The sequence below is a fragment of the Kogia breviceps genome, chromosome 12, assembly GCF_026419965.1.
Source record: "Kogia breviceps isolate mKogBre1 chromosome 12, mKogBre1 haplotype 1, whole genome shotgun sequence".
Classification (NCBI taxonomy): domain Eukaryota; kingdom Metazoa; phylum Chordata; class Mammalia; order Artiodactyla; family Physeteridae; genus Kogia; species Kogia breviceps.
The window spans coordinates 60,619,670-60,691,758 of record NC_081321.1 but is presented as its reverse complement, the minus strand read 5'-3'; positions in this window follow the sequence as shown (position 1 = coordinate 60,691,758).

The window sequence follows — 72,089 nt, the reverse complement described above, 5'->3', positions numbered from 1 at the left end:
ACACACATTTTGTTAATGTTTTCTAAAGTGTTTTTTTCTTTTATTGAAGTAAAATTACTTTACAATGTTGTGTTAGTTTCTGCTGTACAATGAAGTGAATCAGCTATATGTATACCTATATCCCCTCCCTCTTGGACCTCCCTCTGATCCACCCCATCCCACCCATCTAGGTCATCACAGAGCACCAAGCTGAGCTCCCTGTGCTATACAGCAGATTCCCACTAGCTATCTATTTTACGCACGGTAGTGTATTCATGTCAAACCTAATCTCCCAATTTGTCCCACCCTCCCCTTCCCCTCCGTGTCCACATGTCCATTCTCTACATCTATGTCTCTATTCCTGCCCTTTGGGCTCATCTATACCATTTTTCTAGATTCCACATATTTATGTTAATATACGATATTTGTTTTTCTCTTTCTGTCTTACTTCACTCTGTATGACAGACTCTAGGTCCATCCACATCTCTACAAATGACCCAGTTTCGTTCCTTTTTATGGCTGAGTAATATTCCATTATATATGTACCACATCTTCTTTATCTATTCATCTATAATTGGACACTTAGGTTGTTTCCATGTCCTGGCTATTGTAAATAGTGCTGCAAGGAACATTTGGGTACATGTGCATATTTGAATTATGGTTTTCTCAGGGTATATGCCCAGTAGTGGGATTGCTGGGTCATATGGTAGTTCTATTTTTAGTTTTTAAAGGAACTTCCATACTGTTCTCCATAGTGGATGTATCAATTTACATTCCTACCAACAGTGCCAGAGTGTTCCCTTTTCTCCACACGCTCTCCAGCATTTATTGTTTGTAGATTTTTTGATGATGACCATTCTGACCCACCTATTTGCATTTCTCTAACAATTAGTGATGTTGAGCTTTTTTTCATGTTCCTCTTGGCCATCTGTATGTCTTCTTTGGTGAAATGTCTATTTAAGTCTTCCACCCATATTTTTTTAAACTTTTTACTTTTAAATAACTACAGCTTCACAAGAATTCACCAAAATAAGGGACAGAGAGGTCCCTTGTACCCTTCATTAAGCTTCCTCAATGGCAATATCTGATATAATTCTAGTATAATATCAAAACCAAAAAATTGACATTGGCATAATCTACAGACTTTATTCAGGTTTTGTGAATTTTTACATGTATTCATTTGTTCCACCCATTTTTAAATTAGGTTGCTTGTTTTTTTGATATTGAGCTCCATGAGACGTTTGTATATTTTGGAAATTAATCCTTTGTCCATTGCCGCAGTTGCAAATATTTTCTCCCATGCTGAGGGTTGTCTTGTTTATGGTTTCCTTTTCTGTGCAAGAGCTTTTAAGTTTCATTAGGTCCCATTTATGGTTTTATTTTCATTACTCTAGGAGGTGGGTCAAAAAAGATCTTGCTGTGGCTTATGTCAAAGTGTGTTTTTCCTATGTTTTCCATTAAGAGCTTCATAGTGTCTCTTCTTACATTTAGGTCTTTAATCCATTTCAAGTTTATTTTTGTGTATGGTGTTAGGTAGTGTCCTAATTTCATTCTTTTACATTTAGCTCTCCAGTTTTCCCAGCACCACTTCATTTTTTTGTTTGTTTTTTTGTTTTTTTTTGAGATACGCGGGCCTCTCCTATTGAGGAGCACAGGCTCTAGACACACAGGCTCAGCGGCCATGGCTCACGGGCCCAGCCGCTCCACGGCATGTGGGATCTTCCCGGACTCGGGCACGAACCCATGTCCCCTGCATCGGCAGGCAGACTCTCAACAACTGCACCACCAGGAAAGCCCTTCCCAGCACCACTTCTTGAAGAGACTGTCTTTCCTGCATTGTATATTCTTGCCTCCTTTGTCATAAATTAGGTGACCATATGTGCATGGGTTTATCTCTGGGCTTTCTATCCTGTTCCATTGATCTGTATTTCTGTTTTTGTGCCAGTACCATACTGTGTTGATTATTGTAGCTTTGTAGTATAGTTTGAAGTCAGGGAACCTGATTCTTCCAGCTCCATTTTTCTTTCTCAAGATTGTTTTGGCTATTTGGGGTCTTTTGTGTTTCCATATAGATTGTAAAATTTCTTGTTCTAATTCTGTGAAGAATGCTGTTGGTAGTTTGATAGGGATTGCATTGAATCTGTAGATTGCTTTGGGTAGTATAGTCATTTTCAAAATATTCTTCCAATCCAAGAACATGGTCTATTTCTCCATTTGTTTATGTCATCTTTGATTTCTTTTTGTTTTAAATAAATTTATTTATTTTATTTATTTATTTTGGCTGCATTGGGTCTTTGTTGCTGCACATTGGCTTTCTCTAGTTGCAGCAAGCAGGGGTTACTCTTCGTTGTGGTGCAAGGGCTTCTCATTGTGGTGACTTATCTTGTTGTGGAGCATGGGTTCTAGGTGCACAGGCTTCAGTAGTTGTGGCAAGCAGATCAGTAGTTGTGGCTTGTGGGCTCTAGAGTGCAAGCTCAGTAGCTGTAGAGAACATTGCTCCTCAGCATGTGGGATCTTCCCAGACCAGGGCTCGAACCTGTATCCCCTGCATTGGCAGGTAGATTCTTAACCACTGTGCCACCAGTGAGGTCCCATCTTTGATTTCTTTCATCAGTGTTTTACAGTCTTCTGAGTACAAGTCTTTTGCTTCCTAAGGTGGTTAATTCCTAGGTATTTTATTCTTTTTGTTGCAGTGGTAAATGGGATTGTTTCCTTAATTTCTCTTTCAAATTTTTTGTTGTTAGTGTATAAGAATGCCAGAAATTTCTGTGCATTAATTTTGTATCCTGCAACCTTACCAAATTCATTGATTAGTTCTAGTAGTTTTGTGGTGGCATCTTTAGGATCTTCTCTGTATAGTAACATGTCATCTGCAAGCAGTGACAGTTTTACTTCTTTTCCAATTTGTAGTCCTTTTATTTCTTTTTCTTCTCTGAATGCCTTGGTTAAGACTTCCAAAAATATGTTGAATAAGAGTGGCGAGAGTGGACATCTTTTCTTGTTTTTGATCTTAGTGGAAATGCTTTCACTTTTTCACCTTTGAGCATGTTTGCTATGAATGAACACTTTGTGAGTTTTAAAACAATATTTGGGGAGGTTGTAGAATGCCAAATTTCATTTGATATGTTTTTATTCTTTTATTGTATTTTTTAAAATTTTCTATGTACCACTACAGAAACATGAAACTTAGAGGTTAACTGCTAAAAAATAGAGAAAAGGATCTCTGCTGTCTCATTCAGTTTTAATTTTCTCAGTTTTATTTAATATAATGAACTGAAGCTTTTCTTATACCACACCTGTTACCTTCTTTTGCCAAAAAATCTTTTGATGCTATATATTGCCCCATAGAGAGAGTCATGTGTTCTTCCCCTTCTCATTTTACTCACGGAATCTTAGTAATAGGAAAGGATTGTTCTTCATACTTGGAGTTCTAATAGTTGTTATGTTTAGATGTCTGCTAACACATTTTTTATTGGGCTACCAAAATTTAACAGTTGGTAAACCCACTCATTGCTAGCCAGAGGGAGCCATTAACTTAATGAAGCAACCATCCTCACATACTTGAATCAGATTGGCAATCAGTTTCCGGGTAATTGGATTAGTAGAATACTCTGAGTTTCAAGTTTCTGTGCAATTTGCATATTCATACACGTCCTGCTTCACTCTGATTTATGACTCTTTTATATGTATTTACATGACAGTCTTTCAATTTACAAGTGAATGGCTATCCAAAAGAGAATGATTCAAGCTAGCTCATATTTACATGAAGTGTTTAAAATTTGTGAAGTTTAAAGAGATTGATAAGTGTGATTTTTAATTTTCATATATTTATGAAAATAAGATATACTTTGTATGCAAACAGAACTCATTGTATACACTTTTAATTCTACAGTAAATCAGAATATTCTGTTGCAACCTGATTTTTTTGATATACATATTCCATCAAATTATGTTTCTGTATATTGCTTCAGAATTTTAAAAGCAGATTCTAGGATTTTCTGTAATAAATTATCAATTTATTAAATAAAAAAGGCTGCAACCCATTACTTTAAAAGGGTGGTATCTTCTATGTTCTGTGACATGCCCCTACACTCTTCCCTCCTTTGATTGCCAGAGCTCTTCTAATGCAATAGTTTCTTTTAACAGATGATAGGAGAGGCAACTATAATAAAGAGAAAGGCCTCTAGGATGGGCATACTTAACCTCTACCATAAGCTTCAGATTCTTCCTCAAAAAATAAGCATGATAATTTCCCACAGGTTATTGAAAGTATTAAAGAGTTAATATGTTGTACATGTGTTATGTTTTATATGACTAATATATTTCTATCTATTGCTATGTAATAAACTATCCCCAAACTTAGCTGTTTAAAACAACAAGAACAGAAAAAAAATTATTATCTCACATGATTTCATGGGGTCCGGAATCTGACCTAGGCATCTTAACTGGATAGCCCTGGTTTAGGGCTTTTACTGAGGTTGCAGTCAAGATGACAAATTGGACTATTGCCATTTGAAAGCTTTTCTGGGCTGGAGAATCCACATCCAAATTCACCCACATGGCTTCAGTTCATCAGATGGGTCTCTCCAGAGAGTTGCTCAGAGTATGGAGCTAGCTTACCCCAGAGAAAGTGATGTGAGAGAGAGTACAACATCAAACTGCCCTTTGTGACTTAGTTTCCAAGTCACACGTTAATCACTTCTGCTTCATTCTATTCTTTAGAAACTGGCCACTTAGTCTAGCCTAAATTTAATTGGGTGGGGTTAAACAAGTAAGTGAATATTTGGAGGTAATCATTGGGAGTCATCTTGGAGGCTGGCTACCACAAATAAGTTATCATAATCTACTCTGTTTGATACACTGTCACAAGGTGACACAATTTAAAACTCTATTTCTGTCTTGTTCTACTCAAGGAATGCACTAAAATAAAAGAGAAAGAGAGAAAAATGAATGAAATAAATTAATTATATATTTGTTATTAAAATAACATTTTATATAATTTTATAATATTAAGTATAAATCAGTTTCATATTAAAATTTGTTTAAAATATTATCAACAGTATTTAATAGTACTGATTAAATATGAAATTAAATATATTACAATAAATGTACTTAGCACTTAAAGTACCTATTGTAAACCAATTGGTTGTTAATTGGCACAAATGATGAAAAGGTGAAAATTGAATTAAGCATAAAAAAGTGAGCAAAGTTAAATTATAGAGGGTGGAAGGCAAAGGAATCTCTAGGCTAGGGTGGTAGTATGAGCAAAGTTAGAATGAAAGATTGTGGCTTCTTTAGTAACCAAAAAATTTTCATTTTATTGGAACATAGGACAGAAAGATGGTCTGAATGGAGTAAGCAAGTAGTTAGAGATAAAGACAATGAACCAGTCATGGAATATATTTTACAATGTTATTTTAGTTGAGGAAAAAAGTTGGAAAGATTTAAAGCTGAGGTGTATGAATGATAGGCTGAAAAATTGTAAAACTAGAGACAAAGAGATGAGCCATCAGATTGTCATGTGCCCACATAACTGATGATAAAGGTTTGGCCAAAAGTATAGCATTAGTATTAAAATCAGAAGACAATAACAATAAATGTTAAAAAAAAGAGAGAGACTTATACCTCTGGTTGTGATGGAGTAGTTTATATGAGACAAATCTCTCTGGGAAGAGCTATGACAACTAGATAAAATCAGAAATTGAAAAGAGTCAAGGAACAAGGACTAGAAGGTCCAAGATCATAAAGAGGAGGGAAAGGCATACATATGAGATCAATATTCTTCATGCTTTTTCTTTTCAAGGTATTGGACAATTCTTATACTGCAAGAACTCAATGCTGAGAAGAGAAGAAAAAGCGGCAGCAAACAGATCAAACTAACCTGAACTTTGAGCATGCTTGTGAGATTGGAGAGACAAAAATTTGCTATTTGTGGATCTGTCAAGAAGAGCCCTGGTAGAGACCACGGATTTCAGTTAAAAATTAAGGCAGGATATAATATAGGAGTAAGCACTAATAAAAAATAGACCAGAAAGATCTAACTTTGAAATCACTCATTTCTTAATTGATCAACTTGAGCTTCCTCTACACCCAGTACCTTCCAAAAGAAAAGTATGGACTCTCTGCAGGAAGAGTTAAAATCATCATCTTGAGCTGTTACAATTTTTATACACAATTCCAGACACTTAATCAAAAATCACTAGGCATACATCCACATCTGACCATCATGGAGAGAACAGAGACTGGATTTAACCCTTACCTAAGACATCTGAGACAAAATAAGAAATGGTTTTCAAGATATTGGACATCAGGCAGTGAAAGATGATGATTCCTGAGGATGGAAAACCAATGAGGCAACCCTGAAGATGGCACCAGGTTTTTGATCTGAGAAACTTTTCAGGTTGCAGCAAAGAAAGCAGGGAATCCAGTTGGAGCTTGGCATACATCTTAAGTTGGGGAAACAGAGATGAGACCCACTGGGGGTCTCCTTGAAGTAGTCATCAGAGAACTGATCAATGTGCATGTGAGAGGAAACTACCTGAAGCCAAGGAAAGAACATATAAAAGGATTAGAAGGAACCTAGTAAGGACCTAGTACTTACACAGAGCTAGGAACAGTGTCTGTTACCACCAGCCAGACTGGAATATCAGAGAATTCATCGGGCATTCAATAAGCTGCTCAGTAAGGTCTTGCCTTAGTAGGGAATATTTATCCCTAGAATAAATGCTGCTCAGTCACACGTAATATATCTTAAGACTCAAACAGATCAAATGGATTCTATTTAAGTTACTTACATCATAGAACAAATCTCAAGAATATTTATGGAAAAACAAAATATTTTTAACATGTTTAACAAATGAGCTAATTCATTATATATAATTTTTATTATAATTTATTGTAGGACAATTTTAGATTTACAAAAATTTGAGCAGATGTTAAAGAATTTCCATAAACCTCTCAAACTTTCTTCTTGCCTCCACAGTTTCCCCCGCTATTAATATTTTTCTATTAATGTGTAAATTTATTAAATTTAATAAAAATATTGATACATTATTTGTAACTAAAGTTCATAGTCTACATTAAGGTTCATTCTTTGTGTCATAAAGTTCTATGGGCTTTGACACATGGAGACATAGAAAATATTAAAGCAGATAATAGGCCAATAAAATAAGTTGACCTGCAATTTAAAACCCTTCTACAACGAAAACATCATGCTCTACATGTAAAACATTTCAAGCATTGTAATCAACTTTGCTGGGAAGTAATTTACATACAAAAAATTCCATGAACTTTAGGTGCAAAATTAAACAAGCTTGACAAATAATTATATAACACCACTACAATTATGATACAGAACAGGAGTTGAAAAACTTTTTTGTAATGGATAAGCTGGTACATAATGTAGCTCTGGAAGCCATGATTTGGTAGGTACTTATATCAGTATAAGACAGAAAATGATTTTCCATTAGTGGAGTACAATGTTTATGTACTATGGGTCTTCTAACGAGAAGAATGGAAAGTTTTTTGAGAGAAAACATTTCACTTAATTTGCTTTTAAAATTATTGTTCTCATTTATCAAAAACAATTGCAAATGTTTATGTGTTAGTACTAGACTTGGATGGGGTTTTATGTATTTCACTTTTGACAATGTCTTTCACATAGATTAGCACTGCCACATACTGATAACAATCCATTGGCATATATTTTAATTGAGCATATTCATCATGTGAAAAGCATTCATAGAACTGCCTTAGATTCTTCTCTTTATACTCTCCTTTAATCATGTCATTACACTGCAGATGAATCACTTCCAAATAAAGAAAGGTAGAAGCCCTTCAATTACACAGTTAAATGGATTTTGAAATATGAAAATTTCCTTTGTACTTGCATCAAGATATGAAAAAAACAGTATTGAAATTATAATTTGAACTCAGAGAATATATCTCCTGCAAATTGGTGTGACAATAGAGATCTCTTCCTTGTTTTAACAGTTGAAGCATGGGAAGTATATAAAACAATTTGACAGTACTTGGGATACAGAAAAAATATCAGTTGTCATTGAAATTACTTTTCCCCAGTATAAGTTTTGCATATAGGCATTGTTTGTAATTTTAGGTTGACTCATTAAGAGACATTATGAATTATGCAATAAAAGCTAGTTTCCAGGTTTTTTCCAAATTTTTTCTAAAAATTGTGATTTTTTTTTTGAGCTCAAGGATTTTTAGCTAACCCATAGAACTTCTGTGTAGTAAGGCATATTAGCATACCATACAAAAAATTAAAATAATGCTTAATTCTGAGAGTAAATGAAATTCGCTTTTTACATTACTGTTTCCATAACACATAATAGATTTAAATATTATCATCAAAGTCCCTGTTGATGAAAAAATGCAATTAATAACCATCTGTTTGCAAAAGCTTTGTAATTATGTCCAAATATACCTTTTTCTGCTCTACACATATTTTTAAAATTTTATTTTATTGAAGTATAGTTGATTTACAGTATTGTGTTAATTTCTACTCTACAGCAAAGTGATTTAGTAATACATATATATATATCCATTCTTTTTCATATTCTTTTCCATTATAGTTTATCACAGGATCTTGAATTTAGCTCCCTGTGTTATAGAGTAGGGCCTTGTTGTTTGCTCTACACATGTTTTTATCACCACCCACTGTAAAACATCTTAGCAGTTTTCACCTCAGGTTGTACTGAATTGTGTTATCTCAACTTTGAAACTAATCTCCACTGTACTTCTGCAATGCAGACTGTTGATGGAGGCTAATTCTTCAGTCACTCCAAACTCAGCATCAATTCCTTGAATAAACAACTGAGAAGGATTGATAACAATTGTTGACTCATCAAGAGCTAAGGAAAACCATCTCAAATAATTTGCCTTGTTTTTTGACTATGTATATTGCTCCCAATGACCTGAAATCTTTAATTGTTCTCCTCAAAAAGCTATCTTAGGGCTTCCCTGGTGGCGCAGTGGTTGAGAGTCCTCCTGCCGATGCAGGGGACACGGGTTCGTGCCCCGGTCTGGGAGGATCCCACATGCCGCGGAGCGGCTGGGCCCGTGAGCCATGGCCGCTGAGCCTGCGCGTCCGGAGCCTGTGCCCCGCAACGGGAGAGGCCACAACAGTGAGAGGCCCGTGAACCATTAAAAAAAAAAAAAAAAAAAAAAGCTATCTTAAACAGTTGCTTTTTTCTGAACACACTTTTTTTCAGCCACTGATCAAAATGATTCAATTAACTCATTATTGATAAATGACTTTTCTTGGTTGGCTAATTAATTAATTAGAAGTGGATGTTAGTTGCAGTCTTTCTCTTTTTTGGGGTGGGGCAGTGAGAAAATTGCTTTAATTTCTAGGTTTTTTTTCATTGCTTTCCTGTTGTGATGGGTGATTAGTTTGGTAATGTAGATGTGTATTGTATTCTGTTGGCATAGCTACAGTAACACTGAGTAATGAGCATAATACTTTGCCATCTAATACATTAATAGAATAATACAAATTCCATTGTGCCTCAAGAAGGCACGAAATTACTCACTATATAACAGTGCCCTTTTGCACTTTTTAGTGTCAGTTTGGGTCAAGCAGCTTTTTTCCAGAAATATTATCTATGTAAATTAAGTCATGTTCTAATGAATTCATTGAATGTAAGTCAACATTGTAAAAAATTTACAGTAAAGGCCCACTTGTTGGAGCAAAACAAGACATTCAAAGTAGGCAGAGATAGTTCTTTCCACCATGCTATAAATCCTTTCACTTCCAAGGCCACAGAAAAGCTATTTCTCAGGCTGCAGGAACTTTTTTTTTTAAAGAATATCTTACCTACAGCTAAAATCTCTAATGTAATATAAAAAGTGGTGATTAATCCTAATATTCACCAAAGGACTTAAACTTATTAACTATATAATTGAGCTGATATTAAGAGTGTTTCCAGATAGTCAATTTATAGCATAGTACCTATTTATTTTAAATATCAAGATGTAAAATACCTTCATGGCCTGTGTTAATGCAATGTCGGTAAGGAGGGAAGAAGAACATAGACAAACATTTGTATCTTTCCTGTCTTCATTGGAAATAACTCAATTAACAATTCACACAAACAGATCTTACAAGATTTAGCAGTATTTTAAAAATCAAGTTCATATTTTATTCAACTAAAAGTTCACATTTAAAGAATGACCATGTTTTTGCTGTGTGAGCATATACTTATATAGCCAGTTTCTGCTTTCCATACAAAGTCATTTAATGCCTTAAGGATTTAATCATGTCAGGAAAACTGTAATCCTTTGAGAAAAACATGCATTGTACACATGTATACACAAACACACACACTTTTTCAATTTCTTACACTGAAGAGAAAAGAAGCCAGGAGAAGGAAAATTGACAAACATCTTAGAATGAACAAAAATATCGTTATTTGAGAATTTCAAGTTTTCCTCATTGTCTACATATTTATATCGGTCTTCTAAGTTTTTAGTCTTTCTAACATATGAAAATTTCATTATTTTCTAAATCTTCAATCTTCTGACCATTTCTTAACTATTTCTTCTCAAGTGAGAAGCCCAAATATCAGAGAGCTTAAAAAATGAGAGATAATGAAAACATGGGACTTGACACAAAAGTAGCAGATGATGCTATGCATAGAAGGAACGGTCCAATTCCTGATTTTCTTCACCACCAGCATGTTCCCTTTTTATTCCCACTTGCAGAGATCCTCAGTTTTTAAAATCTATAACACTTACAGAGTAAATCTAAAAATGCTTCACCAACATTATTTTATCTTAACAACACCCATGAGAATAAAATCACTTTTGCTGAGTAAAGTGATATGAGAAATTAATTTCTTTCTCTACATAAAATTCATGACTTGATATTCACAGCTATAACATTTGATATACTTATGAAAAGTATGCATTTTTGAAAAGTAATTTTAAATTTGTCATTTGTTTACCTATTAAATAGATTGTAACATATAAGTTTCCTATACACTAATTTATAAGGCAAGTGTATTAAAAAGCTCTTCATGTATCTTCAAAATTTAATTTATATGCATATGGTTATATCTAGAAGTTTTATTTTTTATATAATTCATAGATGATGAACAACAACTCATACTTTATGTGGAGAAAGGAAAAGAGACAAGTAGAATAATATACCATGTTATTAAAATATATTAAAACCAAAACAACTGAAAAGATGCTACACAAATTGAGATTTTGATGGGATTATACCACTTAGAGTAAAGGAAGAGATACACACACTTTTGATAATGTCAAGTTTTTACCCATAATACAAAGTAGGAAAAAGAATAAAACAATCTGAAAAATGAAAGCATTTTCTGTGACACTAAAACTTAATCCTACTTTGAATCTCCTTATTCTAGCTCTGAAAGTCATAATTTGTTGCCCTTAGAGAAGTTTTGATTTGGCAAATGGTGAAACTATTATAGAATAACTTTGATTATGAGTCTATTAATCAAGAAATATTTAACTCACTGGATTCAGTTACAAGAGCCATACAATGCTCAGGAAAAGAGAGAGAGACAGAGATACTAAATTACCTGGAAGAGACAGTTTTACATGAAAAGATAGATTTTATCTATAACTGTAACTTTGCTTATTCCCTGAGTTTTTAGCCAGAACGTAGACTTTAGAAAAAGATAATATCTGTTACAGAAAATAGAGCTAATATTTTCCTCATCTGAGTAGCACAGATGTTGAGCCCCAACTAAAATAATAATTTTAAAAATCTTAGAAAAAATAGTATAGGCAATGCATGATAGGATTTGATGCTAGAAGAAATTCTTCTAGAATGTGATGACCTCAACTTCTTTATCACATAGAATGCACTTCAAGAAATTTCAAGGAATATGGTTGGGTGGCTAATGAAAGATAAAAGACCTTTCAGTTAAGTGAGAAAAACTTTTGACTGACGTGAGTGACAGAAGGTTGAGAACACCAGAACCTCAGCTTTGTAAATAAACAAGTGAGAGCCCTGATCACAATTTCTAGGCAAGGTAATTCTGACAGTGGGTATGGTATTTCTTCAGTGACACTTCATATCTGAAGGGTTTGCTTTTCTTCTACTGGCTTTGACATTGTAATTCTTTGTGGTTAAACCTCCCTGATTAAACTTCCCTAAAATTGCTTTGATATCCTCTAAAAGATGTCTTTGATCTCTTATCTCATATGGGAGGGGGGAGTCCCTCATTTACGTGACAAATAGGAAGCATTCTTAAAAATTGTTTGTAGTTATCTAACTTGTTTCTGCTAAAGAATGTTAATAATTGATTTGTCTTGTTTCTACTTCTTTTACCCATATACTTTTTAATTGAAATATTTAAAATTGTTTGTTAGGATGTGATAGTTTCCCAAGAGCATTCCTGAAATGGTTTACTTGTTTATGAACCTAAAATGAACTTTAAGAAGGGAATAGACTTTTGTTATCAATGCTGTAAGATGTTATAGCATATCTACAAACAATTTTAGAAAGCACATTTGTGCTAGCAAGATATTTTATTGAAAATGAAAATTTCAAATGCAAACAATACCCCATTAGGCTTGACACTCTACAATTAAGATCACTCTCAATGAAACAAAGTGGTTAAAAAAATATGTATCTAAATCAAAGAGACTAGTATTTGAATTCTGGTTCTGTCAATGGTAACAGTAATTTTAATCAATTCATTAACTTCTCTGGGCGTTAGCTTTTTCCATCTGTAAAGTAACACCATTAAGACTTTTTTGTTAGGTTATGGACAAGTTTAAGAATTTCCTAAAGGATTCATAAGTCGTATGCAAAATATCACAATAACTGCATTGTTTGGTCTTCTAGAACATTCTATAACATGAAAGATTTTTCATGAATATTCTTGAAGACTTAGGAAATGTGTCAATAATACAGAATTGCCCTGGGATAAAAACCTGCAGCTGAAGGAAAGGGTAGCATTGTTGCTTAAATTCCCACACTAACTTATCATTTCAGCTCTACACTGTCCAAAAGAAGCTGGAGAGAGAATAAATGACTTCAGTGATGGCACTGTAAGACACAGGGCAAGTCCAAGAGTTCTAAAGTCAGAGAAAACTGTGTTCATTTACATTCCTAGTTGTAGAACTTTTGGTAAATTGCTTTATTTTTCTAAGCCTCAGTTTCTGTATCTGAAAAACAGGAAGTGTCTCTGTGCTGTATGCAATGTTCCTAGCATCTCAAGGCACTTGGCACATGAAAATCTAGTATTACACAAACAAGAAGGATCTATCAATGCCAAAATTAACTGAATGAATGATAAAATTATGGGTGCTGAGATTTCCCATAAGCCACAAATTTAGATGCCAATATGGGTGAACTATTTTAGTTATGTATTTAGTTTAGTATTTTAGTTATGTAAGATAATATTTCATGGAATTTACATAAAAGTTATGTAGTCATGTAGTTTTAAGATATTTATTTATTTTTACTTAATTAACATTGCTTTATTTCAAATGATTAAGCAATTGATTAAAAAATTGAGTGCTACCTCAAAGCCTGTGATGAAACTATTTTGTGATGACCACTCAAAGCAAAAACAAACAAAAAATACCCCTCAAGCTCTGTATTTTATAAAAGGAAGAGAACTAGATGGAAAACTTGGAGAATTGGGTTGAAATTCTAACTCTCATACTTACTAGCTATTATTCAGCTTAGGACAAATTCATTAATTTTGCTCTATGAGCCTCATGTTCTATTATAATTGAATTAGTAATACCTGTCCTTGTCATTTAATGATAGGTGTGAGAACAAATTAAAATAATGTCTGTAAAACTATATTTTATAATAGAGAATGCATTATAAACATGGATTTTGAAATTATCCTAAAAATAAAAGAGGATAAAATCATTTCATGACATTCTGGTTCTTTCTGAGTCTTTCATGCATATTAAAGAGGGAAAAAATCAACTGTAGAGCTGATACTTTTACTCAGTAAGAACAAGAATAGGAAGAACAAGACTTGGAGTCTTAGGGAATAAGAAACAGTACATTTCATGACTCTCCAGAATTACAGGTAATGCTACTCTGAAACCTAAGGATCGATCCATGAGTTTTGAAATGTAATGCTTGTTAGTCTCAAAATAGAATGAAAGCTTGTGAAATGGAACTCTTGCCCTCTGCTATTATTACTTGTTAAGTTTGAAATGAATATAACACTCATATCAGAATAGGGAAGCAACTAAGAATCCTGGTTCTTCATGAATTATGGTGATTATCATGTTTTATCCGCCTGAAAAAGTCATGGCATTTGCTACTTTATTTATTAATGTATGCTAGATGCAAAATAACAATGAATACAGAAGTAAGCATAGATTTTACTTACAGAACATATAACTAATGCAAAACAGAAGACCGATTCATGAAAGTGATTAATAAATAAGAAATTCTATAGTGAAAATAGTGCAGGGTTGAATCTTTACCAGTCTAATTAAAACCCGAATTCCAGAGAGATTCACATTAACTGGCACAGATTATAGTGTCTTTATATCTGCAATTAATAAGTTGGAATCTCACTCCTAAAAAGGTTCCTTATAGAATTTCAAGTATTAACCTTCTTTTTTTTGTTAAAAGAGTGATTTATTTCCATCTGGTGTGGTAGACTTATATGGGTGATGATACAAATAAAGTGTATAAGTTTGTGATATTTCATTAGCTGAGAGACTTATATGGGTGATGATACAAATAAAGTGTGTAAGTTTGTGATATTTCATTAGCTGAGCATTGATATTAATAGCTAACTCTTGTTGTCAGCTGCTTTTTTATCTAGTTTGCCCCATTTAATTTTTACAATGAAATACACACATGGTAGAAAGGTAGAAAAAGGTAGAAAATTAAGCTGCATGAGTCTGAAGAAAACACATTATAAGCATTATCTGGTTGCTAATTAGACTCTAGCAGACACTCATCTGCAATGATTAATGCACTCTTAACAAAAGAAAAAATGATTCATCCTGTATATGAAAGAGATTTGGTTAACACTGAAATTAATCTTTCCATTTATGGGAGAAAATTGTTTACTGAAAATTTTGCTTACTTAACAAATGTAGATGAATTATCCTAGATGCCAGTCAAAATCATTTCATGCTCTAGTCTCCTTGTGTTTCAGTATTAATTTGATCTAATGTTTTCTTGACATAGTGGCTTCTTTATGCTCAATTACTGCAGATAGCTAGAGCCTTACCACACATCACTAACGTTAGCAGAAAAGTAACACAAATACTGCTTCTTCTAATGAGTTATACACACTTAAAAACACAGCTAATTAATTTTTACAACAGAAAACAACAAAATAAAATAACAAAAATGACATAACTGTGAACCTAAGACAAAGGGAGTGAAGGATGGTGATGTCGAATGTGAAGACAATCATGATCAATAAGGTTATAGTGAAGCAGTCAGTCTTTACAATAGCACTTCATTTACTTTAATTAGTTTCCAGTTCAATTAATTCTATATATTGCAACATGAATAATATTATAGAGATACAAAGAGCTATAGAAACTATTTATGAAAGGGAAACTCTGTATAAGTTATAATTAATGAGTAGTTTGTAAGGGATTCTTTTAACTGGGTAATAGTACCTGCCATTATTAATGATTAATCTCCCCTCAAACAATATTCATTCCTGGCACTGAGTACCCTTCTCTGAATCACACTCTTCAGAATAAAAGTTGTTTTTAAGCAAAGATGGTGCACTGCATTAAATCACGAGTATTTTCAAAATGTATTTAAAATATATTGCTTCAGTGGAAAGCGGTAATATAAATTAAAAATGTCAAGAATGATGTCACTTGAAGAGTTAGTCTCTGATTACTATGGTTTTAGGATTGTTGATGTAACTTAAGAACAATTATTTTTCCTTTGTAACATGGCAAAAACTTTTGTCTCTAAAATTATAAATCCTAATACTGATAAGCCCACTTTTTGTTAGTAATATAATATTAGAAAGGTGTAAATTTAGCTTACATTCTCTTTTCTCCCCAAATTATTTTTATTGTATCTCTATATACTGGATACTCTTATATAATTTTATCTAATATGAAGAGCCTAAGTTACTATGAAAAGACATATCTAAAGTTAAATAGTAGGTTGTGGCAGATCTACCAGTTGCATTTAGAATTGCATGCTTCCTATTTGGTGTATAATTTGAGTGAATTTGTTGCTCTATTCATTCATTCATTCATTCATTCATTCATCCTATCTGTTATTGATTCAGCATTTATTGTGTAATTATTACTTTATCCCATGAGAATTTCATCACTGGGCTCACAAACATATCTGGGAACTTAGAAGAACCAAGACTGTAATATTGATGCCAAGGAAGTTTAGGAAAAAATGTATGTGGATGAAGACCTTTTCATTGCAGACCTGTAATGAAAATACACGTTTCAAGTGAATGACCATCAAATAATACCCACTGCAAAAAACCTCCCAATAATCAAATGACAAAATGATCTTTCCTGTAGATATTAGTGAGACTTTTCTTTGACTACCACACTCTTGCTAAATGGGCTAATGGACAAATTGGATGTAGCAAGAATGGAAGCAATACATGGGATCATTAATATATATTTTTTCTTTAACCAAGGCTGAATTTCCTATCACTACAACTTGATGTTCACTTGGAGCTAACTATCAACAATCCAGAGCCTTTCACGTGGTACCATACCTTGGGGGGACCAGTTTGCCTACCAATGGCAGGTTGATTATGTTGAGTATCTTCCACCATGGAAGGAGCCCTATTTTCCCTTATTGGTATAGGAATTGCTTACAGAGGTGGACTTTCCTTACTTGTCCACCATTCTGCCACTATTTGCATCCTTACTGAATCCTCATTTGCTTATATATCTCACAGAATATTTCTTTGATAAACTATCCTTATAGAAAGAGAAGGAAGAAAATAAACTCATGCGTATAAGGTTATTAGCTTTTTTTTTTTTTTTTTTTTTTTGCGGTATGCGGGCCTCTCACTGCCGTGGCCTCTCCCGTTGCGGGGCACAGGCTCCGGACGCACAGGCCCAGCGGCCATGGCTCATGGGCCCAGCCGCTCCGCGGCATGTGAGATCCTCCCGGACCAGGGCACGAACCCGTGTCTCCTGCATCGGCAGGCGGACTCCCAACCACTGCGCCACCAGGGAAGCCCAAGGTTATTAGCTTTTACCATATTTCTCATCACTCAAAAACTGCTGGCCTGAAAGAACAGTGGAAGTTTCCAGAGAATACTCAGTTAAGATGTTATAAGGGGGGTAATAATTTGGGTTTGGGACATGGTATATAGGCTCTGAACAAAAGATCAATATGTAGTGCTATTTCTCCCAGAGTTAGAAACATGAACCCAAGGGAACAAGGATTACAAGCTAGAGTGGCATCTTCCAATCAGGATTCCTGGCCAACTTTCAAAATATTGATTTTCTTATATATGATATTTAGACTTTCACCATTTTCGAGGTATTACAATAATAAGGAAAAAAGAAAACTTTCCATAAGAGGATTCAAAACATAATTCTATTGAGTTTATAAGCTGTGACTACTAAATGGCTATATTAGCCAGGGTTTTTCAGGTTAACAGAATCCATTGGAGATATATATATATATATATATATATATATATATATATATATATATATATATGTATCTACTATCTATCTACCTATCTATCATCTATCTATCTATCTATCATATAGATATATATATAAATGCACATACAGAGAGAGAGAGAGAAATTTATTATAGGAATTGGTCCATGTGATTAAGGAAGCTGAGAAATCCTACAATGTCATTTGCAAGCTGGAGAATCAGGAAAGCCAGTAGTACAATTCAGTTCAAAGCCAAATGTCTGAGAAACAGAGGAGCTGATGGTGTAAGTCAGTCCGATGCCAAAAAGTCCTATGAATCAGTAGCTCCAACATCCAAGGGCAAAAAAAAATGAACATCCCAGCTCAGAAAGAGAGAAAGAATTTGACCTTCCCTCACTTTTTGTTCTATTCAGGCTCTAAAAGTTTGAATGATGCCCATCCACACTGTTGAGGGTGTCTTCTTTACTCAGTCTACTGAATCAAATGATAATCTCTTCCAGAAATACCCTTACAGATACACTCAGAAATAATGCTTTACCTGATATCTGGGCATCTCTTAACCCAATCAAGTTGATACAAACAATTAACCATCAAAATGGCCATTTGGGCTTCTCATGTCATTGAGAAAAACAGGAAAAGAGAGATTTCTTAAGTCTGGAATGATTGCTCCTGATTAACAAAGAGCAATACTGTTGCTGTTATAAGATGCAAGCATAGAAGATCTAAGGCACCTACAAGAAATGCCACATGTAGTGGTTAAAGTTAATGCATGATAACAGCAATATCATGCAGTAATATTTTTAAAAGTTCATAAATTTTAGGGAAGTTTAGACATCCAACCAATTAAATAGTCCTTGTCAACTGAAATGCTGACTGAAAGCAAGGGGAATATTAAACCAGAAAACAAGAAAAGCTAATATAAACAGTAACTTTGACCTTGTGAAAAGTTGAAGAAATGAAAGTCATAGAAATAACCCATGGATTAGTTATATTAGCTAATTGTTTTCAACATACTCTTCCACTTTTTATTTATATAGGATGTACTGGTTGGGGTTAAATTTATTCTTAAATACACAGTTTAGAGATTATTGAGATAGGTCTGTGAATAAATTACAGAGGAAAGGCCATTAATTAAAAACCCTAGACTTGAAACTGTATTCAGTGATTGATGAAACTGGGACCTTGCCTTCTGAGGAAGGGATGAAAATATTTTTATTTCTTTGTGGGCAGTTGCAATATATCAATATTATATTCAAAGGTACTGTTACTGCTGGTTTGATATTGAACAGTCAAAGGTGGGAATTGTGGTGGAGATCTGTTTTGATGACCATCTAATCGGGAAGACTATAGTTGCCTATATAATCTGGTCCCTCTCTTTACATTTTACTTGGCCCTATTTTACTTGCCCTTCCAATACAGAATCTCCCCCAAACCACTCCCCCACACTTAAAAAAATCACTTCCCTTTATCTCTACTAAGGCTCAGATATGAATCTTAGATTCCACCAATTATATGCACCCAAGGGAAATTCTGATGAGATAATTATATGCACCCAAGGGAAATTCTGATGAGATAAATGGAAAAAGAACTAGGGTACCACATATATCTTGTGCTGATGCCAATTTTTACAAAGACCTGAAACGGCACGAGTAGAATGGCTTCCTGATTTGTAGCTTTCTGTCATGACAGAGGAAACAGCTCTTTGAAAGAGCCAGTTCTACAGTGTGGGTTAGAAAGTCATTTCTAGAATCTCAGTCTAGAATTTATTTTCTCAGACTGGAAAATTCTGTGAAATATCTGTAATTTTAGCAACTTTTTTCTGATACTGTTATTTTTGTTTTGTTTTTTGGTAATAAAAATAAAAATTCTGAGCAATAACAGTCACATATGCCAATTAAAAGTGGTTTTGGCTTTGTTTACTTTTGAGAAGGTCCAGAGAATAATTATATGTAAAATTAGAAACCTGCAAATTATGATGATTAAAGTAGGCCTAAAATATGAGACCACTAAGAAAATAATTCAGCTAAAAAACTTAACTTGCAAAATTTGTTTTACCATATTTGTTAGTAAAGATTCATGGATATAGCTAGACTTCTCACCTATACTTGGTGTCAGGTGGTATATAAGAAGGTTTTCTAGAGCAATTAGGACTTAATAGGAGGTTAGAAACCTTAAGAGCATAACAAATAAAGTGGCTTGAAGGACCATATGGAATTCTTACTCTATAATATAGTATCATTAGTAGCAGGTTGCAGGATCCTGAGTGATAGGGAAATGCGCCTCTTCAGTTAGAATAGGCTTTTGTCTCTTGTCCTTTGTAGCCTTTTTTATGCAGCAATATTAGAGGAGACTGGATGTTTTTTACTATGCCACTTAGTGTCATTTTTCAAACTCCATTATCATTGGAACAACTACCTATATTTATGGCAGACATGGCATTGGCCTACCTAACAGTATAGAGGATTTTTATAATGACATTACAATGTCAAAGAGAAGCAAGAGTACATTAGATTATCAGTGTGCTTTTCCAGATGATCCTTGAAATTAAACATTTTGGGAGTTGGAAATAAGAGAAAGATTTCCCCTCCACTCCACAGTGGAGTATGCCAGGTGGTACCTACACTACAAAGGGAGTAGTGTGTAAAGAAACCCATTAACAGTCCTATGGTTAATTTTACCATTTTGGTTAAAACTATGGGGGTGAATAAATCATTAACAGAACAGAGAATGATTATAAGGGATGTCCAACTGATAAGGTAGACTGGAATTGAAAGCCAGGATTAAAACACTTAAGGCAGAATCACCTGGGGTGATAACTTTGAGAATGGCAGAGGTCCTGAGAAACCCTGTGGGTCCCCTGGAGTGTCAGTCAGAAACCTTCCAGGATGAAACTATATAACTAATTCACTGTTTGTTTGAGTACATACAACTGAGAAATTCTTTAATTCTCAGGCGGGTGTCTCTCTAACAGTGGTAAGAGAAACAGTATCTGCAAACTTTTAGATGAGGTATGGAGCAAAGCAGATAGCAACAGTCTAAAAACATTACTCTTTACTTACTCACTCTGAAAAACAATTTTAGGTTAAAGGATTTAACTGTCAGCAATTCTGACCCAAAATGTGTGCATTAAAACTTTCTTTTAGGCAGTCATAACTACAGGTTACGAAAAATGTTAAAAGACGGGTTCAGAAATTATTGTCCACTTAGGCTAGGAGATTCCCAGTTGAAAACTAAAAGTATAAAATTGAAGCACGAAATTTTCAGTAAGTGTACAAAAAGCAATTTATTGCTTAGTAAACTATTTCTGACACCAGAAAGTATATGTAATAATATAATTTGCACTTGTGCATCTATTACCAAGTTTAAGAAATAAAATAGAATTGAAGTCTCCAATGTATTCCTCCCAGACCTCATCTCCAATGTTCCTGCTTACAGATAACCTTTACTCCACATTTGGCATTTAAATACTCATGCAAATTTTATATATTTTTTCATATGGAGTTCTCTTCAACAGCATGTAATTTATTCTGCATGCATTAAAATTATATTAAAGATATTATACTTTATGATCATCTGGAACTTGCTTTCTTAGTTAATATTTTAAAATAAATTATCCATATTATTATAAGAGGTTCTTGTTCATTTTAGTGTGTATATATTGCGGTGCTGTGTGAATAAAACAACTTCTTGATTTATTCTCCTAGATGAATATTCAGATTGTTTTCAATTTTTCAATATTATAAACAATGCTACCATAAACATTCTTGAACGTTGCCCTGGGCATGTGTGGCCATTTCTTGGGAATAATCTAGCAGATAGAATAAACATAAACTGGAACTATTACTGGTGACTAGCACTACTGGGCAGACATGACCAATGCCCAAATCTCCAGAAAAGTTCTTGCTCAATGTATAACTTGTATAACTTGCTCAATGTAGAGATTGGTGTTTAGTAAATTGTATCCATCACCTATTTTAAAGGAGCTCATATGTTTGCGGGTATCAACTTCAGATACCACTCACCCAGTTTCAGAGGGAACAGTGCTCACTATTAAAACAGTATAAAATACTCTCAGAAAGAGAAATTAAGGAAACAATCCCATCTATAATTGCATCAAAGAGAATAAAATACTTAGGAATAAACCTACCTAAAGAGGTAAAAGACCTGTACTTGAAAAACTATAAGATGTTAATGAAAGAAACTGAAGATGACACAAACAGATGGAAAGATATACCATGTTCATGGATTGGAAGAATTACTATTGTTAAAACAACCATACTACCCAAAGCAATGTACAGATTCAATGCAATCCCTACCAAAATACTAAGGGAATTTTTCACAGAACTAAAACAAAATTTTTTAAAATTTATATGAAAACAAAAAAGACTCTGAATAGTCAAAACAATCTTGAGAAAGAAGAAAAGAGCCAGAGGTATCATGCACCCTGACTGCAGACTACAATACAAAGTTACAATAATCAAAACAGTATGGTACTGTCACAAAAACAGACACATAGACCAATGAAACGAAATAGAGAGCTCAGAAATAAACCCATGCACTTATGGTCAATTAATTTTTGACTAAGGGGGCAAGAATATTCAATGGAGAAAAGAGAGTCTCTTCAATAAATGGTGCTGGAAAATCAGGACAGCTACATGTAAAAGAATGAAATTAGGACATTTTCTCACACCATATACAAAAACAAACTCAAAATGGATTAAATATCTAAGTGTAAGACCAGAAACCATGAAACTCCTGGAAGAAAACATAGGTGGAACACTCTGACATAAATCATAGCAATATTTGTTTGGATCTGTCTTCTAAAGGAAAGGAAATAAAAACAAAAATAAACAAATGGGAACTAATTAAACTTAAAAGCTGTTGCTCAGCAAAGGAAACCATCAACAAAACAAAAAGACAACCTACTGAATGGGAGAAAATATTTGCAAATGATATGATCAATGGGAGTTAATATCCAAAGTGTATAAACAGCTCATACAATTCAACATCACAATAACAACTACAGGATTAAAAAATGGGCAGAAGACCTGAATAGACATTTTTCTAAAGAACACATACAGATGGCTATCAGGAACATGAAAAGATGTTCAACATCATTAATCATCAGAGAAAAGTAAATTAAAATCACAATGAGATACGATCTCACACCTGTTAGAATGGCTATCATCAAAAATTCCACATATAACACATGTTGGCGAAGATGTGGAGAAAAGGGAACCCTTGTACACTGCTGGTGGGAATGTGAATTGGTACAGAAACTATGAAAAACAGTATGGCAGTTTCTCAAAAAACTAAAAATAGAACTACCAGATGACCCAGCAATTCCACTGCTGGGTATTTACATGAAAAAAATGAAAACACTAATTTGAAAAGATACATGCACCCCAATGTTCAGGGCAGCATTATCTACAATAGCCAAGACATGGAAGCAACCTAAGTGTCCATCAAGAGATGAGTGGATAAAGAAGATGTGATGTCCTAATCATTAGAGAAATGAAAGTCCAAACTACAATGAGGTAACACCTCACACCAGTCAGAATGGCCATCATCAAAAAATCTATAAACAATAAATGCTGGAGAGGGTGTGGAGAAAAGGGTTGCACTGTGGGTGGGAATGTAAATTGATACAGCCACTATGGAGAACAGTATGGAAGTTCCTTAAAAAACTAAAACTAGAACTACCATATGACCCAGCAATCCCACTACTGGGCATATACCCTGAGAAAACCATAATTCAAAAAGAGTCATGTGCCACAATGTTCACTGCAGCTCTTCTTACAAAAGCCAGGATATGGAATAACCTAAGTGTCCATCAACAGATGAATGGATAAAGAAAATGTGGCACATATATACAGTGGACTATTACTCAGCCATAAAAAGAAACAAAATTGAGTTATTTGTAGTGAGGTGGATGGACCTAGAGTCTGTCATAGAGGGTGAAGTAAGTCAGAAAGAGAAAATCAAATACTGTATGCTAACACATATAAATGGAATCTAAAAAAAAAAGTCATGAAAAACCTAGGGGCAGGACAGCAATAAAGATGCAGACGTAGAGAACGGACTTGAGGACTTTAGTTATTTATCTTCAGTCTCCTCCATTATGTAATAGTTTCACAGCCTTTCCTTGTTTTTCCTTACTGTGATAGATGCTTTCAAAGAGTAAATCAGTTATGTTGTAGAATGCCCCTCAATGTGGAGTTGTCACTTTTTCTGATCATTGGAATGAGATTATGCATTTTGGACAAGAATGCCACAAAAATGATGTGCCTTTCTCAGTGCATCATATCAATTTTTTGTGATGTCAATATGTTTAAATGGGAAACAGAGCTGGTTAAAAAAGGAAAAGTTTGAGATAATAGAAACTAGTGAAATGTGCAAAAGAATTTAATTCTATACCATCTGAAAGGAAAAAGTCTATGACTGATATAACGTTTATATCTCTACAATGAACCTGATAGTGAACAATGTAGTAACATTACCCCACCCATAACCAATGCAGTAATCAACATTAGTGTCCCTCAACATAAAATGAAGCAATGTAAGTAAATGCTTAAAATATTTATTTTTAACTTATTGTGGAAATGTGAATCAGGCTAAAAATTGACATCTCTTATGCAAGAAAATTTCTAGCAACAACTACATGAAACTATCATTCTTGAAGCAACACTTTAAAACCAATCATGTAAACTGTGAATAAAAACCACCAGAATGTTTTGTAACTTAAAAGAGAAGTCTTGGCTGGGAACAGTATAATGAAAAGTACAATCAAACAAGCAAGCAGATTGCTTAAAGCTAAAATTCAGATCTATTTCAGAATTGTATTGGTAGTTGAAGCTCATACAATTGGAGAAATTTAGTGCTATTCTGTATTGTAGCTAAAAGTGGACAGATTTTAGGTCAAAGCCCAATAGAAAACAACAAACAACACTTTCAAATGACATATTTCACTGCACTTAAATGCATCCTTAATTATTTTAGAAACTGAAATCAAGTTGTTTCCTACTCCCTTTTCATCTTCTTGTTCTCTTACCTGTCTACTCCATTTTCGTCTTCTTAGCCATGCAATTATATAAGTAAATAATTTTGCAATTTTATTGCCCTTCTAAAACTATATATTAACTCTCATTCTATCTCTGTAATCAGTTCCAAATTTTTCCTAACAGGTGAAAAATTTTATGACTCCATTAATTCTCAACATAATTAACAAAAAATGATAGTGTTTCTTTCCTTGAGGAAAAGTAACCTCAAGCATTGCTTAAAATATAGATAGTCGTTTTTGTAATTTTACTAGGTGGATAATTGTAAGTTGGAAAAATTTCTTCTTGCTATCAGCATTCTTTTAGCAGTTGAAAAGTTATCATTCATCATTCTGCTTGTCCCTCATAGGCTGTACCCACTAGCATGAACTGCTAGTAATACAAAGCAATTTGGGAATATATTTACGAAAACCAATAAATGTACAAGTATTTTAGGGATGAAAAATAACACAAAGTATACTAGAAGAGTTGGACAAAAAATAAAACACATTCATAGAGAAATAACTTTATTTGATTTCAAGAAGGCTATGAATACTTTGATCTTATAAAAAATTTTAAAGGCACATCAACATTAGATATAAAAGTAATTTGTAATATGAGGATTAAAGTATGTTATTTTCAGCTTTATTGAGGTAAAATTGAGTTAACACATCCATCACTTCACATATTTAAATATTTCTTCCTTTTTGGTGAGAAAAATTAAGCTCTATTTTCTTAGCCAATTTCAATTACATAGTACAGTGTTATCAACTGTAATCAGCATGTTATGCATTATCCTCACACCTTAATCAACTGTAACCAAAAGTTTCTACCCTATTACCAACCTCTCCCTAATTTCCCCATTCCTTAGCACCTGACAACCAATTTTTGCTCTGTTTCTATAAGTTCAACTTAAAAAAAGATTGCAAATATAAGTAATATAATGTAGTATTTTTCTTTCTCTCTCTGAGTTATTTCACTTGGATGATGTCCTTGATGTTCATCCTCTTGTTGCAAATGACAAGGTTTCCTTCTTTCTAAAGGCTGTATAATATTCCATTGTAAATGTATAACACATTTTCTTTATTCATTTCTCAACAGACACATAGGTTGTTTCTATACCTTGGTTATTGTGAATAATACTGCAATGAACATGAGAGAAAAGATATCTCTTTCAGACACTGATTTCACTTCCTTTGGATATATACCCAGTGGTGGAATTGCAGATGAAATGGTAGTTTTAGTTTTAATTTTTTGAGTAACCTCCATTCTGTTTTCCATTGTGTATATACTAATTTACATTCCCACCAACAGTGTACAAGGATTCCCTTTTCTAAACATCCTTGCCAGCATTTTTTATCTCTTATCTTTTTGATAATGGACATCCTAACAAGTGTGAGGATATATCTCATTGTGGTTTCTATTTGCATTTCTTGATGATTAGTGATGTTAAGCATCTTTGTGTGTACCTGTTGACTATTTGCATCTCTTCTCCAGAAAAATATCTCTTAAAGTCCTTTGTCCATTTTCTATGTTTTTTTTTTTTTTTACTTTTATTGAGTTATAAGAATTCCTTGTATATTTTGGATATTAATTCCTTATTGAATATGTGGTTTGAAAATATTTCCTCCCATTTCAAATATAGTTTGTCTTTTCATTTTGTCGATGGTTTCCTTTGTTTTGCAGACACTTTTTAGTTTGATGTGGTCCCATTTATTTTTACTTTTATTGTCTTTTGCTTTTGGAGTCATATCCAAAAAAAAAAAAAAAATCATTGCCAGACCAATCAAGGAGCTTAAACCCTATGTTTTCTTCTAGGACTTTTGCAGTTTCAGGTCTTATGTTCAAGGTTTTAATCCATTTTGAGTTGATTTTTGTGCATGGTGTAAGAAAAGTGTCCAGTTTCATTCTTTTGCATGTAGCTGTCCAGTATTCTCTACACCATTTATTGAAAAAGTTACGTTTTCTCCATTGTATATTTTTGGCTCCTTTGTCTAAAATCAATTGCCCATATATGCATGGGTTTATTTCTGGTTTCTCAATTCTGTTCCATGAATCTATGTGTCTGTTTTTATGCCAATACCATACTGTTTTGATTACTACAAATTTATAATATAGTTTGAAATCAGTATGTGTAATGCCTCTAGCTTTGTTCTTCTTTCTCAAGATTGCTTTGGCTATTCAGGGGTCTTTTGTGGTTTCACACAAATTTTAGGATTGTTTTTTTCTATTTCTGTTAAAAAAATGCTATTGAAATTTTGATAGGTATTTCATTGAATCTGTAGATAACTTTGGGTAGTATGGATATTTTAACAATACTAATTCTTCCAATGCATGAGCATGGAATATCTTTTCATTTATTTCTGTCATCTATGATTTTTTTCATCAGTGTTATAGTGTACAGATGTTTCACCTCCTTGGTTAGAGTTATACCTAAGCATTTTATTCTCTTTGATGCTATTGTAATGGTATTATTTTCTTAATTTCTCTTTCTGGTAGGTCACTATTAGTGTATAGAATAACAACTAATTTTTGTATATTGATTTTGTATTCTGCAACTTTACTGCATTTGTTTACAGTTTTAAGAGTTTTTGGTGAATTCTTTAGGGTTTTCTCTATGTAAGAACATGCTACCTCCAAGTAGAGACAGTTTTACTTCTTTCTTTCTTATATGGATACCTTTTATTTCTTTTTCTTGCCTAAATGTTCTGGCTAAGACTTTCATACTATACTGAATAAAATGGCAAGAATGAGCATACTCATCCTTTCCCCAATATTAGAATGAAAGTTTTCAGCTTTTCACCATTGAGTATGATATTGGCTGTAGGTTTTGGTATATGGCTTTTACTATGTTGAGGTATGCTCCTCTATACCCAGTTTGTTACAAGTTTTTACCATGGATTTTGCATTTTATCAAATGCTTTTTCTGCATCTGTTGAGATGATAATATTATTTTTAACCTTCATTCTGTTAATGTCTATATCACATTTATTGATTTGTGGATGTTGGACCATCCTTGCATCCCTGGAATAAATCTGAACTGGTCATGGTTTATGATGCTTTAATTATACTGTTGAATTCAGTTTGTTAGCATTTTTTGGAGGATTTTTGCATCTATGTTTATCAGGGCTATTGGCCTGTAATTTTCTTTTCTTTCAGTGTCCTTGTCTGGCTTTTATATTGGGGTGATGCTGGCCTGGTAAAATAAGTTTGGAAGTTTTCCTTCCTCTTCAATTTTTTTGAAGAGTTTGATAAGTATTGACATTTATTCTTTTTAAATGTTTGGTAGAATTCACCAGTAAAACTGTCTAGTTCTAGACTTTTCTTTGTTATGAGGTTTTTTGATTACTGATTCAACCTTCTTGCTATTAATTGATCTCTACAGATATTCTATTTCTTCTTGATTCAGTTTCCTAGGTTGTATGTTTCTAAGAATATATACATTACTTCTGGGTTCTCCAATTTGTTAGTGTACAATTGTCCACTGTAGTCTTTTATGATCCTTGTTGTTTCTGTGCATTAGATAAAAACACCACCTCTCCCAGTATTGACAGAGTGGTCTCATGTGGGAAATGTTCCTCTTCAATCAGCTCTACCAGAGCTTCTGGTTGTATCTCACACCTTTGTAATTGCTCAGCTTCCAGTAGTTGAGGGTGTGCCAAGACCTGGCAGTGTTTCAAAGTGGAGGATCACAGTTATCATATATCAATAGATTCAGGTGGATTAGAAGCTAGACTTTCAGGCAGCAGCTGGGAAAGTATATAGTTAAGCACCTTTCAGGGAAAACTAGGAGACAGCCATCTTGCCTGCTTTCTTTGTTCTGGGCCTGGTATATAGTATAAGGCAGTGGAGGGATGCACCTACATCTGTTTAAAAACTGCTTCTTTGTTTGCTATAGTCTGGTGAGACTTGTGAATGTAAGCCCTGTGGGCTACTAGTATCAGGCAATCCAGGCCTGTCCCTCAGGCAGCAGCCACAAAAGCTGGGCCCCAGACCTGTGTATCAACAGTTCCATGGAGATACTGGTGACTTGGTATTTCTTCTTGGTGTGAGAGAGAGGAAGAAGGTGGAGAAAGTGACTGCTAGATTCCACACTTTCCAGGGAGATCACAGCCAGCATCTAGATATGTGCTAATTTTAGAAACTAGACTTCAGGCAGCAATTCATAAAGTATGCAGTTAAATCCTTTCAAGGAAAGACTGGGCAATAGGTGTTTTTGTCTGCTGCCTCTGTGCTGAGCCCTTTGGGGAGAGCAAAAGTGATTGCTCACATTCACATGCTTATTAAGAACTGTTTCTTTGTATGAAGTCTGGTGAGTCTCATGGATGAAAGCCCCTTTGCTTTCAGAGCTAGGTTTTTGGGGAGCCCATCCTTCAGGTGGGAGCCAAAATTGGAAATGCTAGAAGTATGGTTCAAAATCTTTGCTCCTAAGGGAGAAACTGGGAGTTTGGGGTTCCCTCCCAATTGTGTGGCACTGTGCTGGGACTAAATTTTAGAGCCAGAGTGCATCTCAGCCTTTGCTACCCACTCTGCTCTGGGTATTTTCTCATTTGCCTGATGTGTTAGAAGTCACTGAGCTCATTTCTAGATTACTTTCAAAAGGAATTAGTCCATTTGCCGTTGTATATTTAGTGAGTCCATGGGAGGAGACTTTTGTATCAACATCTTGGTCAACTCCCCTCTTTCAGTGATTAAAGTATGTTTAATGATAGACCTCCCTGTTCTTTCTTCTCTCTCCATCCCCTCTCTCTTTTACCAATCTCCTCTGTAGTCTACTTCTTTCTATGTTTCCCTTCCCACCCTCTCCCCTCTGTGTTTACACAATTTTCAAATTCTTTTAGGTGAAAACACATTGCTGCTTACTATTCTTGGGGCAGGCACCTTGTCTTGTGTCATCACTGGGTCCTTTAGACTAGAATAGTGAATTAACACAATTATGTCAACTGATTTGGTAGGAGATTCACTGGAGGATCATAAATATTATGAAAGGTATAACTGTGTTAAATGTATTATGAGGTAGCAAACGTGTTATTAGATATCAAATCTCTAAGCCTTGTATAATCAGAATTTTTTTTAGTCAGTGGCAGATTTGGTATTGTCCTATACTTTTCCCCCCCCTCTCTCTCTCTGTACACACACACACACACACAAAACATTTTTTAAACACATAACTAACACTATAATTAGCCTTAAGAATATTATCTAACAGGTATAGGCTTTCTCCTTCACAAATGGAAGACAGTTCATATTGGATACTGTCTATTATTCTGTCTTCAAGTTCATTGACTCTTTTCTCTGACCACTCTCTTCTGCTGTTTAGCCCATCCACTAAGTTATTCATTTTCATCATTATATTTTTCTGTTCCTCTTTATATTTTTTGTCTTTATATGTTCTGCTTCTTTTCTGAGACTTTGTGGGTTTTTTCCAAGCAAGTCTGTAAAAACTCATCAAAGTATTCTTTAAATGGCTTCTTTTAAATATTTGTCAAATAATACTAAGATCTCTGCCACTTTGGTGTTTGAGTCTGTCAACTGTCCTTTTCATTCAAATGGTTTTCTTGATTCTCAGTATGATGAGTGACTTTTGATTGAAACCTGGACATTTAAGGTATTACAAGATATGAGTCTGATTCTCATAAACAAATAAAAAACCCTTTATGTGTTTTTAAGTTGGCTTTCTCTGACAACAGTCCAACAGAGAAAAGGGGGAAGTGAATGCCAGGTGTAGGTAGAAGTCCAGGTTCCCCACTTGACTTCCACTGAGACAGAATGAGTAAGGGGCTCTGTGTTAATGGCTTGGTGGGAGTGAGAGTTCCAGTTCTTCTGTAGGCCTCTGTTGACACCAACATGGCTGGGAGAAGTAGAAGTACCTCTTTGACTCTTCCTTAAATGACCTCCACTGACACCAACTTCAAGGTGGCCTCATTACTGCTGAGTAGTGGTGAAGGCCCTTATTCACCTTTGGTCTCTGTTGACACCACTCTGGCAGGTTGAGGTGCCATATTACAGCCTAACAAGTATAGAAGTCTAGATTCACCCAGACTTTGGCTTTTGCAGCATGAGTGGGAGAGGGACCACAATTTTTTTCTGTGGTGTATGCCTGGAATGTCATGGTCATTGTCTAAAACTTCTGTCTTGTTAGACTGACCTTTTTTTTCATTCTTAGGTCTTTTTAAAAATTTATTTTTTCTTCACCTACTCATGTTTCTGGGTTGCTGGCTTCTTTGGCTCCACATCTGGCATTTATTTGGCAAAAAGAAAATCCACAGAACTCACAATATATTGTTCCTTGAGCCCTCAGATCCTCAGCTTGTCTGCCTTCTTCTCTTAACTTTTCAGAGTCTTCTTATGTTTATTGTGTATATAATTCCATGGTTTTTAGTTATAATTACCAGAAGAAAAATGCACAAGTGTTCTGTCTCCCTGGAGGTAGAAGTTGAATGGAATTCATGCTTCAGACTGTATCTTTCAAGTTCAGCAATTGTTTTAAGTACTTTCACATGAGATAAATAATAAATCTCCAAATGGCAAAAAATTAAACAAAGAAAAACACAATTTTATTGGTCAGTTTCTATTTTGTTATTAAATATTTTATAGATCCAGTAAGCTCATTCATGTACTCAGACAGTTACCTATAACATGCAATACCTAACAATATTCTAAAAGCAATACATGAATAAGAGTAACATTTTCCATTCCTTTTCCTTATATGAATCCTCTGCCTGCCTCTGTATATTCTCCAAATTGTAAATAAATACTGACAATTTCCTACACAAAGTGCAGATGTCAGTGCCAATCCATCTACAAAATATTAGTAAAGTTTTGTTTCTTTCTAAATTAAAAAAAATATGAGTTATAACATTTTCTTTGACAGCTAAAAGACTCAGATATTCCCCATTAGGTGGGAACTCCTCCTTTAAAGACTGCTGTTTAATTTGGGGGAAGGACAGGTTAACTGTTTAACTCCAAACAAAAATAGAGTTGAATTAAAAAAAAAATCTGAGATGGGAGATCTCATGAAGGGGAAATGTCAGCTGTTTGGGGTGTTTAGACAGAAAGGGAGAGTTTTAGTGATAGGTATTTTCAGTTTGCTCTGTAGAGCAAAGCAGACAGAACGCTGCTCAATAACCTGCTAGAAGCTGAGAAGAGCAAAGAGCAATTTCACACCTCTTTCTGATAAGGCAGTGGGTTAATTAAAGGTAATCAATCTAGTGCCAAATAAAAAAGAATTTCAAAGATTGTTTTAACACAGAGCTTTTCAGTAATGAATAGATCTTTTCAACTGAAGAAAATCTAGGAAGCAGAGGAGTCTGTCTGCTTGATCTTGTGGAGTGGGAGGAATGACTGATCAACTTGCTGTCATCTGAGTATGATATTTCAGTTTCTTGTTCTATTTTGTATGGTTTTGACCATAGTTTTAAAATCTCTAAATTGAGGGCCTCCTACGATATAATTATCCTTACTGCCTATTTCTTTTGTGTGCATAGACTCAAAGAAAGTTTCTGAATAAGCTCAATATTGGAAATATTGAAATGATTTCTATATTTTGCCCAGATAATTTCCTTGGCCAATAAATCCTGTAAAGTGGTTATGAGGTTGTATCAGAACTTCCTGAATTGTAATCGTAATAGCATGAAATGTTATATTTATACAGTACCTTTCATTTCTGAATCTCAAATGATTTAAATATGCTACATTAATCACTCAAGCATTCTTGGAGCTATGTAGGTGTGTGTTTTTAGCATTATTATCAACAATTAAGTAATACGAAAGAGATCAATCTTGTCTTTTACAACATAAAGGAAGTATAATTTTTTTTACCTCCAAAAGGCTTGTAATGAATAAAGAGAAAGACATTTAAATGTAAATATGACTCTAAACACACTGTCAATATCAGTGCGATAATTATACAAAATGAATTTGAGATTCATAGCAAAGAAATTACTCTCTTTAGAATATACTAGATTTTTGTGAAAACAGCATCAATAGTTTTAGGCCTCTAGGACATGATTACGTGCATTAGAATAGTAATTTAATTTACTATTGATTCAGGTATACTCCCCATTTTCCAATGGCTATATGTTTGAAAAGTTTGTAAGAATTAAATTTTTATTAAAAAAGAAAACAACAAGAACGGAAAGATGTTACTAGCTGAATAACTACTTTCAAGGATAAGTACAATTAGTCATTCACCTGGTATGTCTAATCGTATTAAGCATTCTGAATTTATTCAGAAGATTTTTACATATTTGGAATTCTTAAAAGTGCAACTATACCTGTACCTTAATAGCATGAGAGAAAAATGTGGTTTTCTAAAATATCCTAAAATATTCCCAGGAAGTATTTTTATGCAGGGAGAATCTTCATTAGCAAGACATTGCCATTAGTAAAACTGGTAAGGAAATCTGCTTATGTAATAGAATTAAAAATAACTAGAAATTTCTTAGGACATTAAGTGAATACATATGTTTGGTTTTGATGTGAAGTCTATCATTCTTAAATTCAAATGTTATCTAAACTATTTATCTACCATAGTTCACCTTTTTGTGCTTTGTAAAAAAAAAATGTAGTTAAATGTTTTTTAAATGTTATCATAACACAGTAGGGAAATTTTCAATTTCATTACAGAAGTTTTAAAAAACTGGTTTACTTAGATATATAGTGGAAATAATTATCTCAATATCTTTATCTAACCTCTTCTGACATCTGAATATGATTCTATAATGCTTATCACAATGAATTTTTTTTTTTTTTTTTGCCGTACGTGGGCCTCTCACTGTTGTGGCCTCTCCCGTTGCGGAGCACAGGCTCCTCTGGATGCGCAGGGTCAGCGGCCATGGCTCACAGGAGCAGCTGCTCTGCGGCATGTGGGATCTTCCCGGACCAGGGCACGAACCCGTGTCCCCTGCATCGGCAGGCGGACTCTCAACCACTGCGCCACCAGGGAAGCCCCACAATGAATTATTAATAAAAAGCATTTTGGAAACAATCCTAATACATTAAAATTCAAAAAAATAACTTTTCTGGCTGCAGTTAAAAATCTTTAAAAGAGTGACATGCAGTATTAAATGTCACTGAGAAGTATAAAAGTAGAAGCACAAATGTGAAGTATAATATTTATTGTAAATAATTCTAAAGACTCATTTATTAAGTGTTTCAAACAAGTCAAAGGACTTTTCAAAAGTAAACTATATTAAAAAGGACTGTACAATACAATTTTTCACTACAACATATAGTGGAATTTTCTCTTCAATTTTTAATTCACCAAAGTTTAGCTTATAAAATGTACTTTACATAAAAATGGACTTGCTAGTTTACAACATAGATATTTACTGAGTATTTGTACCATAGCCATTGCTTTTTTGTGAAACAATCTTTCATTTGTGTGTGTGTGTACATATTAAAATAAATTTTGCATGAAGTAAACAAGAATCACTTTTTTAAGACAGAATGTTAAATTGAAGCATCTATAGAAATATGTTTGTACTTTCACTGGGAATAGCAAGTCACTCATGCTTTTTGCTTTCCCTCCTACAAAGTAGATAATCTATTGTTCACGTCAAGTTGACAAGACACATCAAGAACAATTTAGGAGTTTTGAAGGTGGGTAAGGACCTCCATTTATGCTTAGTACTGCAGAACACCTTTCAACCAGTAACTAATTATTTTTCTTATATCTTACTTTATGGTAATAATAATAATAATGATAAAATTAAGCACACTTCCTTAATACACATATGCTGTTTACTTATCAATTTTATGTGCACACAACTGTACTAATACTTCATAACAGAAGTAGATCTAAATTTATGAGATAAAGTAAAGGAAAATACAAGTTCTACTATTTTTTCCCCTGTACCTCTGGAATTAGACACTGTACTTTGAATATCACCACTCCAAGGTACAAAAATGTTCCTATGTCCAATCCAAGAAGATCTAAGTTACATTAACTCAGTAGCCATCTGCTAATTCTTCGAACTGGCTTTTTTCCCCTCAAACTACTCCATACTAGTATATATCAGCAAGCATAGAGAGTAAGTTCACTTTCTGTCAAAAGTAATCTCAGAAAAGGAAGGTTAGGAACTGCTACCACATGAGGTTTTCAATCTCACTATTTAACACACCCTTGCCTCAGGTTTCCCAAAAGGTATGTACTTTATGGTTGCTAGAGGCGTGACCTTTGATGTGTATTTTCACACACAAATGCACACAAATTTTCAGACACTTAACAAACACACAAAGACTTTATAAGGACTTGAGTTGCCTTTAACCTACACCCTTGGCACTTTTGTGTGATTGGCAGAATTTTTAATGATACCTGCCATTCAAAGATATGGTTCCAAATACACATTTATTCTGTTGAACCAATTACTATGTTCAATATGCAATTATGAAGATAGGAGCTGAGCAGAGCCTCCCTCTCCCTTTCTTTCTCCATTGAATAGAAAAGGAAAAAAATGATCTGGGCCCACAGCAATCTGAGAATAAGGAGGAAACAAGGAGTGGGTAGGAAGGAAAGTGGAGCCAGGGGAGATGGCCCAATTCTGAGAATTGGGAGCTTATGTTCACTTTAACTAGGTTTTCAAGAGACAAGGGGCCTCCAGCTCACTTAGAAATGAGGATTTCAAATTTAATAAAGATGATAAAGGTAAAATATAGTTAAAATGTAGGACTGATAACATTTTCTCCTCTAGGAAACTCAAATGGTCACAAAGGTGAGCATCAAAGTTGGATGCACATTTAACATCGTTCTGATCTAAAGTAGGCACAGGTGGAAGAGAGCATGGATAACTAGCTCAGAGGACTTAATGTCTGGCAATGACTTTTGCCATATAAGTGCTGTCCCCATATATTGTTACTGTTAAGATTCTGCATAATTTAAGAGAATAATCATCATTTATTTGATTGCATTTTGATTTATTCCAGAGCCTCATCTAAAGAGCCCAACAGTTCATAAAAAGGCTCTCATATCTTAGAAGAAAATATATGAAAACTTAAAGGAATATCTCATAGATTACATTCTCTCTAGTTATAGAATATAAAGAATGTCAGTCAATTTGGATCAGGTCTTGGACTGAAAAATTTCATGAACTTTCCAGTGATTTCAGGAGTTCATACTCAATTTTTCTAATCACTTAATATTTGATTTTCCTTCACTGATAATCTATCGGTTATATTCCTTGAAAAGCTCACAACTGATGCTTTTATGGAAGCTATCCCTAACACATACTGCTCTTATATTGTAGAATAACACCTAAATGCCATAGAGGAGAATTATTCAACAAAAAGAATTAGAAAGCTTAGATGACTTCTATTCTCATATCCTTTTGGACTAAGCTTTAACAGTGGAAACCAGGTACCTTAAGAAATTAAAAATAAAGATATTCCCCAGGTGTTATAGATATAAATCTGAGATAGCACAGCACCTTATGTCCAAAGCAAAAAGGCAACATGATTTTGGGGAAAGGAAATAGACTTTGAATCATACATTGCTGGATAGTAAATTAGCATCTTCAACTAACTGTATAAGTTTTAGAACATGTTTAGGAAGTTATTTAAGATAATTATTGCTAAAGAGAAAGAAAAAAGAATCATAAAAGTCAGCAGTGCCAAACTAAGATGCTGTGTAAACTATATCATGTTCAACTATGGCCTAAAGAAGCAGGTAACATAACTGAAAGGGGAGAATTCAGGTCAGAGGGTCATTCAACTCTATTAAACCAAGTCAAATACTTAATTCTAGAACTTGAACTTTTGCTGATATGTAGGTTTGGACAGTCATAGGGTATTTGTGGATGAAGAATTTGGTGGCTTGGTGGCTGCTTCACAAGGGCTTCCCATTTGTGAGACAGAGATAGAGGCAATTACTTTACACGTCAGGTAAAATCCCAGTTCCTTACAGAAACCCTGGCTGACCAGTCTAGTTGAGTGACTGTCCCTCACATCTATGTGGTTCTAGGAACTATTGTCTCTGCCCTTTAATGGATGCTTGATTCTACAATTCAGCATTAACTATCTCACCCTACTTTCCTTAGAAGCTTCAGGAATACCTTTTGTTTCATATCTTGTTGTGCCCTGCTGGGTGATTAGCTTTTGATGAGGTGCTCAACAAATATTTATGAAAGGAATATATCAAATTATAGAGCATATGTAATTGCAAGTTTGAGTGCCTTATCTGTCATAGCATTGTGTCTCATGGCGGTAAAGACAAAACTGCATGAGTACAACAAAATTAGAGGACATACACATCTTTTGAAGGCTATTCTTTTTTTTTTTTTCTTAATTTTATTTACTATTTTGGCTGTGTTCGGTCTTTTCTGCGCGCGGGCTTTTCTCTAGTTGCGGAGAGCAGGAGCTACACTTGGTTGCCGTGCGCGGTGGTTTCTGTTGTTACAGAGCACGGGCTCTAGGCACATGGGCTTCAGTAGCTGTAGCGCGCCGGCTCAGTAGCTGTGGCGCATGGTCTTAGCTGCTCTGCGGCACGTGGGATCTTCCCAAAACAGGTCTCGAACCCGTGTCTCCTGCATTGGCAGGAGGATTCTTAATCACTGCACCACCAGGGAAGTCCCCGGAGACTATTCTTCATGCTTACTTGTGCTAGTCACCTGTCTATTCTTGGCATAGCAAAGAACAGAATCATATGGGGTGACCACCCTCTGGAGCCAGACCTCCTAGATTCAAATCCTGGGTCTTACATTGTCAGACTAGGTGATCCTGAGCCCATCACTTATTACAATCTTGATTCTCAGCGGTGATAACAATTCCTAGTCTCAAATGGTTGATACGTGATTGAAAAGATGACTATATCTAAAGAACTTAGTAAACAGAAAGCAAACACTCAATAAATATTAGCTCTTATTATCTGAATCATTATGAAACATACATTTCTCTGCCTATTGGTGTTTAGAGTGTTGGCTACTCAAGCGTTTCATCATTCAGAGACTTATTTCATCATTTTCCACCTGTATTGTGGAGAAGTTATAGATTCCTGAGGACAGCATTTTTTTTTTTTTTTTTTTTATGCCAGTGAGTCTGAAGTGAAAGCATCTGTGAGGCCCCAATGGAGAAATATGCATGTTTCTGATTCTTTTGCTGAGAAACCACAAAATATTATTCAGAGACATGACATTTCCTGTGACTCGATCTTATGCAATCTAAATCATGAGAAACTGCTTTCTGGAAATTCTTATCCTGCATCAAATTCATAAGAAAAAAGAGTCCCTATTTCTATAATAGTGCCTTTTAGATATTGCTTCATACTGGCCTCCCATATGCATTGTTTCAATATTTCTACAATTACTTTAAATATATGATACATCATATATATATATATATATATATATATATATATGTTTCATAGTTTAGCATCTTTCTTCATTAGCTATAGTCCCATATATCTTCTTAAAATTTTGGGAAATTAGAAACGAAGTAGTACTGTCATTTAATTCCTATAACCAATATTCTACACTGCTGGAACTATTAGTCTTAATTCTACTTTTATTTTGGTGGTGGATTGTTTTAGTTGGGAAGCTTTGGGGTGCCAGGGAAGGAAACCAAGTGCAATTAGCTCCAGCAAAAAAGCAATTATAATAAGACTACAGTGGTGTCTCACAAAACCCTACATAAGAACTGTACAAGTATGAGGAATTACTGAAACAATAAGCAGGAAGCTGGGAATGTGATCTTCATTTCCTTCTGCACATGTTCTTTTTGCTGTTTCTGGACTGAAGGATATTCTCTGATACAGAGTCCATACAAACTTTATAAGGACCTTAAAATCTAATATAAGGCCATTATTTACAGTATTTTAAAACCTTATTTCTTTTTTGCTAATGTGCACTGGTTTAATATATCAGCTATCTTACATTCATGGCGTAGAAAAATTGAGAAGGGACCTTAATATATCAAATATTTACTTTCTAATTGCAAATAACCAAATTTTAACTTTATTAAAACTAACAAGGATTACTAAATTACAAAAAACTTAAAAGACGCACATACGTATGTGTGTACATATGCCTATCTAAACATGAAAATACATACTTTGAGCATGACAATTGAGGAAGTTGTACTAAGAACAATACCTCCAAATTTCAAAATGAGAAAATTCTAGACAGTGTGAGAATGTTGATTAAACAATTTCACCTGGTAAGTAATACTATTAAAATAATGGCCAGAAGATTAATGAGAGAAGAGTCTGTATATTATTTTTCTTTTCAGGCCTGAGTACAAAGACTATCATATATAATACTAGTTTCTCTACTAAATTCTATTTTTGTTAAATATATTATGGGCAAAAGAAAAAATGACAGAAGAAATAATTTTAGATAACTAAAACCTAACCAAACGTAAGGATATACAATTTAGAGCATAAAATACCATGGGGTTTAAATTCTAGTGGAATGACAAATACAGCAGTTTTAGAGACTACTGATATGATCTAAACTTAAAGGATGAAACAGTAGAATAAGGAATAAGAGAGATGTGATTGTCTCTAAGCAGTACTTAAACTTCATAAATTCTGTCTCATGGCCTTTTGGTTAGTGTCCATTTTCTAAACTAAAACTTATAGTTTAGGGTTTCAAAAGAACTTTTAAGCTGTCACTCAAAGGGCCTCCTATTGTTACTTGTTTATTGTTCAGTGCAAGTTTTAATATAAAAAATGTTCAATCACTATTAAAAAAAAGGAGATGGGGTATAAGAAATAAGGATAACATTTTTTATCAAGTATATCTTAGACATCACAGAAGTTCTGTAATTCAAAGTCACTGCAATATCAAAGCATTATCATTATTGACAGTGATGTGACTGTAAGTAGAGGCACACCTGAATCATATAAGTGGAAGAATCAAAAGAAAAATACAGATGATTTAATGCCAATGAATAGTTTTCTTAAAAAATAGAATTTAATAGAATTGTCCAAGAAATGTAAAAATCTAAATGAAGAACAATCACTAAATAGAGTAGTCAAACAAGTATTTAAAGCTCTTCTTGCCAAATAGAAATCAGAACCACATGCTTTTTATCAAATCTTTAAGAAGGAAATCATGCACATTTTCTAACCAATTTAATGATGCTAGTATACTCTTAATTCCAAAGTGGTCAAGGATGAATGAATAAAGAAGATGTGGTACATATATACAATGGAATATTACTCAGCCATTGAAAAGAATTCATAATGCCATTTGCAACAACATGGATGGACCTGGAGATTATCATACTAGGTGAAGTTAAGTCAGACAGAGAAAGATAAATATCATATGATATTGCTTATATAGGGAATCTAAAAAATGATAGAAATGAACTTACTTACAAAAGAGAAACAGACTTACAGACTTAGAGAACTTATTTATGGCTACCGGGGGGAAGGGTGAGAGGGAGGGATAGATAGAGAGGGAGTTTGGGATTGATATGTATACACTGCTATATTTAAAACAGATAATCAACAAGGACCTACTGTATAGCACAGGGAACTCTGCTTAATATTATGTAACAACCTAAATGGGAAAAGAATTGAAAAAGAATAGATACATGTATATGTATAACTGAATCACTTTGCTGTACACCTGAAACTAACACTTGCTGGTTTAACTAACACTTGTTGATTTAACATTGTTAAATCAACTATACTCCAGTATAAAATAAAAATTTTTTTTAAAGTGGTCAAGGAGAGTTCAAGAAAATAAATTATTTTTGCTCATGAACATATTTGCAAAAATCTTCAACAAATCAGTTAGCAGTGTATTAAAATACTGAATCATTAAAAAGGAGTGTTTGTCCCTTGAATCCAAGTCTTGTTTACTTTAGGAAATTTATCCATATTTAACAACCCATTAAGATAAAAACAGAGAAAAAGTTATATAATTATCTCAATAGATCCAGAAAGTAATTTAATAATATGTGGGAAAGAATATTAGTAGGAACATGTACCAGTTAAAATTTCACCTGGAGCCCCAAAGCTGAAGACACTATTTTTTAAGTAGTCTCACTTTCTAAAGCAAGTCAAAGTGTAAGACAATTTAGTCACATCACGCAAATGGAATTTGAATCCTCTAACCCAAACAGAACTCTACGAATTTCCTTGCTATTATAGTAGCCACCATAACTGTGGACATTTTAATTTTAATTATTTTAAATAAAAGACAATTTAAAATTGTTTTTCAGTCACACATGCTGTATTTCAATTTCAAGTGCTAAGTAGCTACTTGTGGCTAGTGACAGCTAAGTTGGAAAGCACAAAGAACATGAGAGTGAAGCAGAAGACATGATTGGGGGAGATATAGATAAAGAGTATTTCCTTGAAGCGAGTTGCTGGAGTGCTGTTTAATCCTTCTACTCTCCAGGATCCACATAGCTTGGAATGTTGGTGCTCTTTGTCATGATCACAAGCCAAGTAACTGGTTATTTAAAATAAATACTGACAGACAGCAGGACGGTTGTCAGGCAGAAAAAAGATTGCCCTCCACCCCCCTCACCTGGCTTCAGCCACTAAGATAGCTGTTTCCGAATGCTGTAATGGAAGCACACTGTGCTTTCAGACCTACAACGGAAAGCAGTCTAAATTTATCTTCCAGATGGTCAACCAAACCCATGAATAATAACTGGACTCAAGTATCTTCAAAGTCTCTCACCTAACGTTTCCTAGCTAGACAAATGTGACTCTGTAGAAAGATGCAGAGACTGTTGGAGAATCAACTGTCCCTGTACTGTGAATTTGAAAAACTCACAAAATGTACCTCAATAAAAGAACAGTGTAGCATCTGACCATGTATCAATCCAGAGGAAGCCAGTACTAGGTTACAAGCACTTTGGTCAAGTAAGAGTTCTTCCATCCCAGACACCCCCATGTTCCCTGCTTCTCCACACCCGACTCCATATAGCCAGAGTAGCATAATGAATTGGAGAGGAGATATGGAAGAGAAAGGAACAAAGCCTCCAAGAAGATTGTGCACCAAGTCTTTGCAACATGGAACAGAACTGTCTCACTTCAGAGGACGGAGCAGATTTTTAAAATCTGTATTTCAGGAGTGAAAAGGAGGATGGGAGTACAGTTTTGTAATTAATATGAACACAAAATGCATCTCTTTGTAATTTATATATAACCTCTATTTATGATAGCCATAGCCCCAGAAAGAAACCAAAAATAGTAAATTAACTATTAATCTTTTTCAATAGTTAAAAGTTAGTCAACATCCCTCCCTTTCCCATGTCTCTACACCTACTTTAGTCTAGATTTGGTTCTGGATTAAGATGAGAAAACTCTTCCTATAAAGTAACAATACTCTTAAAAGTGACAGAAATTAAGACTGCTATTATTAAGGCTGTGAAAATAAACAAATAGAGCAATGGAATAGAATGGAAAGTCTAGATACAGGCTAAGAGCTCTAAAGAAACTTAGTAGACATTATTGGAAATAGTACAGATAAATGAAAAGACAGATGATTTACTAAAACAGAATTTGAATCAATGAATATTGTCCAGCAAGTGGCACCTATTACTACCTCCATGGGAGGAGTCCCATAGCACAGAGCACAGCAAATAGCATAATAACGTCTACACGAAGAACAGTAGTCCCAGATGGCAACCCACTCCATGGTTTGTGGGCATCAGGTCTCCAAGAAAGATAAAACTCACACAGGCACTGGATGGAACAATCCCTTACTCACATACAGATAGAACAAGATCAGCAACAGTAAGTGTTTGTCCCCCATGGCCAGAGGGTCTCCTCCCACAGCCCAGCAAAGAAGGGTTTGCATGCCCCCCTCCCCATGGGAAACAGTTATAGCAGTGGGATTGATCAGGTGCCATATGATGCACACATGTATGGTGAACAAAAAAGCACACTTCAAATCCATATGCCCAGCACAGGCTATGAGGTTTCTTTATTTCTTCGTAAAGAAATTTTCCTCTCCCAAAGCACATTCTTATGTGACCATGCAGGGGTCCAAAGACTGGGATCACATGACTGCCTCTCCTCCATTTTAAAAAAGCATAAGTAAGGATTACTACTTTGTAGAATAAACATAAATTAATATCAGCTAGTAAGATAGGCAAAATTTATAAAATTTAAACTTTTATGAAGAAAATATGGAACATATAAAGATGTAGAAAGCACAATATATAATGAATTATTAATATATTGATTATATTATAATTACATCTTTTATGCAGAAAAAAAGGAAAAAGGTAAGACAGAGTTGTAAATATATTTTAAACACATAATGATATAGGATTAGCATTAGCATACAGCATATTAAAATACCTAACTAAAAAGATACAGCATATTAAAATACCTAACTAAAAAGAAAAGAATGTTATTAAAAAAAACCACAGACCTACTAGAGTATGGACTTGAGGATATGGGGAGGGGCAAGGGTAAGCTGTGACGAAGTGAGAGAGTGGCATGGACATGTATACACTACCAAATGTAAAAGAGATAGCTAGTGGGAAGCAGCCGCATAGCACAGGGAGATCAGCTAGGTGCTTTGTGACCACCTAGAGGGGTGGGATAGGGAGGGTGGGAGGGAGGGAGACGCAAGAGGGAAGAGATATGGCAACATATGTATATGTATAACTGATTAACTTCATTGTAAAGCAGAAACTAACATACCATTGTAAAGCAGTTGTACTCCAATAAAGATGTTAAAAAAAAAAACAAAAACTTAATCTCAAAAAAAAAATTAAAAAAATTAAAGATAAAACTGGGGCTTCCCTGGTGGTGCAGTGGTTGAGAGTCAGCCTGCCGATGCAGGGGACACGGGTTCGTAACCCAGTCCAGGAAGACCCCACATGCCGCAGAGCGGCTGGGCCCGTGAGCCATGGCCGCTGAGCCTGCGTGTCCAGAGCCTGTGCTCCGCAACGGGAGAGGCCACAACAGCGAGAGGCTCACGTACCGCAAAAAAAAAAAAAAAAACCAAAAACTGAATCTCCTAAAAAAAAAAACAGAATGTAAATAGGTAATTAAAAAAAACAGGAAACCTCAATAATTTGTCAAAAAATCCTCAGTGCCATCTTAAAAACAGAAATATTATTTGACACTAATTAATCAACTTGGAAAAAATATTTAAGCCAAAAACTTAGAATATGTTAACTTAAGTTGACTTTATATACATATACATATATATATATTTCATGTTTGAAAAAAGCACAATTAAAACAAAATAAAAATCTTTATATAACTAAGAATGTTGCAAGACAAGCATTATTATTCCTTGCTGTGACAGAATAAACACATTATTTTGAAAAACACTTCAAAAATTAGTACATTTAATGTCAAAATTTCATAATTTTCACACAATAATTCTACTCTGGATATTCTAAGAAGTAATTAATTGCAAGTGGTGAGAAAAGCTATAATCACTAAGATCTCCATCAATGTGTTACATGTAATAAAATTTTTGAAGAAATATATTCACTAATAAAAGAATGCTACTTAAATAATGGCCTAGCCACCCTGTGTAAAAATATTCTTTAAAAATTGAATGTATAAACAATTTGTTAAATTCAAAGAATATTGATTTTTTTTTAAACATCAAACCTAGATGTGAAACGTTAAATTTTCAAAAACCTTGTAGAGTTAATTATAAAAGTTTCAGTAAAAAAACACCATTTTTTTCTAGCTGTATTTAACTGAATTAACGTTAGCTCTTCTTAAAAGGTGTTAAATTGGTTCTGTGTATGTAACATGATGAAAAATATTTAATACATTTTCAATTCACAATTTCTGTGTCTTATTAATGTGAATTGTGTGCCTTTGGAAGAGATATAATTTACACTTTAACAGATATTTTTGATAGAAATATTTTTCTCTTGTAGCATCTTGAGAAAAAAATGTATTTAAAACAAAGTTAGAGAAAATATTGGAATGAAATAGGCCAAAAATATGCACACTAGCTTCCTTGGAATGCTTCCACTGACTGTTCTAAGACTTTTCTATTTCAATTCTTTCTTTTTAATAATCATAAGTTAGTCAATTCCACACTAACACCTAAAGTGTTTATCTTTCTCACTAATGTATTTTAAAAGTAAGAAAGGACTTCATTTGTTAATACTGCTTCTCTAAATAGTTAATTTAGTGGTACTAAAACACAAAGGAAATAAAACTGTAGTGAGAATTCCTTCCATAAATTATTTATTTAACTAGTTATTATTTTATTTGATTATTATTTAACTGGTATAGAGAGACAGAGCAAATATCTGATTATTTATTTATTTATTTTGTATGACATAGCCTAATTGTTTGCTTTTCATTTTATTTTACTCGATTTCAGCAGAATTTGAAAAAAATTTCTAAAATTTAGTAATTATACATTTTGTATAATGGAATGAGTATTGCTGACTTGTTTCAAAATGCAAATTGCACATTTATAAATTTGGGTCTTATTTGCCCTGGTTCCATTACCAGAGGGAAAACATAAACAAGAAACTTGCCTTAACATTTATAACTATGAGGAACTGTTGACCTTCAGTTAGTGCTATTAAAATATATTTTTTAAACATCTTTATTGGAGTATAATTGCTTTACAGCGCTGTGTTAGTTTCTGCTGTATAACAAAGTGAATCAGCTATATGCATACGTATATCCCCATACCCTCTCCCTGTTGCATCTCCCTGCCACTCTCCTTATCCCACCCTTCTAGGGGTCGCAAAGCACTGAGCTGATCTCCCTGTGGGATGCAGCTGCTTCCCTCTAGCTATCAATTTTACATTTGGTAGTGTATATACGTCAATGCTACTCTTACTTCGTCCCAGCTTCCCCTTCCCCCTCCCCATGTCCTCAAGTCCATTCTCTATGTCTGTGTCTTTATTACTGTCCTGCTCGTAGGTTCATCAGAACCACTTTTTTCTTAGATTCCATATATATGTGTTACCATTTTGTTTTTCTCTTTCTGACTTACTTCACTCTGTATGACAGACTCTAGGTTCATCCACCTGACTACAAATAACTCAATTTCATTTCTCTTTATGGCTGAGTAATACTCCATTGTATATATGTGCCACATCTTCTTTATCCATTCACCTGTCAATGGACACTTAGGTTGCTTCTATGTCCTGGCTATTGTAAATAGTGCTGAAATGAACATTGTGGCACATGACTCTTTTAGAATTATGGTTTTCTCAGGGTATATGCACAGTAGTGGGATTGCTGGGTCATATGGTAGTTCTATATTTAGTTGTTTAAGGAATCTCCATACTGTTCTCTGGAGTGGCTATACCAATTTACATTCCCACCCACAGTGCAAGAGGGTTTCCTTTGCTCCACACCCTCTCCAGAATTTGCTGCTTGTAGATTTTTTGATGATGGCCATTCTGACTGATGTGAGGTGATACCTCACTGTAGTTTTGATTTGCAATTCTCTAATGATTAGTGATGTTGAGCATCCTTTCATGTGTTTCTTGGCAATCTGTATATCTTCTTTCGAGAAATGACTATTTAGATCTTCTGCCTATTTGGGTATTGGGTTGTTTTTTTTGATATTGAGCTGCATGAGCTGTTTGTATATTTTGGAGATTAATCCTTTGTCAGTTGCTTCATTTGCAAATATTTTCTCCCATGCTGAGGGTAGTCTTTTTGTCCTTTTTATGGTTTCCTTTGCTGTGTAAAAGCTTTTGTTTCATTAGGTCCCATTTGTTTATTTTTGTTTTTATTTCCATTTCTCTAGGAGGTGGGTCAAAAAGGATCTTGCTGTGACTTATGTCATAGAGTGTCCTGCCTATGTTTTCCTCTAAGAGTTTTATAGTGTCTGGTCCTACATTTAGATCTTTAATCCATTTTGAGTTTATTTTTGTGTATGGTGTTAGGGAGTGTTCTAATTTCAGTCTTTTACATGTAGCTCTCCAGTTTTTGCAGCAGCACTTATTGAAGAGGCTGTCTTTTCTCCATTGTAAACTCTTGACTCCTTTATCAAACATAAGGTTACCATATGTGCGTGGGCTTATCTCTGGGCTTTCTATCTTGTTCCATGGATCTATATTTCTGATTTTGTGTCAGTACCATACTGTCTTGATTACTGTAGCTTTGAAGTATAGTCTGGGAGCTTGATTCCTCCAGCTCCATTTTTCGTTCTCAAGATTGCTTTGGCTATTCGGGGTCTTTTGTGTTTCCATACAAATTGTGAAATTTCTTGTTCTAGTTCTGTGAAAAATGCCATTGGTAGTTTGATAGGGATTGCATTGAATCTGTAGATTGCTTTGGGTAGTATAGTCATTTTCACAATGTTGATTCTTCCAAAACAAGAACATGGTATATCTCTCCATCTGTATGTATTATCTTAAATTTCTTTCATCACTGTCTTAGAGTTTTCTGCATACAGGTCTTTTGTCTCCTTAGGTAGGTTTATTCCTAGGTATTTTATTCTTTTTGTCGCAATGGTAAATGGGTGTGTTTCCTTAATTTCCCTTTTAGATTTTTCATCATAATTGTATAGGAATGCAAGAGATTTCTGTGCATTAATTTTGTATCCTGCTACTCTACCAAATTCATTGATTAGCTCAAGTAGTTTTCTGGTAGCATCTGTAGGATTCTCTATGCATAGTATCATGTCATCTGCAAACAGTGACAGCTTTAATTCTTCTTTTCTGATTTGGATTCATTTTATTTCTTTTTCTTCTCTAACTGCTATGGCTAAAACTTCCAAAACTATGTTGAATAACAGTGGTGAGAGTGGGCAACCTTGTCTTTTTCCAGTTCTTAGTGGAAACGGTTTCAGGTTTTCACCATTGAGAACAATGTTGGCTGTGGGTTTGTCATATATGGCTTTTAATATGTTGAGGTAGGTTCCCTCTATGCCTATCTTCTGGAGAGGTTTTATCATAAATGGGTACTGGATTTTGTGAAAAGCTTTTTCTGCATGTATTGAGATGATCATATGGTTTTTATTCTTCAATTTGTTAATATGGTTTATCACATTGATTTGCATATATTGAAGAATTCTTGCATTCCTGGGATAAACCCCACTTGATCGTGGTATATGATCCTTTTAATGTGCTGCTGGATTCAGTTTGCTAGTATTTTGTTGAGGATTTTTGCATGTATGTTCATCAGAGATATTGGTCCGTAGTTTTCTTTATTTTTTATTTTTATTTTTTTTAACATCTTTATTTGAGTATAACTGTTTTACAATAGTGTGTTAGTTTCTCCTTTACAACAAAGTGAATCAGTTATACATATACATATGTTCCCATAACTCTTCCCTCTTGTGTCACCCTCCCTACCACCCTCCCTATCCCACCCCTCTAGGTGGTCACACAGCACAGAGGTGAACTCCCTGTGCTATGTGGCAGCTTCCCACTAGCTATCTAATTTACGTTTGGTAGTGTGTATATGTCCCTGCCACTCTCTCACATTGTCACAGCTTACCCTTCCCCCTCCCCATATCCTCAAGTCCATGCTCTAGTAGGTCTGTGTTTTATTCCCATCCTACCACTAATCTCTTCATGACATTTTTTTTTTGTTTTAGATTCCATATATATGTGTTAGCATACGGTATTTGTTTTTATCCTTCTGACTTACTTCACTCTGTATGACAGATTCCAGGTCTATCCACCTCATTACAAATAACTCAGTTTCATTTCTTTTTATGGCTGAGTAATATTCCATTGTATATATGTTTTTCTTTTTTTATGACATCTTTTTCTGGTTTTGGTATCAGGGTGAAGGTGGCCTTGTAGAATGAGTTTGGGAGTGTTCCTCCCTCTGCTATATTTTGGAAGAGTTTGAAAAGTATAGGTGTTAACTCTTCTTTAAATGTTTGATAAAATTTGCCTGTGAAGCCATCTGGTCCTGGACTTTTGTTTGTTGGAAGAGTTTAAATCACAGTTTCAATTTCAGTGCTTGTGATTGGTCTGTTTCTATTTTCTATTTCTTCCTAGCACAGTCTCAGAAGGCTGTGCTTTTCTAAGTATATGTCCATTTCTTCCAGGTTGTCCATTTTTTTGGCATATAGTTGCTTGTAGTAATCTCTCATGATCCTTTGTATTTCTGCAGTGTCAGTTGTTACTTCTCCTTTTTCATTTCTAATTCTGTTGATTTGAGTCTTCTCCCTTTTTTTCGTGATGAGTCTGGCTAATGGTTTACCAATTTTGTTTATCTTCTCAAAGAACCATCTTTTAGTTTAAATGATCTTTGCTATTGTTTCTCTCATTTCTTTCTCATTTATTTCTGATCTGATCTTTATGATTTCTTTCCTTCTGATAACTTTGGGGATTTTTTTGTTCTTCTTTCTCTAATTGCTTTAGGTGTAAGTTAGGGTTGTTTATTTGAGACTTTTCTTGTTTCTTGACATAGGATTGTATTGCTATAAACTTCCCTCTTAGAACTGCTTTTGCTGCATCCCATAGCTTTTATTTTACTTTTTTTGCAGTCTGCGGCCCTCTCACTGTTGTGGTCTCTCCTGTTGCGGAGCACAGGCTCTGGATGTACAGGCTCAGCAGCCATGGCTCATGGGCCTAGCCGCTCCACGGCATGTGGGATCTTCCTGGACCAGGGCATGAACCCATGTTCCCTGCATTGGCAGGCGGACTCTCAACCACTGTGCCACCAGGGAAGCCCTCCCATAGCTTTTAGATCATCATGTTTTCAGTGTCATTTGTTTCTAGGAATTTTTTGATTACCTCTTTGATTTCTTCAGTGATCTCTTGATTATTTAGTAGTGTATTGGTTAGCCTCCATGTGTTTGTATGTTTTAGTTTTTTTTTCCTGTAATTGATATCTAGTCTTATAGCATTGTGGTTGGAAAAGATACTTGATATGATTTCAATTTTCTTAAATTTACCAAGGTTTGATTTGTGACGTAAGGTATGGTCTATCCTGGAGAACGTTACATGAGCACTTGAGAAGAAAGTGTATTCTGGGTTTTCTTGGATGGAATGTCCTATAAATATCAATTAAGTCCATCTTGTGTAATGTATCATTTAAAGCTTGTGTTTCCTTATTTATTTTCATTTTGGATGATCTGTCCATTGGTGAAAGTGGGGTGTTAAAGTCCCCTACCTAATGATTGTGTTACTGTCGATTTTCCCTTTTATGTCTGCTAGCATTTGCCTTATGTATTGAGGTGCTCCTATGTTGGGTGCATAAATATTTACAATTGTTATATCTTCTTCATGAATCGATCCCTTGATCATTATGTAGTGTCCTTCTTTGTCTCTGGTAATAGTTTTTATTTTAAAGTCTATTTTGTCTGATATGAGAATGGCTACTCCAGCTTTCTTCTGATTTCCATTTGCATGGAATATCTTTTTCCATCCCCTCACTTTCAGTCTGCATATGTCCCTAGGTCTGAAGTGGGTCTCTTGTAGACAGTATGTACAGGTCTTGTTGTATCCATTCAGCCAGTCTGTCTTTGCTTGGAGCATTTAATCCATTTACATTTAATGTAATTATTGATATGTATGTTCCTATTCCCATTTTCTTAATTGTTTTGGGTTTGTTATTGTAGGTCTTCTTTTAACTTTTGCTTATCTGTAAAGCTTTTAATTTCTCTGTCAAATCTGAATGAGTCCTTGCTGGGTAGACTAACCTTGGTTGTAGGTTTTTCCATTTCATCACTTTAAATATTTCCTGCCACTCTGTTATGGTTTGCAGAGTTTCTGCTGAAAAATCAGCAGTTAACCTTATGGGGATTCCCTTGTATGTTATTTGTTGCTTTTCTCTCACTGCTTTCTATATTTTTTCTTTGTATTTAGTTTTTGATAGTTTGATAATATGTGTCTTGGCATGCTTCTCTTCGGGTTTGTCCTGTGTTGTACTCTCTCTGCTTCCTGGACTTGACTGTCTATTTCCTTTCCCATGTTAGGGAAGTTTTTGACTATAATCTCTTCAAATATTTTCTTAGACCCTTTCTTTTTGTCTTCTTCTTCTGGGACCCCTATAATTCGAATGTTGGTATGTTTAATGTTGTCCCAGAGATCTCTGAGACTGTTCTCAATTCTTTTCATTCTTTTTCCTTTATTCAGCTCCTTGGCAGTTATTTCCACTATTTTATCTTCCAGCTCACTTATCCATCCTTCTGCTTCAGGTATTTTGTTATTGATTGCTTCTAGAGTATTTTTAATTTCAGTAATTTTGTTGTTCATAACTGTTTCTTTGCTCTTTAGTTCTTCTAGATCCTTGTTAAATGTTTTTCGTATTTTCTCCATTCTGTTTCCAAGATTTTGGGTCATCTTTACTGTCATTACTCTGAATTCTTTTCAGGTAGGTTGCCTATTTCATCTTCATTTATTTGGTCTTATAGGTTTTTACATTGCTCCTTCATCTGTAGCAAATTTTTTTGTTGTTTCTTTCTTTTTTTGATGGGTGGTGCTGTATTCCTGTCTTACTGGTTGTTTGGCCTGAGACATCCAGCACTGGAGTTTGCAGTCAGTTGGACAGAGCTGGGTCTTTGGGCTGAGATGAGGACTTTTGGGAGGCCCCACTGCAACTGATATTCCCTGGGGTCTGAGGTTCTCTGTTAGTCCAGTGGCTTGGATTCAGACCTCCCACCACAGGACCTCAGGCTCGAACTCTGGCCTGGGAACCAAGATCCTGCAAGTTTTGTGGTGTAGTAAAAAAAAAAAGAAACAAAGGAACAAAGAAAAAAGGAGCAGTACAATATGAAAGAAGAGAAATGAAAATAAAATTAGAAAGATGAAAAATATATTAGGAACAATAAAACTATAATTGAAACAGCCGGTCACTGGGGGTTCCTCCCATCCAGCTAGGTGTCCGTGGTTCCACACCGGTGCCTGGTACGTGCCCTCATTGTGAGGAGACATGAATTCCATGTCCTCCTAGTACACCATCTTGACTTCACCCCCTTAAAAATTTTTATATAATAATTTTATTCAACTGAATGTTTCTGGAAAGAATCTTTTTAAAAGGATGATATTATCTTAATTAAAAGAGCATTTATGTGTAAAAACATAATGTCTAATGCACTTCTGCTTTACATATTATCCAGAAGCATGAACAAATTTGTAAGTTGTTAAATCATAATTATTATACTTTTTAAATTGCAATTTTACATTATATCTGTGAGGTTTCAGCTCCTCTTTCAAATTAATAAAGACCATAACACCAAAGCAGTTTTAACTGATCTAAGTGAATATAACTCATTTTAAAGAAAACTGCATCCTTATTTAAAAAAAATTTTACAAAACTGTTTTAGAACTTACGAAGAAGAATCTATTAAATTGTATATAAAGAGTTTATAAGAAGATAGTTGCATAAGTGATTTAGAAGATACCCTCACTACTCACTCATTTCTAATCAAATTCTCATTAGCAACAACATCTTCAAATTCCAGAAGTGTATTTTGTTTTGATTAATTAATTCTAAAATGAGAGTTCAATTAACCAATTACTCAATAGTTTACATATTGATTTTCTTGTATTGCATTAAGTATAGTGCAGAATATATAAAGAAATACAAGACCTGTATCAGTATGAAGGTAATATCTTTTTCAAACACAAAGTTTATACATGAATTCAACTAAGAATCACATTTGACTTGTTATGAAATTTACATTACATTATTATCAAACTTATCTTCTATAATCCACTTCAAAGAATAGCAGGCTCTTTTTTTTTTTTGCAGGCCTCTCACTGTCCCGTTGCGGAGCACAGGCTCCGGACGCGCAGGTGCAGCGGCCATGGCTCACGGGCCCAGCCGCTCAGCAGCACGTGGGATCTTCCCGGACCGGGGCACGAACCCCTGTCCCCTGCATCGGCAGGTGGACTCTCAACCACTGCGCCACCAGGGAAGCCCTACGGGCTCTTTTAAATGCATGAAGATTGTCTTCTCATCTCTCTGTAAAACTTGATTCCCTGATGATCATGCCATGTCTTCTTCTGAACAAAAATTCTATGAACAAGACTAGGGGCAAAAAGGAATTTAAGAGTGCTGAGCAATGAGAACTTTTCTCTGCCAAATCCGTGTTTGGCATGTCTTGCAGAGGATACACTGTTCATGCCTTCAAAGAGTTATAAGCAGAGAAGGGGGATAGGAAGGCGACTCCAGGAAAAATTTTACTTCATTTATTTATTCACTATCTAATCATTTATTGATCCATTGATTCAGCCAATCAGCCAACATCACATAATTATATATTTAGTATATAAATCTGAATAATACCAGCTCTGATATCTAGTTCTTTACAACATAGCAAAAAAAGTCAAGCAGAACTAATTAAGATGTTCATAATAAATTCTATAAGGAAATTTGTATTGTGTTAACAAGAACAAAGAGAAAATTATTGAGTGAGAAAAGAATGATCCAAGATTTGCATATTAAAGAAAAAGTCTGTACCTTAAAAAATGTATAATCCAAGAAAAGTTGAAAAGATAAATTCTATGGAGAAAAAGAGAAATGTTTCATTTTAATCTTCGTTAGTTGTTTAAAGAAATGCAGCTGCATAGCACAGGGAGATCAGCACAGTGCTTTGTGACCACCTAGAGGGGTGGGATAGCAAGGGTGGGAGGGAGAGAGATGCAAGAGGGAGGGGATATGGGGATATATGTATAGATATAGCTGATTCACTTTGTTATACAGCAGAAACTAACACAACATTATAAAGCAAATATATTCCAATAAAGATGTTAAAAAATGTAACTTCCTACAATTTCAGATAAAAATACAATATTTTAGATACCCATTCATTCAAATAATGTTTATTATTATCAACAGAGCATGTGTTGGAAAATTCAAAAATGTTATCTTATTAGCACAGAAATACCTTTGAAAGTTAAATATTATTTGAAAATAAGCCATTATTTTAAATAATTTTGATCAATATTGCTATGTTTTGGCTATGAATAATCTTGTCTGTTGAAGTCTATTAGTTAGGGTTCTCCAGTCCAGAGAAACAGAACTAGTAGATATACATAGACATACATACATATACATATACATATACATATACATACACATAAACACACAGACACACACACATATATATACACACATATACATGTATTTATAATTTATTATAAGAGCTATTATAAAGAATTGGTTCACAGGATTCTGGGAGCTGAGAAGTACAATCTGCCGTGTGCAATCCAGAGACCTGAGAAAGCCAATAGTTTAGTTCAGTCGGAGTCCAAAGCCCTGAAAACTAGCAGAACTGATGGTTTAAGTTCTAGTTCAAGTCCAAAATCCTCAGAACTGGGAATGCTGATGGTGTTAGTCCCAGTTTAAGGGCAGGGGAAAGACAGATGTCCAGTTCAATGGTAAAACAGAGCAAATAAGAGATAATTTTCCCTTCCCTTTCATTTTTGTTCTACTCAGCCCCTCAACAGATTAGATGATGCCCACCAACATTGGGGGGGGGCAAAAGTGCTTTACTCAGTCTGCTGATTCAAATGCTAGTCTCTTCTGGAAACACCCTCACAGACACACCCAGAAGTAATATTTAACCAACTACCTGGGCATCCCTTGACCTGGTGAAGTTGGCACATAAAATTAACTGTGGCATAATTCATTTAAAAAAACTAATCAGTGAATGTGATAAAAACCATTAGCAACTTTAACATTTTTTTTCAAGTTCTAAGGGAAGCATTAAAATCAAATGAGTTCATTGTTTTTACTAAATTTTAGCAATTGCTTGACTGAACTGCTAAGTCAGTGTAGCTAACTTCTCAATCCAAAAGAGTTTCTGCTTGAAAGATATCCAAGGCACTTTCAATTTCCAAAAGTGTCAAAAATGATCCTTTTTTGAATTTGTTAAATGTGTGGTAAGGAGGAAAACTGTATGAAAATAATAAGTTCCTTCAACTAAAAATTAAGCAGAATGAAAAAGAATGGAGAAATGTAGATATCCAAGACCAGAGGAAATCATATCAATCACATACCCTTGTTTGTTCTTTGATAAAAGTTAATCTTAATCAATGAATTATTAGTAGGGATTTGAAAAAAATGAATCTATGTACTTTGAAATGGACATATACAGAGGAATATTAAAGTCAGTCCATTGTAAATGAGAGAGAAATAGACACTTTTCCTGAAATGTATTTCAATGAGAAGATTTGGGATTGACAATAAAATGTTTCATAGTATATTTTCCTTTTTAGACTTTCAAAAGTGTAGGTTATTTGTAGATGTGGCTAATAATATATGTTCTTAAAAGGCATTCATATAATCTGCATACAGTATTTTGAAAATAATGCCATAGAGTTTTATTATAAAACAATTTATGATTCGATGGCATTGCCTATTTCTTCTAGATTTCTAATAAGTAATTACCATTTGAAAATGTTTTGTCTATTATGCTTCAACTGACAAAAATTCTCCATAAATATACCTATTATATATTTCTCTTTAAAAATGGTGTATATGAGCAACTCATTCTATAAAAGTATAGAAGATTAAAGCATACTACAAAATTATACCAATTCGTTTATAGTTTCAAACATATTTCCATAATTTATTTTATGGTATAATGCTGTAACAGGTGCTAGAGATCATGTATTTCACCCCTCTCAAGGCCGTCTGTTTCTACTGGCAGATGTACAACATTTGGTAGATATTAATAAAAAATCCATGCATCATAAAGGGATGAATATCACCCAAATTTAGCACAGCTCAAGGAAGACTGTTGGTGGGAGAAATAGCTCTATAGATATATTTTTGGTAAGTGAGCTAAATATTAAATGAGAAGAAGTGAATGAAAATGATTCAATATTATGCTTGCATAAAATTTGCAAACATAAATGAAACCTAAATGTATTACTTATTCTAGTCCTCTGTCTCATATATTCTTATATTATCTAGTCCAAATGACAACAATACAGTCGGCTCTCTATATCTGCAGGTTCCACATCCGTGGATTCAACCAACTACAGATCAAAAATATTTTTAAAAAATCCAGAAAGTTCCAAAAGCAAAACTTAAATTTACCACACACCCACAGCTATTTGCATAAGCATTTACATTGTATTAGGTATTATAAGTAATCTAGAGATGATTTAAAGTAGATGAGAAGGTGTATGTAGGTTCTATGCAAATACTGTGCCATTTTATATAAGGGACTTGAGCACCCAGTGAATTTTAGCATCTGTGGGAGGGTCCTGGAACTAGGCCCCCATGGATACTGAGGGATGACTGTATCCTTTGCTTCTGAGTGTTTCTAAGGCTGGAAATAACCCATGTTTGGTGAATTTTTTAATTGCATGATTATAACATGCATTGCTCTAGAAAGGATTTTCCTTTTATTCTGTTGGAGGTATTTTCTACTACCAATCTTAGACTACCTTAAAATACATTTTCAGCAGATTTTTCAAGCAAGGTAGTCATATGAATTAAGGTTGTGTGATTAGAGAGTCTTCCTGGTAGCTTTTTCTATTATGTCTCCCCTCCAGCTAAGGCTGAAACAGACACTGATCTCTACTATCACCTTGCCTCTACATGGTGGGTTTTTCCTAACTTACCTAGTGAGGAAGCTGGATTTTTCTGAGAAATCTATAATCTAACTTCCCTATGTATTGTTTCCTGTCTCCCTTATCACCAAGGCTACCTGGCTGAAGGGTAAAAGCTGGCCTTAGTGCTCTCTGGCTTCTATGAATTCCCTCCGTCTCATAGTATGTATCCTCTGAAAATGTTCCTTAATTTCCTGAAAAGTCAGTCAAACATTAAAAAAAAAAGTTTTCTTCTCTCAACTAATGCTCTCATACACCAAGATTTTTAAATGTTCTTAACTGGGAAATTACTTCTGGTTGTCTTATTTAAAAATACATCTAAAACAGTCTTTTCTCATCTTTGTCCCTTCAGAGAAAGAAACCACACACACAAAAAAAAGAAAAAAGATGAGAAAGAGGGGGAAGATGCCAGTAACACTTTGCAACCTGGAGGGTGTCCTTAACATAAGTAAATCACGGTAAGTTGGGTCAGAAATTATTCTACTCCAGGTGACAGTGTAGGGGGTTATAAGTTCTAGATTCTTTATTAGGGAATGTATCCAAAAACTAGGCTTTGAGTTAGAAGGTCCCACTGGAGAACAAGTGTGCTAAATGGATGAATATGTCATATAAATGAGAACTACAGGAAAAGCAAAGCATGTCCACACACTGTTGAGTTGTAGATATAAGAAGGGAAATCAGATATTACCAAGCCAATATTAAGTAGAGGCAAGAGCAATCCAAATATATGACTCTAGCTAAGATGAAGAAAGAAGACAACTTATAAAATATTAAAAACAATGAAATATGTAAGTTGTTTAACTGGACACTTGACAGAGTAAGTGCTTGATAAATAGCAACTTTCATTCTCTCTCCCTTCCTCCCATATCGCTTTCCTCTTTACTCCTTACAACACCCAGAAAATTCTGGAAAGTCATCATATTCTAAATTCAGGTTTTCATATTTGCAAGTTTAGTTTCTTGAGTTCTTCAGTATCTAGGAAGAGGCTGACATATAAAGCAGAATGCAAAACAGCTGATTTATGGTGATCTTTCAATAAAATAATAGTCCCCTTCCAAAAAAATAATATATGAACTGTAAGTCCTCCTTGCTGATATCAGGACACTTTGAAAATATTTCTCTTTCTCCTAATAAAGAATAATAATAATAAACAATAATTCAGAGAGCCTAAGCAGAGGCTGCTTCTTTCTATGAATATAGCATTTACTTGTTATAGAAGTCACGATCTAGGCTTCTACTCATCTAGGGCTTCTGCTTAGAGTCTTGTCTTAATACAGAAGCTCAGGTTCACCCTCCTAGACTTAGAGAAAGCCTCAGGTTTAGTTTCTAGATACTGGTGCTTGTATTGTCATTTGTACTAGTAAATCATGTATTCATTGTATCAATTAGTATTAGGTTAAGCTACAGAACAGAAAAACTAAAGTATCGGTGGCACAAATAAAATAGAAATTTATTTTTTATCATGTATATGGTCCAGGTAATGGAGGCATTGCTCTCCAGTGTCTCAGAGACCCTGCTCCTTCTGTCCATGTGTCATATGTGGTCTCCAGATGTTTTGTTTTGCAAACTATGTTGCAAAAAGAAGGCAAAACACTAGAAGAGGGCAAGGAACACAATACACTATCTCTTGAAGGTTCCTAGACTTGACCACACAGCAGTTTTCTTATAATTCATTGATCAAACTTAGTTACATGTCTGTATTTATCTCAAAAAAACCTGAGTAATAGTCACTCTGACCTATGCCCAACTAAACATTTGGGTTTCTATTACCATAGAATGAGAAAATGGATATTATAGATAAGCCCACTTTGCCACACTCACTGACTGGTGTAGGCCCATTGTGTTTGTTGCTGTTGCTGTTGTTGGTTCCTCTTGTTTTCTGTGAGCACAGGCATGTTTTTAAAAAGGTGCTTATCGTGTATCCAGTATCTATTAGTAAGGAGGTAGAGATCCTTTCAATGTACTTAGTCAGCTATATGGAAGGAAACAGAAAACAAAATTTTCTTTTTCTGAGTGTATTTGTACTGTTAATTAAGAAATGGATTTCCTTCACATTCAGCCAAATTGTGGCTATGCCAGATTTTGGCTTTGAAAGGGATGGCGGGGGGGGCGGAGAACAGCCCCTGATGTCTGCTAAGGCATGGTGTTTACTTGTGGAACTATAAAATAATATTAGACAATGCTACTATGAAACTAAGATGAGGCCAAACCAAAAGAAAAGCAGTCCATAATTATTTCAGCAAAGACAAAAACAATAACATTGTCAAACAACAGTGATCAATCATCTTCCTCTCCCAGCTAACACAAGTGACTGCTACTTTTCTAAGAATTACATTTAGCTCCTTTTCAACTTCTAGATAAAATTATTAAGAAAACCAGTCATACAATCACCTCTCCTTTTCCTGACAATATCCAATCCAGAACAAAACTGTTTTCTTGCACACTCTCCAAATCACTTTAAAAGCTCAAATCCTATACACAAGGAAGTCCTAACTTTTGGGGGGGGTTGGGGGTGGTACTCGGGCCTCTCACTGTTGTGGCCTCTCCCGTTGAGGAGAACAGGCTCTGGACGCGCAGGCTCAGCGGCCATGGCTCACGGACCCAGCCGCTTCTTGCCATGTGGGATCTTCCTGGACCGGGGCACGAACCCGTGTCCCCTGCATCGGCAGGCGGACTCTCAACCACTGCGCCACCAGGGGAGCCCAGTCCTAACATTCTTAATTAGATTTCCCATAACCCTCACCCCATGGCTTGCTCACTCTCTTGTTTCAGGGAGCAAAAAAATTCACCTTTGTTCAACTGAAATGTGCTCTGCTCTTTTTGAACTGAGGGGCATCAACATATATTTGTAATTTGGAAGACACCTAGTCCATTAAAGTTTATTTATTTTGATAGCTACTATGATCCATTATGTGTAGGCTTTGCCATTTTATTTCATACAAGTAAGTGATTTCTAGCATTTGGGAGATCTAAATAGTAGCTATATATGTCCATGACCACATTTTGGTAGTAGTTTTCTATGGACAATGTTCCATATACATATATATCTTACTAACTAAAATAAATGATATTACCAGTCGATATTAGGAAATTTAAATTAGCCTAATTTAAATTGGGCTAATTTAAACCAAAGGATAGGATTTATAGTAAGTATTCCAATGCACCTATAGACAACCACATTTCAGATCATAGCTGGCTCTCAGGAAAGGACTAGAATTAGAAGCTGTATTGGCCTACTTTTTCTTTTTTCTATATACTTCTTTGTCTTTTTTTTTTCTTTAATGAGAATAGATTTTTCTACTTCTCCTTTTAAGTGTCAGGATAGTAATAGCCACTCTATAGCTCACAAGTTTATAAATCAGTCAAGACAACTCTTCAAAATAAATTAAATTACTTGGATCTAGTCATGAAACCAAAGAAGAATACCGGATTTTCCCAACTTGAGTCCAATCAATCGTGACAGGGTGAGTGGGCTCAAATTATAAAAGACAGGTTATTGGGTCTATTCATGGAGAAAATTGTCACTTGCACAGAAACCACTAAAGGATGGACTATAGTGTTTCATATTTCAAATAATGGCAGGTCATTTTTATTTTGGTGGGATTTAAAAATATTTATTTATTTCATATTAATTGTGGGAAATTTGAAAAAAAAAGATATTTTGTCCTTCTGTTTTCCAGGATAGAGTTAGTCCTCAATCTTCAGTAAGCTATGGATTGAAGGAATGAAAATAGAAAATGCCTAGAGAAATTGCATTCATTTATATTATGTTTATTTTGGGGATCCCTAGAAAGATGGAAGGAAGAGAACTTGATAATAACAGTTTACAAGGGGCAAGTCACTTCATTAAGATGGAAAAAAGGAAAGAAAATGGCAGAAGGTGACAGGAAAGAAAATGAGACCTATAGCTTATTTACAGATAGGAATTTAGAGAGATTATTTATGGCTCTTGTCTGTCACTGGGATTGTACACTAAGTGATGAGGCGCTGAAAGCAATGATAAGGGAGAAGAGAGCCATTTGTGAGTGGCTCTAACAGATTAGCGACCAACAGATAACACAGGATAACTGTTAACAGATAACTCAAGAGCTGCCAGATTTAGCAGATGGAGAAGAGGTAGAGTCTCTGACATGAAGAAAAGGCTAGGACTTATCCCATTTTCTGGACACCACGTAAACTTTCCAGATTCTTGTGTGACTTTTAATAATCAGAGCACAACAAACAATGAAACAAAATTGTTTGTCAACTTGTCAAGCTGTATTCTTTTCAAATGATATTTTTATTGAAGCATAACAGAGGATTGCACAAACCATATTTTTCATGAATTGCCAAACACAGAAAGATCAGCCCTTCTTGGGTGTCTCACCAGCCAGCTTTTGGACTAGAAATTACACCACTGGCTTTCCTGGGTGCCCAGCTTGCTGATCACAGAGAGATCTTGGTACTTAGTCTCTATAATTGCATGATTACATGAGTAAATTTCTCATAATAAATCTCAGTCTCTCTGTATATATAGAGATAGGTAAATAGATACAGATATATCTGTATGTATCATATCTCCTATTAGTTCAGTTTCTCTAGAGACCCCTGACCAATACAGCCACTCAGCTGACTTTTACTGGTATATGCACTCCCATGGGTCACAGCTTCTTTAGTTATCTGCAGATGCACCTTTGGCTGATTGGAACCACCTACACAGGGAAGTTCTGTCCACCTCCCCAACCCCATCTTTGATCATCAGACAATGATTAACTGACACATTGGTACCAAGAGCTGTACCTCTTGGCTCAAGGGAGGCCAATTTCATGTGCAATCTATGTTTCATATCATCATAGTGAGATCAGGTTAAGGCTAGTTTCCGTCAGAGACTACATTCTATCTTTGCTTTTGGGCCTGTTTAATCTCAACTTTCTCATTCTTCTTCCTGGGGAGAATATCCCAGAAAAACAATTGAAAAAGAATCTCTTCCTCAGACTCTTCCTCTAATGACTTGAGAGAAGTTGTTCTAAGAAGCAATTTTGCAGATGCAATTCTGGAGTTGTATAATTTACCAGATGAAGGCATTATCACTAGCAGTAGATAAAGTACTGATGGTCTTAGGCATGCTTAGGCAGTGTGATTGCTCATACTTTTACCTGTGGTGAGCTGGGATGAGATGCAAGTGGAATGAAATTCACTATCTGGTGCAAGTCTTGGGCAACTGAGAGGTATAGAAAAAATGCTAATTACAAGGACAGTGGAACTGGAATGGCTGAGTCATTGAAGAGAGAAAACTACAAGCTTAGGTCTATGAATCAACACTTTAAAGCATGGAGCTGGAGGAATCAGGCTCCCTGACTTCAGACTATACTACAAAGCTACAGTAATCAAGACAGTATGGTACTGGCACAAGAACAGAGATATAGATCAATGGAACAGGATAGAAAGCCCAGAGATAAACCCACACACATATGGTCACCTTATCTTTGATAAAGGAGGGAAGGATATACAGTGGAGAAAAGACAGCCTCTACAATAAGTGGTGCTGGGAAAACTGGACAGGTACATATAAAAGACTGAAATTAGAACACTCCCTAACACCATATAAAAAAATAAACTCAAAATGGGTTAAAGACCTAGATGTAAGGCTAGACACTATCAAACTCTTACAGGAAAACATAGGCAGAACACTCTATGACATAAGTCACAGCAAGATCCTTTTTGACCCACCTCCTAGAGAAATGGAAATAAAAACAAAAATAAACAAATGGGACCTAATGAAACTTAAAAGCTTTTGCACAGCAAAGGATACCATAAACAAGACCAAAAGACAACTCTCAGAATGGGAGAAAACAGTTGCAAATGAAGCAACTGACAAAGGATTAATCTCCAAAATTTATAAGCAACTCATGTAGCTCAATAACAAAAAAAACAAACAACCCGATCCAAAAATGGGCAAAAGAACTAAATAGACATTTCTCTAAAGAAGATACACAGATTGCCAACAAACACATGAAAGAATGCTCAACGTCATTAATCATTAGAGAAATGCAAATCAAAACTACAATGAGATATCATCTCACACCAGTCTGAATGGCCATCATCAAAAAATCTACAAAGAATAAATGCTGGAGAGGCTGTGGAGAAAAGGGAACACTCTTACACTGTTGGTGGGAATGTAAATTGATACAGCCACTATGGAGAACAATATGGAGTTTCCTTAAAAAACTACAAATAAAACTACCATACGACCCAGCAATCCCACTACTGGGCATATACCCTGAGAAAACCATAATTCAAAAAGAGTCATGTACCAAAATGTGCATTGCAACTCTATGTACAATAGCCAGGACATGGAAGCAACCTAAGTGTCCATCAACAGATGAATGGATAAAGAAGATGTGGCACATATATACAATGGAATATTACTCAGCCATAGAAAGAAACGAAACTGAGTTATTTGTAATGAGGTGGATAGACCTGGAGTCTGTCATAGAGAGTGAAGTAAGTCAGAAGGATAAAGACAAATACTGTATGCTAACACATATATATGGAATCTAAGAAAAAAAAAGTCATGAAGAGCCTAGGGGTAGGATGGGAATAAAACACAGACCCGGGAATAAAACACAGACCTACTATAGCATGGACTTGAGGATATGGGGAGGGGGAAGGGTAAGCTGTGACGAAGTGTGAGAGTGGCATGGACATATATACACTACCAAACGTAGGGTGGATAGCTAGTGGGAAGCAGCCGCATAGCACAGGGAGATCAGCGAGGTGCTTTGTGACCACCTAGAGGGGTGGGATAGGGAGGGTGGGAGGGAGGGAGACACAAGAAGGAAGAGATATGGGAACATATGTATATGTATAACTGATTCACTTTGTTGTAAAGCAGAAACTAACACACCATTGTAAAGCAATTATACTTCAATAAAGATGTTAAAAAAAAAGCAGGAAAATTCAAAAAGCCTCACATGCAGCATTTAAAGAGTCCCTCATCATATACAGCCCCTGGTCACAAATAGTTGAATGTCAGGCAAGGAATTTAATTTTACAAGTGGCAGAAATTCAGTGATGGCTGAATTCTAAGCATTAATAATTCTATAAACTGAAATTTAGGGCCCTCATAGAGAAGAAGTGGGACTGTTAGACTTGGGTTGGAGATATACCAATAAGCTCAATTGAGAACCTAGAATCCTCAGATTTCCTGAACCCTCTAAGCCTACGTTCTTAAGTTCTTGCATTCCTAATATCTATGAACTTACATTTTAATGCTAGAATTTGTATTTGATTCTATTTTATTGATTTAATTTATCTTCTAGAATTCTACATTTTATCTATTTATTTTCACATTAGTGTTTTTTTTTTTTTTTTTGTCATTACACGGGCCTCTCACTGTTGTGGCCTCTCCCGTTGCGGAGCACAGGCTCCGGACGCGCAGGCTCAGTGGCCATGGCTCACGGGCCCAGCCGCTCCTCGGCATGTGGGATCCTCCCGGACCGGGGAATGAACCCGTATCCCCTGCATCGGCAGGCGGACTCTCAACCACTGCGCCACCAGGGAAGCTCCTTATCTATTTATTTTCTTGAAAATATTGGTCACATTTATTTTTAATTTTTGTTTAACTCAAAGACTAATTTTTCTGAAGGTCTGTTTCTGTTGTCTGTTTACTTTCTCTTGCTTTTTTTTTTTAATGATTGATAATTTGTGAGTAAATGCTTGGCATTATATATAACAAACTGTAGAGATAATATTACATTTTTTATTATCTTACCTTTCTCTATGGAGGGTTTACTTTTGCTTCTTGGGGGTTGTTTGGCTACAAGAAGGGTGTGTTAATATGATATATAAATGACTTATTTAATAAGGGTGAGAAATCTGAAGCAAATAGCAAACGAGAGGAAAAGGAAAAATTAACTTCATCATTTTTTCATATGTGCAGGAAAACCTATTGGTCCTCAGAGAAAATATTTCCCTCCTTTTAAAAATGGAGGCTTATGAAAAATTCTAAGTTATGAATAGAATACTCATAAAGCATAAAACATTGTACCTTCCCCAAATGCACTTTGAGGAATTTCTGAAAGATGAGGCAAAGATATTTTAGATGTTTGCAGTTGAGGCGGGTTAAGAATATCGTAGTAACTAAATCGTGTGAGTGTATAGACCAGGAGGTAAAATGTAAGCCAGGAGAAACTGAAGCAAAATATTCCATCACAAGTTTGTTGGGGTAAGTTTGATCAAGAGATTAAGAGGAAGAGCTAACAAAGCCACAAAATAGCCTCTGTGAAAACACATTAAAGAGGCTTTTGTAAAGATATTCCTCATAACAATGAAAAAAAGAAGTCTGGTTGTGAACAAAGTGAATGTTGAAGTCCAAAGAAAATTACCAAATGCCTAAACTAGTCATTGAAGGGTCTGGAAAGAACTATTGGAAGTGGATGATTGCACAAAAAAATAGTAATTTTGTGGTTTATGATAGCAATGAATAGCTGATAGCTGCAATTCTATGAAGACTTTGTAGAGCCAACCTATACCACAAATACAATCAGGGGCTATACAGGAAGTGACATGACAAATTTCATCTCAACAATGCAAGCAGGTACTAAGTATAGGGTTTGTTGTTTGTCACAGTAGAGAATGGAGTTAAAGATAGTTCTGCCAAGCCTCACTCATTATAGTGATGGTCACTTTGTTGAGATTAATCTAAAAGCCAATTTTTAAAGGATTCTATTCTTATAGTGAAGAGATTTGCTGTATATTTCCTGAAAACAAGAAAATTTTTGTTGATTGTTTTTTGCTATATACTTTTCTCAACTGGCTTTATTTGATAATCCTGAGTCAAACAATAAAATGAAATAACAGCACTTAAGACAATGTGTATGCATATATGGCACCCATATGGGCATGAATTCCTAGCTTTATTATACATACATAAAATATAAGTATATATTCATAGTATGTAGATTATATATATATATTTCTGTGTATGTATGTGTGACCATACGATGCTTATGACAGCTCCCTACCCAACAAGAAATTATTTCGCCCAAAATTTGAGACTGAGAAACTGCATAGATAAACCATAACTAAATATTATTCCCTTTTGGCTATGATTTTAATGGTGTGTCAGGCAACAATTGCTGAGTGCCTACAGTACAACATACACTCTCCTTTGAATAAGGATAGACCAGCACCATCCCAGTTCAAACAGCAACTCTGCAAATTAAAACACATTGCTGTCATCTTCCAGAATACAATGACAATAATTAAATCTCTGGTATTTCTAATGTTAATGATACTCTTTGGAAGAATGAGATGCATGACATAAAACTATATGCAGAGGCCATGATAGGATGACCAACCCATCCCCATTTTTCCAGGATACCCCCAGTTTTAGTCCTAAAACACCTACATCCAGGAAAACTCAGTCCCAGGGAAACCAGGGTGCTTGGTCACCTTACTGGAAATAGTGGTTAAATAACATAGATAAAGCTTCTGCCTTTAAAAGTCTTACATTTAAGTTTTGAAAAACAGACAAAAAAATCTAGATGAATAATTAAAACACTTTCATTTAGGCACACATAAGTGGTACATGAAGTGAAAAAGAATGGAATCTAGGATGATTAAAGATTTTGGTGGTAGCAGCAAGGAATGTAACTTTGGCTGAGATTAAGAGAAAAAACAAATAATAATTCGATTTTAAAAACTAGTACCTCAAGTCAACCTCAGAAAAGTACTCAAGACACCTGTGTGCTATTCCCAGAATTGTCAATAATTAGCTGTGTGACTCTAAAAAGACACAACTTTTCGGAGCCTGAATTTCTTCACCTACAAGTTAAGTAAGATGGGCAATTTAATCTCTGTAGTTCTGCCTAGGTCTGAAATTCTAGAATAGAACCTTTCCAATCAAGATTTAAATGATTATTATATCCTTAGACATAACAGACATCATGTCACCTATTTCTGTCCAGGTGCTACTCAAACAGTTAAGAAGTAGAAAATAATTGGCCTTTTGCCTTTTGAACAGTGTTATTTATTGTTTCATCAGAAGTTACATGCGGAATAGACATTTATTGTCATGTCACATTTTACCTGCTGAGAAGGATAGCAGCTAATAATGGAACTGTTTACAGCAAAATGCATTTGTACAAAAAAGAGTTTGCCTTCTGTGTGAAGCTGATGAGGGATTTTGAGCTAGTTCATTTCCTCCTCATGACTTCTTAAAAAACTTTCCACTTGCTGGGCAATCATTTAAAAAGCAAAGTGAAGTTTATAGTGTTATATCTCTTGTGGCATATACAAAGAAGACAAAGAGCTTCTCAATGGTGAGGGGTTTAAAACCATTTCAGAGCGTAGTCATCATAAGCAATTATCTCCCCAGTGACCATTCTTCCAAGCCTATTTTCACTATACAGACTTATTAAGCCCATGTGCCTTGGAATCCAATGATCTGGTTTGGAACCAGCTCAGTTATTAGTTATGACACTGGAGACAGATTACTTTCTTTTGTAAAACAGATAATATTTCCTATATTATAGAGTTGTTTGGAGCTTAAGTGTGATAATACAAATAAAGTATTGAGCACAGTACTTGAAACATACTATCCCCAATAAATGTTTCTTAGAACCATGATTATATTAAAACCCAAAATCACTCCTGTAAGACAGGTTATAATAAGGCAGCATGTGGCACTACTGAGCAGTCTTTTAATATATCTAAGCCACCTTTATCTATTATGCCAGTGCACTTCTAAATGTGGTATATTTCATCGTGGTCATAGGTTAGACCTTGGATTTCAGCAATTTGAGACCATGGCTGTCTCTTTTAAGTGTGGTATAGATGCATATAATGAAGTAACTATTTTTAGTTGGCACTAAGTGCATATCAGCAAACATTAAGTGGACAGTGGGATCATGAAATATGTGAACATTAGATAGGTGTTTAATCTAAATAGTTGACATCAAATATAAAAGAGCTTAATCATTTTTAGAAAAAATAGGATTGTCATATAAGTAAAATCAATTCTTTTTATTATATCATTTTACTTATGAAAACAGGAAAATTGTTCAGTTTTCTAGAAAGAAAATTATTTTACACAGAAGAAAACAGTTGATTTGAAACAGAAAATAGTTTTCAAAACCCAAGCTCAAGATTAAAGTCTTGATATTTATAAGAGCATTGCCTTATATAAGGTTAAAATTGTTTTTATAGAAACAAATAAGGATTAAACAACACAAATAAAATAACTGAAATTTCATTAATTGTAGAGAGTAGAATGCATTCATACTGCTTTCTGTTTTATTTTTGCCTACAGATTTGGCAGAAGAAAGTGAAATTTTAAAGATTTAATATCTAGTTTTGCTATTTTAAGAGGATTAGCTCCCTGTGCACAGTTCCCATGATCTAATGGCACCTCCCTGAGTCTTCAAACCATCACTAACCTTTAATATTCCACCAGTACAAGGGGAAGAATGCATCTGTTTCAGATTTCTATTCTAAGAAACAAGGTGTTTTCTGATCACATAAATGTTTCACATCCAGGAAATATCTAGAATAGAGCATTTTTTGAAAATAGATCACTATAAGTCGCAGTAAAAAAATGAATTTGACATGACACTGAAAGAAAGACTACATAGAAAAATGCACAACAAAAACTTCCTTTGATAATTTAAAGTTTTAATATTATTAAAAGTTTATATATACATATATATATAAATACTAATAGAAGAGCCTATCTTTTTTTTTCTGATCCTTAGAAACTTCAAGCTTTCTACTCTCCCTCTACTGAAAGCATGTATTAATTAGTATTCCCATCATTTAAAAAAAATTATGTGGGCTTCCCTGGTGGCGCAGTGGTTGAGAATCCGCCTGCCAATGCAGGGAACACGGGTTCGTGCCCCGGTCCGGGAAGATCCCACATGCCGCGGAGAGGCTGGGCCCGTGAGCCATGGCCTCTGAGCCTGCGTGTCCGGAGCCTGTGCTCCGCAACGGGAGAGGCCACAACAGTGAGAGGCCCGCGTACCCTCCTCCAAAAGGAAAAAAAAAAAAAAAAAAAAATCATTTGTCACCAGGTTTAAAGAAAATATTAGTAGTAGTATTCAGGAAAACAAAGGTTTATTCCTTTTGTGCTTATAATGCAATCAAGTTTTAAAGGATTCCCATTTCTTCTCGATTAAAAACTCTTTAGACAAAGATCATTTCTGTGCATATATGAATATCTCTTTGTGGTTATTCTTGGAATTTTTTGGTATTCTTTACATATGCCTTTGGGGATGGGGGGCAGATACTGTAGTTTTACCAATGGTACAATAAAACATAGAATTCAATTAATCAAATAATTGAGGCAGTACATGAAAAGGTAATATGTTAATATACAAGTACAAATAATTATCTTGTTATAATGTTGATAACTTATGTCTTCATTTATCTATTCATCCGACTACAGTAACAGAGGTAACGAAAGGAAGAAGAAAACTCGTGTCTTCAAAAATATCTCAGTTTGGTGCATTTCATTAACCGCTAAAGCAAATCTATCAAGAAAATTTTTATACTATATATGTATAATATTCCATGTATACATATATATTCTATATGTATCCCATGTTTAAATATAATTTATTTTGTATATGTTTACTTATGAATATATACAATATTTACATTTCAAATTGCATATATTTTAATATATAATAATTATCATTAATAGCTGGCCAATATCATGAAGTACATCTCTAATCCACAATTTTTAGTAAGGATATAACTGAGGCTCAAAGAAAAGCAAAACTCTCTCAGAACCATACAATTAGTGAGAGTCCCCAAACCATACAATATAAATTCATCATTGATTCTCAAACTTTTAAGGTCATAATTTCTTTTGATAAATAGAAAATCTTATCCTTGTTTTAAATATTCTCATGTATCTCTTCCACTGCAATATCCCAATTTGTTTCTCTTTGAGAAGATAGTATCTTTTCAGCATCCCTACAGTCTAGAAGATTTTGTACAGCATGGTTTAATTCTTATTGCTTGAAATATGAGGTAATGCTTTCCATTTATAGCATAAATTACACGATAACATCTATTTTTAAAAAAGCATACTCCTTGTCTTTATAAAATACCAGTACCTTCCCACAGGGAGAAAAATTATAGAAGCTAGGCCTTCTCTTTCTTATTCTCTTTCTTCTGTACTACATTATTCTGTTAGCAAAAAATCATCTTGTTAAATGATCATCCACGAAAAAGTTTTGAAGTATCTCATATGTGTAGGGTTATTCTGTATTTACCTTGTTTTTGAGGTGATGGCCCATAACAGGGTGGTTAAAGTTATTGTAATAATATTAGTGGCTGTGTTTGAATGAAATACTGGTATTTTGTCATTTATGGAGCATTTTCTGTGTGTCAGGAACATGGCATAATTACACTGCTCTAATAATCATAACACTAAATGGTATATATTACTATTCTGATTTTTTTGAGATAAGAAAAATGAGTTTTAGGAAGTCTAGAAAATTCTCAAGGCACTAATGGAAGAAATATGTTTTATGGTTTCCTGATTTCGAAGCTCTCTGCTTTCTGTTATGCCATGCTATATTATTAAGAATTAAAGGGTTACTTTTTGAAGTTTGGTTTATGACACTAGTACTCAGTCAGTGGTGGGTCTTTATAAAAATTACCATTAAATATACATAAACTCTTGCACCAATTCAGTTTTAATGAAGAATAATCTCTGGGTACGGGGTCATGGAACACACATTTTAAAATTCTCCCGAGGTTAATGTGATGTACAGATAAGTTTGAAAACTACTCAGTCTTACTTTTTCAAAATCTAATAATCCCATTTTATCCATAATTTGACATGACAGTATACATGCATAGAGTCACGGAGTTAACACTTTCTTATTCCATATAGAAATACAGAATTCCTAAGTCAGTAGGGGCACTAAAATTGGAGCAATGATCACAGCATATATCCTTTGTTTACTCAAGATTGCAGTATGTTGCTAGTGGGTAAACAAAAATTTGAAGGGACTTGTTTCTTGATAATGAAAAAAGTATAGCAATCTTGAAGAGCAACACTACTGGGGTTTTCATTAGGCAAAGACTCAAATAATTAAGAGTTACTTTATTTTACACTTAAAGATCATCATACTATCAATATTCCTACCATATTACAAAGGCTGTATAAATCTGAGCCAGGATTAAATTTTCATGGATGAAAAAGAAAATATTTTTCCCTTCAGTACACTTGCTTATTATTATGAAAGAAGTTCTTTTCTTTCCTTTCTTTCTTTCTTTCTTTCTTTCTTTCTTTCTTTCTTTCTTTCTTTCTTTCTTTCTTTCTTTCTCTTCCTTCCTCCCTCCCTCTCTCTCTTCTTCTTTCTTTCTTTTCCTATTTCCTTGAAGTAATTTTAGATTTACTGAAATATTGAAGGAAAGGTACAGAGTTCCCATATATGCTTCACCCAGCTTCCCCTAATTCAAATAACTTATATAACCAGAGTAAAATTGCCAAAGCTAAATAAATAATGTCTGTCCACTATTAGTAACTAAACTACAACTTTATTTGAATTTTAGCAGTTTTTTAATTGTTAGTTTTTTCCTGTCCCAGAATCAAACCCAGATCACACATTTCATTTAGATTTCATGTCCACTTAGTGTTAGCTAATCCAGAATGTGCCATAATGTTTCATAGTTGTTCTCTTCAATACGTTTGAAGAATACTGTTTAATTATTTTGTAGAATGTCCTTTAATTTGGGCTTGTTTGTGTGTATTTATGGTATATCTTTCAATCCTTTTACCTCTAAGCTATACATGTTTTTATATTTATAACTGATTTATTATATACAGTATGTAGTTGGGTCTTACTTTAAAACGCAGAACATATTTCTTTTAACTAAGATGTTTAATCCATTCCTATTTCAATCTTATTATTGATAACCAGCTTAAATCTATCATGTTTTGAATTGTTTGTCAGATAGTTTCAACATTTGTGTCAGATCAGAGAGTCTATTTCTGAAGATATTGTCTCTCAGAAGATTGTTGTTTTATCCTATCTTTTAGAAACCTTGTCTTTTTTTTTTCTTTTTTTTACTGATAGCCAGATATCTGTATGAGAAAGTAGAGACTGAAATAAATGGGCACTTCTTTACTTCTGGGCCTCTAGGGTGCAAATTTGGGGTAATCCACTTATGATTTGTTATTGTTATTGTAAACAATAATTTATATTTTTAAAAAATTCAGAAACAACTAAATCAACGTATATTTACCTCCAAATTTATTATTTCCTGTGTTCTTCATTCTTTTATGTACACAGAGTTAAACAAACAATGGGTCAAAGTAGAAATCACAATAGAAATCAGAAAATTTACAAAGATAAACAAAACCAAACCAGCACATTCCAAACTGTGTGGGGTGAGGCAAAAGCAATGCTTATTGGGAAATCTATAGATTTAAATTCTTAAAATAACAAAAGAAAGATCTCAAACCAACAGCCTAACTTTACACCTTGAAGAACTAGAGGAAATAAACAAAAGAGCAAAGTAAATTCGAAGCTAGCAGAAGAAGGAAATAATAATGATTAGAACAGAAACAAAAAAAATAGAGAATAGAAAAACAATAGAAAGAACCAATAAAACCAAAATTAGTTTTTGAAAAGATCAAGAAAGTTGACTAATATTTAGCTTGACTCATATAAAGAAATAAAGAAAGAAGACAGCAATAAATAAAATGGGAAATGAGAATGGGGATATTAGTAATAAACTTACAGAAATAAAAAGGACTGTAAGATAATACTAAACAATTATATGTCAACAAATTGTTCTAGATAAAATGGATAAATTCCTAGAAACACATAAAATGCCTAAATTGACTCAAAATGAAGAAAACCTCAACAGACCAAACAAGAGACCAAATCAGAATCAAAAACCTCCCAGCAAAGTCCAGGACTAGAAGGCTTTACTAATAAATTCTGTAAAATATTTATAGAAGAATTAAAACTATTTTATCTCAAATGCTTCTAAAAAATCAGTAAAAGAGGACGGAACACTTCATAACTTATTCTGTGAAGCCAACATTACCCTGACACCAAAGCCA